At 52.9% G+C, this 70,072-nt stretch overlaps 2 protein-coding genes across 6 annotated transcripts; one reads left to right on the top strand and one right to left on the bottom strand.

Annotated features, from left to right (window-relative positions):
- Window positions 1-5,268: 5,268 nt before the first annotated feature.
- On the top strand, window positions 5,269-27,438 carry TRPV4 (transient receptor potential cation channel subfamily V member 4). 5 transcript variants are annotated; one of them, XM_065890577.1, is made up of 16 exons: window positions 5,269-5,347; window positions 5,450-5,651; window positions 8,581-8,753; window positions 13,337-13,489; window positions 14,207-14,347; window positions 14,989-15,287; window positions 16,766-16,945; window positions 18,230-18,388; window positions 18,763-18,855; window positions 18,999-19,072; window positions 19,785-19,950; window positions 20,190-20,256; window positions 23,262-23,578; window positions 24,985-25,112; window positions 26,706-26,827; window positions 27,281-27,438. In XM_065890577.1, the coding sequence occupies exons 1-16, from the start codon at window positions 5,269-5,271 to the stop codon at window positions 27,436-27,438; spliced, it is 2,511 nt and encodes an 836-aa protein (XP_065746649.1). The 5 variants fall into 5 exon arrangements, with proteins under 5 accessions (XP_065746649.1, XP_065746648.1, XP_065746650.1 ...); XM_065890576.1 differs by having other exon boundaries at window positions 5,269-5,651; XM_065890578.1 differs by lacking the exon at window positions 14,207-14,347 and having other exon boundaries at window positions 5,269-5,651.
- Window positions 27,439-38,593: 11,155 nt separating this feature from the next.
- On the bottom strand, window positions 38,594-64,718 carry FAM222A (family with sequence similarity 222 member A). Its single transcript, XM_065890531.1, has 2 exons — window positions 64,637-64,718; window positions 38,594-39,879 (listed from the first exon to the last, which is right to left on the bottom strand). The coding sequence occupies exons 1-2, from the start codon at window positions 64,716-64,718 to the stop codon at window positions 38,594-38,596; spliced, it is 1,368 nt and encodes a 455-aa protein (XP_065746603.1).
- Between the last annotated feature and the right edge of the window lie 5,354 nt (window positions 64,719-70,072).

Genomic DNA, 70,072 nt, shown 5'->3' with positions numbered 1-70,072 from the left:
GTGGGGGGGGCAGGAGGGCTTTTCAGAGGAAGTGCTGGTTGAGATGATACTCGAAGAAAGGGTTAGTGGAGGAAGTACATCCCAGGCAGAGGGAACAGCCCAGGCAAAGGCCTGGAGGGGGAAAGCCATCTGCCTTCTCTCCTAGACTGTGAATTCCCTGAGCTTCCACTCCTGTTTGCCCTGCAAGCAGGTGGCACTCAGCAGATGGAGTACACTGATCCCAGCTCCCTGGAATTCCTCCCCCTGGGGTAGAGCAGCCCCTGCACGCCTAAACTTGCCCCCAGATTTAAGCAGCTTTCCTTGGTCACATAATCAGGAGGATGGGATTTGACATTACGTGCCAGGGTTTCCATGAGATCAGGCAAAGCCACGGGGTAACGGTGAGGATGGGTCCCTTCTTCTACCCTCTGCGTGGGGACGGGGGATGGAGCAAGAGACTTCCACCCCACCCCAGCTGAGTCCGGGATTCTCAGAAGGCACCTGCCATTCACGTAGTCTTGCGGTTTGCTGTTTACTGAGGGCTTACTCTGTGCCAGGTGCTTGACTCAATTCATATAGTCCTCACGATGACCCAGTTAACAATTCATATAGTCCTCACGATGACCCAGTTAAGTTCCTCAAGGAAAGGTGAGGCAAGCGAGCCTCGGAGAGGCTACGTAAGTCTCTCAAGCTCCTCCAGCTGATGAGCGGTGAGTCTGGGAGCCAACCCGCTGATCTGACATCAAAATGCAAGTTCTTTCCATGCCCCCTTAGCTCCTACCAGGTGCCCCCTCCTTAGGGGGGAGGGATTGTGGGTGTGGCTGCTCTGACTGAGTCCGCAGGGCCATCAGAGCAGAATGCATGACCTTCAGCCATGTTTCTGGAGAGCCTGGAGTCTGACCCAGGCAGAGAGGAAGGCTTGGGGACCCTGGCTCAGCACTGTATCTCCTCACCCCGCCCGGGACCCCAGCACCCCTGACCTCGGCCACTCCCGAGCCCTTCTGGTCTAACCAGCTCTTGCCACCAGACATGCCTCAGCTTCTTGCTTTGTCTATAGCGGTTTCTTCTGTTTTCCCACCAGGTCAGCCCCAGCAGGGCAGGAGTTCTTTGTCTTGCTGACGTCTGTGTCCCCAAGACCTGGCACACAATAGGTGCTCAATAAACATTTGTTGAGTAAATACATAGGTGAATGGTTTCCAGTCCTGCTGCTTGATGCTAAAACAAAAACATTTGAAATCTGCTGCGTTAAGTGAACACAGCGGTCACACAGTGTGTGGGGATGTCCACGCTCTGCCTAAATGTCCTTCGCTGAGCCCCAGACATGCTCCTGGTGCCATCTGGGTGCTACCTGCTGCAAAGGCACTCCCAGGGCTCACAGCAGGCAAGCCGGCATGTGCCAGATCACATGGGGAGAGACAGGAAGAAACATACACGATATTTACACACAGAGGAGATGAAGGAGGACTCTCAGCCTCCCTCCTGCCCTGTACCCCTCCTTCCCTCTAAATCTGGCATGGGTTTGGAATGTGTAATAACAGCCTACAGGGCAAATTAGAACAGGGAGTGAACTCTATCCCCAACCACAGAGAACAGGGCAGTGTTTGGGGAGGGGATGGCCACAGAGCAGGCTGTGTGTGTATGTGTGTGTGCGTACACGTGTATATGTGTGTGGATGTGCATAGTGGTGTCTGTACACACTTGGGTTGTGTGGTGTGGAAGGAGTCCAAGGTTCGGAGTCCAGAGGCCTTCTTCAAGGCCGTTCGTTCACTCTCTGTGTGGCATCTCAGAGTCAGTTTCCTCAGCTGTAAAATGGGAGGCTCTGGCCGGTTAACCAAGGGAGAGGCTGGGAGGGCTTGGTGAATGTTAACCTGGGCCGTGAATGCCAGGCTGTAGTCCTACCACATGTGTGTGCCCGGCAGGCGGGGTGGTGAGGAGGACAGGTAAACTGGGACCGTATCATCATGGCGACGATGATTAAAGTATTTGTCAAGTGCTTATTAGGTGCCCAAGAGACACCTGACTTGCCCATTACAGCAGCCCTATGGGATAGAAGCTGTTTTGCAACCCTCATTTTATTGTAGGGAAACCAAGGCTCAGAGAGATTAGCATGAGCTGAGAATAATAGCCCTTACCTCCCGGGGCTGTTGTGCACCTTGAACAAGATATTCTAAGGGTCTGGTGTGGCGCCTGGCTCCCAGGCCATGCCTTCAACTGAGGGGTTAGGGTAGCCCAGGCTCCACAGCCAACTGCCAGGATTTGAATCCTGGTTCTGTCACTAATCTGCTGGGTGGTCTCAGGCAAGTCACTTAACCTCTCTGAGCCTCAGTTTCCTTATCTGTGAAAGGGGAATTATAGCAGTACCTACCTCCAGGTCGGGATTTCTCAACCTCAGCACTATTGACTTTTTGGGCTGGGTCGTTCCTTGTGGTGGGGACTGTCCTGTACATTGTAGGATGTCTGGCACTATCCCTGGTCTGCCTTGACCCACTAGATGCCAGTAGCCCTCTCTCCTCTGCGCAGTGTGACAACCAAACACGTCTTCAGACATTGCCGAGTGTCCCTGGGGAGCAGAAGGGCCCCCAGCTGAGAACTGCTGGTCTAAGGGTGCAGTGAGGACCGGGTGAGAGTGCGTGTATGAAGCACTTGGGCCCATCAGAGCCACATAATCACCATGATGACGGGGGTTTAGTTCAAAATTGCTACTTCACCATAATTAATATGTCCATATTGATCTCTATGTGTCTTGTCAAGGCTATGAGCAGGGTGTGAGTGACTGAGGGGGCATTTGAACCTGGGGCTGGCTGACTCCAGACCCCCTGTTGTGGAGTCCCCAGAAACCCTGGATGCCATCTGAGTTGAGATTTCTTAGGGCAGGGGGTGCAGGCATGGCGGGGGTTTGAGCGGCTGCCTCCTCTGGCCCCCCTAAGGCAGGGGCTGTCCTGCCCCCGTAGGGCCCTGGGACGGGGTGCAGGAATAAGGAGGGTGTTAACAGCAGAAGCATGTGCCCAATGCCTCCTCTTCCCTTGACCCTGGGTCCCCATTGAGGTGAACAGGACTGGGCCGGGGGAAGTCTAATCTTCCCCCTCAATGCCTGCACCCCAGTGCACACCCTCTCTGCCTCCACGTACCCCCATTCCTGCATTACTAAGCCCAGACTCACGTGGCAACCACTAGGGGTCTCCCTTTCCCACCTGGCGGGTGGATAGGAACTAATGTCTCCTGAAGTCCTACTAAGTGCTGGCATCAGGTGGGTGCTTCAAATTCCTGAGGGCACTGGCATTTCCCAAGAGCTTTAGGAGGAGGTGTGGTTACCCTGGTTTTACAGGTGGGGAAGCTGAGGCCCAGAGAGAGGAAGTGATTTGCCCAGGATCACACAGCTGCTAATTAACCAGGGCCAAGATGGGAACTGGGTATATCTGATTTCAGCAACTGTGCTCCTAACCCTTACTTACTCCTTTGATTATAATCACTGACAGCCCCCGGTTTAATCCCAGGGTTGACACTGGACATGCCTGATCTCATTTACTTCTTCCTGCAAACGTATGAAAAAAGCTACTATATTGTACCCATTTTACAAATGAGGAAACTGAGGCTCAGGTAGCTAAGGTCACTTTCTCAAGGTCATGCTGCACATAAATAGCAGAGCTGGGGTTAGAACCCAGGCCTGGAAGACTCTAAAATCTAGGCTCTCCCTACCTTCTGGTGCCTAGAAGGGGGTCTGTCCCCGGCAGGAGCTCTGACCCTCTGTGTGCCCTGCTGCACCTGCCAAGAGAGGCCTCTTGCAGTGCCGTAGCCTTCCCTCCTGGCAGCCACAAAACAAACAAGGTGGGAACCAATCTTTATTTGTTTTTCTGCTAATGTGTGGGGATGGAGAGATATAGAAAAGAGGGCTTTCCAGACATTTTCCTGCAGCCCGGGTGGGATGGTAGGAGTTCCAGGAAACTTGCCCTTGGTGTCTAGCCCTCCCAGTGGCGCGCCGCAGAGGGCAGGGGCTGACAGCCAGCAGGGCCTTGTCCCTCCCTTGCCCTTCTCCTGGCTAATTGGGCCTGGGAGCCAGAGAGAACTGGATTGAAGTCCAACTCTTCTTACAAGCTATGTGACTTCCCCTCTTTTTATTTATTTATTTATTTTTTTGCTATACGCGGGCCTCTCACTGCTGTGGCCTCTCCCGTTGCGGAGCGCAGGCCCAGCGGCCATGGCTCACGGGCCCAGCCGCTCCGCGGCATGTGGGATCCTCCCGGACCGGGGCACGAACCCACGTCCCCTGCATCGGCAGGCGGACTCCCAACCACTGCGCCACCAGGGAAGCCCATGACTTCCCCTCTTAAAGCTCCATTTTCCTCATCTGACAAATGGGAACAAATAATACCTTTGTCATCAGGTCGTGTGTCCATGTGGCACCCTTCTAGGTGTCAGGGACACAGGAGTTAACGAAACAGATGCATTCCCTATCTTCTGGTGCTCACAGCTCAGGAATTAACTAATCTCATGAACAAATGGTCAGGGAGGGCTTCCCAGAGGAATGGACATGAGCTGGGATCACAGGTGGGCAGGAGTTAACCAGGCAAAGAGGGGAGGGAAGGGGTCAGCGCTTGGCACTGGGGAGCAGAGTTTGTGCACTGTGGGAAGTTGACTAAATTCTCGGAACCTTGGTTTCCTGTTCTGTGAAATGGGGTCATAATGATGGTGCTGGGAAATTGAGGGCTACTGACTCCCACAGTGGGTTCATGAGTATTTCTGAGCACCTAGTGTCCCTGAAGCATAGATTTGATGGTTATGTTTTAGTAGGTGCTTACGGTGTGGCAGGCACGGCACTGGCCACTGGAACACGTGCTCTCTGCTTCCCCATTTCACAGGTGAGGAAACCGAGGCTGTGAACCATCCACTTTCGCATCACACGGTTGCTAAATGTGGAGCTTGGAACTTGAACCCTGCTCTGGGGGCCCCGAAGCTGGCTTGGTTGGCCAGGAGTAGGCCCCAGGCTCCAGATCTGGGGACCCAGTGTGACTCTGATGCCCTTTCTCCTCCAGCTAACGTCCAGGGTAGCTGGACCTGAGGCAGACTCACGTTTCCAGGTCCCTGAAAGAGGCTCTGTTGCAGCTCCTGCCGGGGGCTGGCGGCCAACCACATCTGGGAGTGGCCACCCTGAACCCCTGTCATTACAACGGTGGCTTTGAAGAAGCTGGCAGCAGTGCTGTTTGCCCACGTGGGAGGGGGCTTCCTGGAGCCGGCCTGACTCCCCTCCTGTTCCCTTGCAGGCCGAGCAGTGCAGACAGGTCCAGGGGCAGCATGGCGGATCCCAGCGAAGGCCCCCGCGCGGGGCCTGGGGAGGTAGCCGAGCCCCCCGGGGATGAGAGTGGCATCCCCGGCGGGGAGGCCTTCCCCCTCTCTTCGCTGGCCAACCTGTTCGAGGGGGAGGACGGCTCCCCGTCGCCCTCTCCGGCTGATAGTGGTCGCCCTGCTGGCCCAGGCGATGGGCGACCAAACCTGCGCATGAAGTTCCAGGGCGCCTTCCGCAAGGGGGTGCCCAACCCCATCGACCTGCTGGAGTCCACCTTGTATGAGTCCTCAGTGGTGCCTGGGCCCAAGAAGGCGCCCATGGACTCGCTCTTTGACTATGGCACCTATCGTCAGCACCCCAGTGACAAGCGGTGGAGGAGGAAGGTCATAGAGTGAGTATTGCTGGCTGCCTGGCCGAGGGTCTCCACCTCTGTATTGAATCCATCCATCCATCCATCCATCCATCCATCTATCCATCCATTCACCCATCCATCCATCCTTCTATCCATTCATTCATTTGTGTACCTATTCACTCATCCATCTATCCACCTATCTGTCCACCTTTCTGTATACGTGTCTATTCATTCATCTGTCTGTCCACTTATCCATCCATCTGTGTATCCATCCATTATCTACTCAGTCATTCATCCAGCTACCTATCTTTCCACCTAGCCATCCACTTGTCCAGTCCGTCCATCCATCCATCATCTACTCATTCGAATATCTATCTACCCATCTATCCATCTGTCACATCTCTCTGGCCAGTCATCCACTCATACAACAAACCTTCCATTTATCCGCCATATACTTAGCCAAACTCCATCCATTCTCCCACCTACTCACTGTTTCTGTTCATCCAGCCAGTCAGCTATCAAACTATTCATCATTCATTCATTCATTTCATTTCCGTGTCTTTCTTTTGTTCTCTCTTTCTCTTTCCCTCTCTTTCTCTGTCATCAGCTACCCACCCTTCCATCTGCCCATCCACTTGTCCAGTCCGTCCATCCATCCACCATCACTCATTCAAATATCTATCGACCCATCTATTCATCTGCTGTCTCTCTGCCCAGCCATCCGCCCATGAAAACCTCTCTCAGGCCTGTGTGTGTGTCTGGAGGAGAGTCTTGAAGTCTGCAGATGCCCTGTTGTCACCTGGTCCTCCTCTGTTCCCCCTTGCTGATCACAGACTCATTTATGCCCTTGGATGAAGCCCACTCACCTCCTCAGCCCTGGCTTTGTTTCCTTTATTTATTCACTGAGCCACCAATTTGTTCGGTGACCGTTTCTGGAGCACCCACCACATGCCAGGTAGGGCGGTTGGCCCTGGGTCTCCAGGGGTGAGTCAGAACAGACGTTACCCCTACTCAGCTCAGACACTGAGTAGCTGTCACTGGTACCTTCAGTTTGGAGGACAAGACAGGTAATAAGCAAGTGATTAGACAATTCACTTTTGGGGAGGTGCTGAGGTGGGAGAGGGGAGCTGATACAGAAAAGGTAGTCCAGGAGGGCTTCCTGGAGCAGCTGACATTTAAGCCCAACGCTAAGGGGTGAAAAAGGGCAGCCACACAGCGGGGGTGGTGGGAGGAAGGTGTTCCAGGTGGAGGGAAGTGCATGTACAGGGGCCCAAGGCTAGAGGGGCTCAATGTGTCCAAGAAATGGGGCCTCGCAGTCCACATGCTGTACTGGACAAATTGCATAAACTCCACTCAGAGGTGGAAACAGGCCCAGGGCAGCAAAGTGCCCTGGTGTCCCATCCCTCCAAGGTCCCATTGGAAGCTGGTGGACTCCCTGTCTCCCTTTCCCCTCCCTCAGATCCCCTCCTTCAAGCCCTCATCCCCACCATTACCCCAGACAGCCAGGGCTAACGGCTTTGCGGGGGCCGCAGAGGAGTTGGGACGTGGCTAAGCGGCTGAGGTCTTCAGAGACCCCGAAGGCTGCCTCGGTGAAGACTGAGGGCGAGGGTGTTACTTCATCTCATTTTTTGGCTCAAAGGTCACAGTTCAGGAGCAGATAAAATGGGGGCTGCCCTAGCCTGTGTGCCCCCGTCGTCAGGAAACACCTCTTCCCCCTTCCATGGCCCCCATCACTGGAGGCCCTGCCCTGGGGTGTAAAATCTGGGGCCCGGGCAGAGGAAGGAGGGAGAGCGGCTGTCCACTCCCCCTGGTGAGCCGCTGGCCTTCTCTGCCCTGAAGCCCCTGCCTCAGTGTCCCTTCCCCCTCTGGCCCTGCCACCTCTGTCGTGGTTCACTCTCTGCTCCCCTACACCCCCTCTTCTCCCTCCCCATCTCCGCCTCTTTCTCTTCTCCATCCTGTCTTCATTTCACAGATTGTTCTTCACCCTTGTATGTTCCGGGCACTGGGTGCGTGAGGACATGACACAGGGCGTCCCTGCCCTCATGGTGCCCCTGGGCTGCTGCTGCTCCAGCTCTTTGGCTCTCAAAACCTAGCACACAGTAGGTGCCCAATGAGTGTTTATTGAATGACTGAATGAATGTGTGTTTTTTTCCCTTTTTTCTTTCTCCATTGCTTCCTCTCCCCCAGCCCTCTCCATCTTGTTCTGTCTCCACCTGCCTCTGTAGCTCGGCATTTCTCCCACACATACAGACTCTGGATACACAGTAGGCGCTAAATAATAACAGGAATATCAGCTAACATTTATTGGGTGTTTACTTTGGTGGGGCCTGGACTAAGCACTTATGTGCATGGCCTCATTTGTCTCAAATGTTTGTTGAATGAATAAATCAAGGAGTGAATGATTGAATAAAAGATAGAGTTGCTTTATCTTTTAGTCTGGTGTTCCTCCTTTATTTTCTTACTATCTTTGTCTCTTCCAGTCTCTGGATTCTTAAGTACTTAGTAAATGACAAATGGATGGATGGTGGGTGGGTGGATGGGTGGGTGTGTGGATGGGTGGATGGATGGATGGAAGAGTGGTTGGGTGGATGGGTGTGTGTGTGCGTGGATGGATGGATAGATAGATGGATGGATGGATGGATGGATGGATAGGTAGACGGATGGATGAGTGGATTGATGGGTGAATGGATGGGTGGGTGGATGGATGGATGGGTGGGTGGATGGGTGGGTGGGTGGATGGGTGGGCTGTGTGTTCTTTCTGTCTGTCTCCAACCAACACACAGGTACCAGGTAGAGTCTATTGGGATAAAACATTCCTTTGTGTCTCCAGATGTCTTTCTCCTCTCAGTCTGGTCCCTCCCTAGGGCTCCAGCTGCCCCCACCCCCCAATCCCTGGGCCCCTAAGGCTAGAGACTGTGGGATGGGCAGAGGATGAGCCCTCCTATCACCCGGCTTCCTCCCCCTTTAGGAAGCAGCCACAGAGCCCCAAAGCTCCCACGCCCCAGCCGCCTCCCATACTCAAAGTCTTCAACCGGCCTATCCTCTTTGACATCGTGTCTCGGGGCTCCACCGCTGACCTGGACGGGCTGCTCCCCTTCTTGCTGACCCACAAGAAGCGGCTGACTGACGAGGAGTTCCGGGGTAAGCCACCCAGGAATAGCAGGTGGGCCAGCTGGGAGTTGGGGGAGGCCTGGCATTGGGGGCCCCCTTTCCCCTCAGCATTTTCCCTTGGGTTAGTGGGCTGCGCTAGCCAGGAAGAGCACTGGACAGGGAGTCTGGTCCTGTGTGTTCTTTACCATATTACTTAACCTCTCTGGGCCTTTGCTGCCTTTCTTTGTTCATTCATTCAGGCTTCATTTATGAAAAGATTAGTGTCATAGGTGAGCAGAGTTTACCCACCTGGATTCAAATCCCACCATTACCACTTAAGGGACGTGTGGCCTCTCTGGGTCTCAGTTTCCTCATCTGTACCCTGCGTAATAATAATAGCATAGTCCTGGCCTCTGAGGACAGAGAATTCCATAGTGCCAAGCACAAGGCAGCTGGGGTCCCAGGAGCTCCTGCCCCCTCTGAGGGGAGCTCTGGAGTGGGGAGCAGGGCATTCCTGCTTCTGCTTCTGAGGCTCTGCCCCCCTTCCCGTCCAGCTTTCTGGCTCCCCGCTATAGGCTGGAGCCCAGTCACCATTGCCCTGGGACTTACTCAGCCTAGACAGCTCACTCTCCAGCCTCGTCCAGGCTCAGAACACCCACCTCGGGGCACTAGCTCCCTCCGCTACCCCAGGGCTTCCCTGCAAATTGGGGAAGGTGGCCTGTGAGCCTCTCCACCCAAGTCAGCCACCTGCTAAGTGCCGGGTGCCAGGTGAGCTGTAATTAACTGGCCGAGTGACCCCACAAATCCATATAAAATGTCGAGAATTGTGGCAGCTCGGGGCTGACGAAGCTTCAGGGAGACCAGGGGCCATTTTTGGAGACTTTAGGTACTTCAAGTAAATTAAGTGTGAAAGTAGGCTGACCGGCTCTGCAGTATATTTTTCACATATACCTTTATCAACCAGATTCTTTGAACACCAAAACGATACGATGCTGTATTATTGTGTCCATCAGAAGAGAATTACTGGACTTATAAAAAATATTCATTCATGGTGCCCAGCCAGGTGCTGTGGCCTTGTTTGGGGCACGAGCTTAGAGTTGCGGAGAGGGTCTCCGTGATGGTGTGAATCTCATTTGGCGATAACCCACATTTAAGCCCCGGCCAAATGGCCCCACCTGGCCCCCCAAGTTCACCAGGCAAAAGTGGGGAGCTTTGGGGGTGGAGTGAACCCCTGTGAGATGGGGATCATGGTGCCTGTGCTTCGGCGGACGGAGCAGCATCGGGCTGGGCTTGCCAAGCCTTCTGGCTTCTGAGTTCAGGACTGAGCTGAAAGGGGGCTCTAAGCCTAGGCTGGGAACCCCCAGGCCAGTGTGCCTGCATGAGGGTGGGTGGGGGACCCTAAGATAGGCTGGGAGAGGGCCCTGAAATTGTACAGAATAACGCACCTGTAGAGGGGGATTTACCGTGAGGCCCATTAATTAGGCTTCAGGCCCCTTGCGTGCTCTGGCCCTTTGTAGCCCTGGACCTAATCTGGAACTTGTAATTGTGTGTTCGCTTTCATTAACAGGATCCCCAAATTGTGTAAGTCTCGGGCTCCCCAAAACCTGGATTTGCCCCTGCGTGTTTTTCTAGCCAGAGGCTCGTGAGCCAGAGGCTCATTGATTCTTAGGGGAGTCAGTGACCGGCCCTCCCCTCCGCCCACACACAACCTCCAACTTGGCAGTCAACTTAGGGCCCTTGGCTCCAGCCGCCCCTCATCCCCTCGTGGGCAGAGCTACTTCGCCACCTACTGGTGGAGTCCGTAACTGCAACCCCTCCCCATTTCTGGGTAGCCGCCGTTCTTCGTGTCTTATACCAGGACCCAGGCTGGCAGCCCCGGACCCTGCTACAGCCTGGGCCTGGGGGTGTGGAAGTCCAAATCCAGGGTCTAGTTCCACATCCCACACAAACCACTTGAGCTCCTGTGGTTTGGAATTCCCTGCAGTGCCCAGCTTGCCCCTTCGCTGAATGTGTATTAATTCAACAAGTGGTTATTGGGCACCTACCAAGTGTCAGGCTCTGTGCTGGTGTGGGGCGGAAGTGGTGAGTGAAGCAGATATGACCCTGTCCTCAAGTTGCTCTCAGTCTCGAGGGTGAGACCAACTTGATCAAGCAATCACAGAAATAAATACACAATTACAAACTGTAATTTGTGTCCACAAGAGGCTGTATTGGACAATTTGACCTAATCAGGAAGATCTGGGAGAATTTCTGGGAGGAGGTGACACTTGAGCTAAGTCTGAATGAACTGCAGTTAGCCAGGTAAAAAGAGGTGGAGGAAGGATTAGAGAGGAGGTGAAAGAACAGCATGTGCAAAGGCCCTGTGGCTAAACATGACCAGAGTTGGACTCAGTTGCTATGTGGAAAGTGGATTAAAGGACGTCCAGAGAGGCTGGTGGAAACCAGGCATGTGAGAGAAATGGTGGCTGGGCCAGGATGGTGGCAGTGGAGATGGAGCGTGGTGGAGGGGTTGGAGAAATAGGTAAAATCTGTGGGACTTGCTGGATGTGGGGAGAAGGGAGGACAAAGATAAGAGTGACACACAAGTTTTGGCTGGCTGGGGACACCATCATCTACGGAGGGGACACACGCAGACCGGGTTGGGCTTTGGGGAGGGAAAGATGACGAGGTCAGCGTGCAGGATCGTGAGTTGTCTGACAATTAGCAAACAGACTGATCGAGGTTCCCCTGATGCGGGTGTGTCTGGACAGAATCCCCAGGGGCCTCGGCCCGCATTTGGGGTCCCCTCCACCTTATGAAGATGGGGAACTGGAGTCCATTATCATTCGGTACATAGTTACCTGGTGTCGACTCTGGGCTGGGCGCCAGGGGTGTAGCGAAAAGTAACCAGAACAAGGCTTGTCCGAGCAACCTCACTCCTAGGAGCGTGGGACAGAAATTCAGGTCTCTGCATTTTCACCACTTCCCAGCACCTAAGGAGAGGCTCTAAAGCATTTCTCGTGGAGTAATAAAGGCAGCAGTATTACTTATTGAAGACTCCTATCTGCCTGGCTCTGGGCTCATCAACAAATACCTATTAGCTCACGATTTCCCTTTTATATATATATAAGTTTATTTATTTATGGCTGCGTTGGGTCTTTGTTGCCGCACGCAGGCTTTCTCTAGTTGCGGCAAGCAGGGGCTATTCTTTGTTGTGGCGCGCAGGCTTCTCATTGCGGTGGCTTCTCTTGTTGCAGAGCACGGGCTCTAGGCGCGTGGACTTCAGTAGTTGTGGCTCGCGGGCTCAACAGTTGCAGCTCACCTGCTCTAGAGCGCAGGATCAGTAGTTGTGGCGCACGGGCTTAGTTGCTCCGTGACATGTGGGATCTTCCTGGACCAGGGATCGAACCCATGTCCCCAGCATTGGCAAGCAGATTCTTAACCACTGTGCCACCAGGGAAGTCCCACAATTTCCCTTTGTAGCCTCAATTTAGCTAGACAAGAAACTGAAGCAGAAAAGGTCACACAGAAATCAGGAGCAAAGCCCAATTCGAGCCCCCAAAGACCTGGCTCCAGAGCGGGCCCCTCAGCCCACACCTGCCTTTCGCATTCCTCATCCCTTTCCTGATCCCCTTCCTGCATCTGGCCGTTTTGCCCCCTGCCTGATTCACAGGTAAGTTCTCTTTTCATTGACTCGCTCTTTTAAAGATATAAATCAACTCCTGTCACCATAAAAATTAATACAAGGGAAAGAAAATTGCGAAGGGACAGTAAGCGTTAGTGGGAGGTGTTAAGGACCAAGTAGGACAAAACAAAGACTGACTTCACAGGAGGGATTTGTCAAGCGGATGAAACCTTGCACACTCGGGTTTTTAATGTTATTGCTGCATCTGCAGAAGCCCCCAAATCCTCGAAGGTAATTTCACGTTCGCTATGGCTCACAGCCTCCACTTTGGGGAATGCTGCACTCCCTCTGCTCCCCTCTAGGGGCACTAGTGTAATCGCTTCATGGGAAAAGGATCTATGTGCAAATAGGCAGGAAAAGACTGCCTCCTGGGTCTGCTTTTAGAGGTTCACAGTCCTCATTAACAGATTAAAGGTTCTGAGAAGTCCTGTAGTGAAGAAATACGGTTGGCTTTGTTTAACCCAGCATTCCGCCTTTTTATTTGATTTTTTAAAATTCTCTCCAGGTATGCTTTGGTAAACACCAACCTCTCTACAGGCTGCAGCTTCCCACATTTTAAAAAACTTCTGCTCCTGGGCTTCCCTGGTGGCGCAGTGGTTGAGTCTGCCTGCCGATGCAGGGGACGCGGGTTCGTGCCCCGGTCCGGGAAGATCCCACATGCCGCGGAGTGGCTGGGCCCGTGAGCCATGGCTGCTGAGCCTGCGCGTCCGGAGCCTGTGCTCCGCAATGGGAGAGGCCACAACAGTGAGAGGCCTGCATACGCAAAACAAACAAACAAACAAAAAACCTTCTGCTCCTCTGAGTTTATTTGACCTTCTCAGTACCATGGGGAGCAGATAGGGAACAGGCTCGGAGAGGAGGACCGACACGGCCAGGACCTCTGGCTCCCTGCCCAGTGCCCTGTCCACAGCTGCCCAGCAGTTTGGGCCACGGGCCGAGCGCCCCTTCTCCCGCACGTCTCTACTCACAGAGCCATCCACAGGGAAGACCTGCCTGCCCAAAGCCCTGCTGAATCTGAGCAACGGCCGCAACGACACAATCCCTGTGCTTCTGGACATCGCTGAGCGCACGGGCAACATGCGCGAATTCATCAACTCACCCTTCCGGGACATCTACTACCGAGGTGAGGCCCTGGGCTGGGCGGGAGGGGGGCACCGTCTTTACTTGTCCAACCATCCCCCCAACTGAGAGCTTCAATCTGGGCCCCAAGTGCCAGCACATCCCCAGGAACCAGTTGTTGAATGAATGAATGAACGGACGAAAGGACAATAACTACCCCTTCCAACTTGGATATTCTGAGTTTCACAATCAAAGGTTCCAAGGTTCCCAGATGCAGTGAGCCAAAGGGGCCGTGAACCTGGAAATCTGGACCCAAGATGCTCAGGTTCTGGATACTCTGAGGCTTTGTTGCAATAGGTCTATGAGCCACCAGCTCAGAGAGGCACAGGTGTCACCAGTGCCAGCTCCCTGGGTCTAAATTCTGAGATCTGTGAATCCAACTTGACCTTCCAGATTCCTGGATATGCAGATTCAAAGGCTGTGAATTTTATATCCCAAATTCTGTGAGACCATGATGCCGTTGTTTCCTCTAGGATGAAAGCCTCTTATGAGTCTGAAAAGTTCCCACATTTGGGACCCTCCAAGTTGGATATCGCTTGAGCCTAAGATTCTGCTTGCGTGATGCAGCAGATCTGGGACCTTGGGCATCAGAGACTCCACATCTGGGAATGTCTGAAGGTCTATTTGCTGCCCTCGGGTGGATTTCTCCCTTTTGCACCCCAGCGCCTCCCGCGACTGGTCGGGTCTTTGCCCCTGGTGACTGTCCCTCACCTCATCCCAGGCCAGACCGCCCTGCACATCGCCATCGAGCGCCGCTGCAAACACTACGTGGAGCTCCTGGTGGCCCAAGGTGCCGATGTTCACGCCCAGGCCCGGGGACGCTTCTTCCAGCCCAAGGATGAGGGAGGCTACTTCTACTTTGGTGAGGAGGGGCCCGGTGGGGCCTGGGGCCCATGGGGGAGAGGCTGCGGGCTGGGGGCCTATGGTGGTGCTGGCAGCCCTGACCCCTCCCCAAACAGCCAGGGCTGCGCTGGCCACAGGCCCAGACAGCACCCGGTACACAGGCTGCCTTACTGGTCTTGGTCACTGAGGTCTTGTCTTTGAGGAGTAGAACATCACCACACTGCCCTGAGCCTCAGTTTCCCCATCTCTACAGTGGGGATCGTGATGGGATCAGAGGGTTGTGATGGGGTGTCCCCACCCCTTAACACTCGCATCCTCCGGTCTGACTTAAGCTGGGACTGATGGTCGGATTGCAGGGCCCAAATTCCATCACTTCCATGTCCCAGTTGGACCCATGAAAGATTTTAAATTTCACCCCTGCTCAAAGGCCCATGTTATTTGGGGTTCAGGCACAAAGTCCCTTAAAGAATCCCTCACAGCCTCCAAGTCACACGACGCCCCCCCCCCCCGCCCCCGTCTACCCGGGGGCATCGCCTCCAGACACGTGCAGTCAGCCGGGGCTCGTCCAAGTTGACCGTGGGCACTGCATCCATTGTCACGGCCTCTGCCCCTGAGTGTCCGCCCCCGGGGCCCCGTCACTGACCACCCCCTCACCCACAGGTGAGCTGCCCCTGTCGCTGGCGGCCTGCACCAACCAGCCCCACATCGTCAACTACCTGACAGAGAACCCGCACAAGAAGGCGGACATGCGGCGCCAGGACTCCCGTGGCAACACAGTGCTGCACGCGCTGGTGGCCATCGCGGACAACACTCGCGAGAACACCAAGTTCGTCACCAAGATGTACGACCTGCTGCTGCTCAAGTGTGCCCGCCTCTTCCCCGACAGCAACCTGGAGGCCGTGCTCAACAACGACGGCCTCTCGCCCCTCATGATGGCCGCCAAGACGGGCAAGATTGGGGTGAGGGCAGGGCCGGGGGCACACACGCATTCTTGCCCCTCCACACACACACACACACACACACGCACACGGGAGGGACTGCTGCTGGCACGCATTATTATTAATGTGCACACTCACCTCCCATCCTGCCAACCCCAGTGTGCAGATGTCCCAGCTCAAGAACCTGCTGTGGCTCCCTATTGTCCAGCCAGCTATTCAACCTCATCCCAGAGCCTCTCTGCTCCTCTCACCCCATTGGATGCTCACTGCCCCATTCCCACCAGCCAGGGCAAGCCACTGACAGAGAGCTGAGTCCCAGAGCTGCAGCCCTGCAGTACTCCCCTCTACTCCATGGCAGGGGTCCTGGCTCAGCCTCTAACCTGCTGAGTGGCTGTGTGCCAGTCGCTTCCCTCTCAGGCCTCACAGCACAGGGCCTAGAGCAGGATTTCTCAGCTTGGGCACTAGTGCCATTTGGGTCTGGATGTTCTGGGGCGTGGGGCTGCTCTGTGTCATTGTGGGATGTTTAGCTGCATCCCTGGCCTCGACCCACTAGATGCCAATAGTACCCCCCACCGATTGTGACAACCCCAAATGTCTCCAGACATTGCCAAATTGTCCCCTGGGTGGGGCACCCATCGACCTGATTGAGAACCAAATCTGGGGTTCTCTAGAGTCAGGAGCACCTGGGTCCAAGGCCAGGCTCTGCCACTTCCCAGCATGTCACCTCAGGCATCTCACCGCTCTGTGCCTCAGTTTCCTCATCTGTAAAATGGGGATAACAATAGTGCCCTGTGGTATGGTGTTCTGACAACTCAATGAGGTGATCCACTTAAAGCTGTTAATAAAGATCCTGGGATGGGTAATAAGTGCTCAATAATCGGTACGAGTTATTATTCCTCTATTAAAAATACAGCAAAAAATTACTAAAATCACAATTATGTCAAGAGTCCTGAGGCGGTAGAAGAGGCCTGGGTTTAAAATCTGGCTTTGCCTATTGAACTCTGTGGCCTGGGGGGACCCCCACCTGGATCTGTTGCCCAGTTCCCCTGTGTGTAAGCCAGAGATAGTGGGAGTGGCAATAAGAAGGACCGAATAGGATAATTGTTACTAGATTTAACTGATCAGTAAGGTTGATTAATTGCTGTTTTAATCATGTAAAGAAGATACTCATGACAACTCAGATTTTTAAGGCTGACCTGGGTTCAGTCTGGATTCAGTGGGCTGTGTGGCCTCAGGGAACATCCTTCTTTTCTGAGCCTCTGTTTGCTCATCTGTCAACCAGGAATGGTAAGGGTAGGAAATAAACAAGATGATGTGAGGAAAGGGTCCGGCATGCAGCAGGTGCTCAGTAGATATTTTGCCCTTCCCTCCTTCCTGCTCTCTGGGAAGGGCTATTTGAAGGGCTGACCAAGCTCCCAGGGTCCCTCCGATGTGTGTGGCCCAGCAGCAGTGCTCCCCGCCCCCCAGAGCACCCCCTGACCCTCCCTCCTCCCACACAGGTCTTTCAGCACATCATCCGTCGGGAGGTGACAGACGAGGACACCAGGCATCTGTCCCGCAAGTTCAAGGACTGGGCCTATGGGCCAGTGTATTCCTCACTCTATGACCTCTCCTCCCTGGACACGTGTGGGGAAGAGGCCTCTGTGCTGGAGATCCTGGTGTACAACAGCAAGATCGAGGTAGGCGTCAGGGCAGGAGATGGGGCCCAGTGAAGGAGGGGCCCAAAGTGGTGGGTCTGTGAGTTGGATTCAGAAGAAGAGGCCAACTAAGTGCCCAGAACAACATCTGGCACGGGGGGAAATGAGAGGTTGTAAGGGTCGGCCTTCAGGGGCAAGCAGGACTGGTTCAGAATCCTGGCTCTGGAACTTACGTGCTGTCTGACTCAGGACAAACTACCCAACCTCTCTGGGTTGCAGCTTCCTCTTTTGTACCATGTGGAGAAAGATTCAGCATTTCTCATCGGGTTGCTGAGAGGACCAAATGAACAGCCTGGCGCAGGGTGAACATTGTGTGTCAGCTATTATCATTAGCATTTGTTATATGAAGTTTTCAAAAGCTCTTTTTTTTTAACTTAGGAGTATTTTATGAACATCGTTCTGCACCATTAAATATTCTTCTGCAATATCATTGCTGTGTGGAAATGTACCACATTCTAATGAACCATTCCTCTATTCTTGGTCATTTGGGTTTGTTTCTGCACTTAACTATCAGGAATAACACTGCCGTGGCATCTTTGTGACTACATAATTGCACAAATCCTTGATGATAAAGAAACTCAAGTCGTTAAAGGGACAGGGTGCTGTACAAATGGGGCAGAAAGTGCTGGGTCCTGGGTGCAGAAGGTCTCCCTTCTAGCCCTGGCTCTGTGAGCTTGGACAGATGCCTTTCCCCTACCAGAGCTCACTTCCCTCATCTTTGAAATTAGTGACCAACTTGATTTAGATTGGGGATGGTGGGAAGTTTGGCATCTCTGCTGCAAACTCTGATTGATTGGTAGTGTCTGCCCAGGGAACTGTATAGAGAGCTATTGTGTGGGACTCAATTATTGATGTCTGTCCTGGGTTCAGAGTTGGAAAATTGTGGTGAGTCAAGTATTTATTATCCTTGGGCTAAATTTCCAAGTCCCATTTCCTGAATCAGAATTTCTGAGGTTGAAACCCAGGGCTTTATATTTTTAACAAGCTCCATAGGTGATTTTGCTGCCAGTGGCTTGGCACCATCCACAGATTGGAGTTTGGGGACCACAAGAATAGATATTCTTTAGGGCTCTTTCTAGCTCTGGGTTCTATGAGTCTAGAACAGGCTGGAAAGGTAAGTTGGGGCAGAACCTCGAATGCTGAGCCCAGAAGTTTGGGTGCCGTTGAAGAATAAATTAGGAGGAAAAAGTGCTCCCAGGGCAAAGGGTGGGGGAAGGCGTACTGGAGTCAGCCTGTCTAGCCCCCTGACCACCCCGCCTTCCACAGAATCGCCACGAGATGCTGGCCGTGGAACCCATCAATGAACTACTTCGGGACAAGTGGCGAAAGTTTGGGGCCGTTTCCTTCTACATCAACGTGGCCTCCTATTTGTGCGCCATGGTCATCTTTACCCTCACCGCCTACTACCAGCCACTGGAGGGCACTGTGAGTGACCGCGAACCAGGCAGAAGCTGGGGCACAGTGGGTTCCCCCGTGGGAGGGACTGGAGAAGGCTTTGGGATGGATAGGGGGAATTCCCTGGCGGTCCAGTGGTTAAGACTCCGTGCTGTCACTGCTGAGGGCCTGGGTTCAGTAAATCCCTGGTCGGGGGAACTAAGATCCCACAAGCTGTGTGGTGCAGCCCAAAAAAAAAAAAAAAAAAGAAACGGATGGGGAGGTGCCTACCCCACACCCAGGGGGAAGAGGGTGAGGGAGGAGGCTCCACAGGACGTAGATGTTCGGGGCATTGGGGAACATATGGATCTGGGACCAGATGTTGGTGGGGCTGGAGGAGGACTTGCATGCTCCCTGCCCCCCAGCCGCCATACCCTTACCTCACCACGGTGGACTACCTGAGGCTGGCCGGCGAGATCATCACGCTTTTCACCGGGGTCCTGTTCTTTTTCACCAACGTGAGTGCTTGGCCTCCCCCCTCGTCCCCCCTCCCACCCTGCCTGTCCCCCCCCCCTCCCTCCACCTCTTTTAGCTCCTGTTCTCCTCCCCTCCACACTTCTCTTGGCTCCACCTCTCTCACACGTCCCCTCCCTTCCTCCAGATCAAAGACTTGTTCATGAAGAAATGCCCTGGAGTGAATTCTCTCTTCATCGATGGCTCCTTCCAACTACTCTAGTGAGTAGAGGTCCCTGGGGTGGCAGCTTCGGGGTGAGGAAGGTGGGGTTGGGAGGGACATCATCCAGGTTTGGTGGTGGGATAGGGGCTGACTCTGTTAGGAGTGAATTCACCCAGCCTGATGAGGACAAGGCCAGTGTCAAGCAAAAGGGTCTTCTGGTTAAAGCAAGATTCTGGTTGCTAAAGAGTCATCACCATATGCACCGTGGATAGAAATAATTTAACCTCTTATGCTTGTGATTAATTGCTAAAGTCTGCCAGGAGTGCCCATGTTAAGAATCTTGAGGCTGTGTCTGTGTTTAGTGGGAAAGAGCGCTGGGATTGATTAATGATGTCTGCCCAGGGCACAGGATGTGTTGTTACGTGTGTGTTACTGCTTTTCCCTTTTCCTTAGAGTTAGAGAACAATGAGAATTCACTTAGCCACAAAATCGCCACTGAACACCACTGAATCTTTCTCTACCAGTTCCAAAGGACATCACTTTTGGTTCTGGTAGGGCCTCAGGGCCATTACACACACGTATCAGTTGCCAATTAATTGAGCGTTCTGGTTAACAGGATGCTGGGGAACCCAGTGAATCCACATGGTTTCTCTTCTGGGTGTCATTGGACTGACCTACTACCTAGAGGGCTTGAGGGCATGCCTCCCCCTCCAGGGGCCTCATTCTCCCCTCTCCCCTCTGGTCCCTCTTGTGATCTCTGCTGCCCTGTAGCTTCATCTACTCTGTGCTGGTGATTGTCTCGGCGGCCCTCTACCTGGCGGGGATTGAGGCCTACCTGGCCGTCATGGTCTTTGCCTTGGTCCTGGGCTGGATGAACGCCCTTTACTTCACCCGTGGGCTGAAGCTGACGGGGACCTATAGCATCATGATCCAGAAGGTATGGGATCGGGGGGTTCCCTCTGGACTTGTATGTCCTTGGAGGAAGCCACACACACCACATATGTACAGACAGTGCTGGCAGCCTTGAGGCTGTGGGGTGCTGTGGGGGCAGTGGGCAGGGTCTGGACATCGGAGAGGGACAGGGTGGAGCTGGAGAGAAGATTCGGGATGAGGTGTTGGGAAAGCGAGAAACCACGTGTCTCATCTTTGCCTCCATATTCCCGCCGGGGTCTTTAGATCCTCTTCAAAGATCTTTTCCGCTTCCTGCTGGTCTACTTGCTCTTCATGATTGGCTACGCTTCAGGTGAGCTCCGGGTGCCCAGGTGGGCCTGGCGGGGGTGGTACTGGGACTGGAGCGGCCACCACAATGTGTGGAGGAAAATAACCAGCGTTTGTAGAGTTCTCATTGTGTGCCTGGCACTGGGCTAAGTCCTTTCCCATTCCTGCCTCATTTAATCCTCCCAACAAGTCTGTAAGGGAAGTGCCTTTCTTATCACCTTTTACAGATAAGGGAACCGAGGCTTAGAAAGGTTAAATAATGTGCCCAAGTTCAAAAGCTAGAGAATGATAAAACTGGTGTCTTAGCTATTGTTGCAAAAGAAGCCACCCAAAACTTAGTGGCTTAAAACAACCACCACTGACGATTACATTCAAGTCTGTGGCCCAGCTGGGTGGTTGTGCCGACCTGGGCCACGTTTGGCTAATCTTGATGGGCTCCTGTGTCTGTGCTCAGCTGGCAGGTTGGCTGCCGGCTGACTGGTGTAGCTAGGGGGTGGCCTCAGTTGGGGGTGACTTCGCTGTCTTCCCTGGGGTCACTCATCTCCAGCCGGCTAGCTTGGACTTGGTCACATGGTGGTCTGAGGGTTCCCAGAATGTGAGCGGAAGTGTTCAAGGTCACTGCCTGGCACAGCATCACTTCTGCTTCACCCTATTGACCAAAGCAAGTCTTAAAGCCAACCTTGATTCAAGGAGTGGGAAATAGACTCTACGCTCTTGGTGGAGGAGCTACAAAGCCACATTGAAGGGGTGTGGTTACAGGGGAGGGTGCATTTTAATCATTCATCTACCAGCCCAGGTCTTTCTTTTTTTTTAATATAAATTTATTTATTTTATTTTTGGCTGCGTTGGGTCTTCGTTGCTGCATGTGGGCTTTCTCTAGTTGCAGCGAGTGGGGGCCGCCCTTCGCTGCAGTGCGTGGGCTTCTCATTGCGGTGGCCTCTCGTTGCAGAGCACGGGCTCTAGGTGTGCAGGCTTCAGTAGTTGTGGGTCCATGGGCTCTAGAGCGCAGGCTCAGTAGTTGTGGCGCGTGGGCTTAGTTGCTCCGCGGCATGTGGGATCCTCCCGGACCAGGGCTCGAACCCGTGTCCCCTGCATTGGTAGGCAGATTATTTTTTTTTTTTTTTTTTTTTTTTTGCTGTGCGCGGGCCTCTCACTGTTGTGGCCTCTCCCGTTGTGGAGCACAGGGTCCGGACGCACAAGCTCAGCGGCCATGGCTCACGGGCCCAGCCGCTCCGCGGCATGTGGGATCCTCCCGGACCGGGGCACGAACCCGTGTCCCCTGCATCGGCAGGCGGACTCTCAACCACTGCGCCACCAGGGAAGCCCGGTAGGCAGATTCTTAACCACTGCGCCACCAGGGAAGCCCCAGCCCAGGTCTTTCTTAAGGCTCAGCACTGGCTTCCTCTAATAGGCTTTCTCCTTGATGACCTGATGCTGTGGGACTTCAGTGGCACAGACCATGGGGGAAGGACCAGGGATGGGGAAACTAATCAAGCTGTTGGGCTGGTTCCCATGGGGTGGGTGATCTGCCATCCAATGCCCAGTATCCAAAAGGGAGTGGCCAACTCAGGCTTCACCAGGCCACATTCACATCTGAGGAGGTTGGTCTAGGAACCAGCACTGGCAGCAGGAAATCTGATGATGGTGATATTTTAACCCAGATGGTGCCAAGGCTCTGTGTGGATTATTTTGGAGAAGGAGAACTGTGGCCTTAGCTTAGCTGGGGAGAGAGGGACAGGGTCCAACTGCCCCTACCAGGAGTAGGACTGGAGAGAACTAGATAGTTTGTCAAGGGTTCTCCAGTTGTTTGAAAGTCATATCAAGAGTCCAGCCATACCACAGTCCTAAATATAGAAACTGAGGCAGAAACCTAGGGGTTAAAGTAGCAACTTAGTGGTCAGCTTGGTCCCAGGGCTTCTCCTGCTAGGGAACACTAGATCTTCATTCTGAGGCTAACATATCCCAAACATGGTACATGTGCTGCTGTTTCCCACTATTGTGCCCATGACAGACATTGCTAATGGATCACAGAATCCTTCTCAACACATATTTCAGCAGTCGCCACAGAATTAAATAGCATTAGTATATGAGTTGGAACCTGCTTACTGTAATCCCAGGTTGAAGGCATGGTGACAGTCTATGCCCCACTGACTGAAGGGGCTCAGCCCCCTCACGCTCCCTGCTGTGAATGGTGTAGGAGCAGATGCACATGTTGGTGCTAAACTGTGTTGAGAAGGACTCTGAAGCTTCTTCTGGGCTTAGTGGGAAGTGATGAGCACCACGATCAGTTTGAGATGTCTGGAGGACGTGAGGGTCTTAGTGAGAACAGCTTCTTCTACCCTTCCTCTCTGGGCTGCTGTGAGCTGGGAAACAGGAGCACGCGAGAGAGTCTGCCCCCAGAATGCTGGCATTCCAGGCTCCCAAGATGTCTAAGAACAATAGGCACGATGAGGTTCTTCTTAGCCTTGGCACTGCTGACATTTGGGATCAGATAATTCTCTGTGGTGGGAACTGTCCAGTGCATGGTGGGATGTTGAGCAGCATTGCTGGTCTTTTTTTAAAAAATTTTTTTGGCCATGCTGCATGGCATGCAGGATCTTAGTTCCCTGACCAGGGATCGAACCCACGCCCCCTGCAGTGGACGTGCGGAGTCTTAACCACTGGACCACCAGGGAAGTCCCAGCATCCCTAATCTTTACCCACTAGGTGCCAGTAGTGCTCCCTCCTCCAGTTGTGACAACCAAAAATGTCTCTAGACCTACCAGAGGTGCCCTGGGGGAAAAATTACTCCTGGTTGAGAACCACTGGACTAGGTCCTGGGAACCTCTTCCTTGTTAACAAGAGTTTGTGGACAGAGCAAAGGCTCTGCATGCAGGAGGGCCGAGATGTGACTGCTCGCTTAGTAACCTTGGGCCAGCGCTGTCCGCTAACCGGGCCTCAGCGTTCCCCTCCATCAAATGGGAAGGGTCCTCCCCACTCCTCAGCCGGCGTCCTCACCCTCGGTGAACATCACCGCCGTCCCTCCCACAGCCCTGGTCTCCCTCCTGAACCCGTGTGCCAACGTGAAGATGTGCAGCGAGGACCACACCAACTGCACAGTGCCCACGTACCCCTCGTGCCGTGACAGTGAGACCTTCAGCACCTTCCTCCTGGACCTCTTCAAGCTGACCATCGGCATGGGCGACCTGGAGATGCTGAGCAGCACCAAGTACCCCGCGGTCTTCATCACCCTGCTCGTCACGTACATCATCCTCACGTTTGTGCTGCTTCTCAACATGCTCATCGCCCTCATGGGGGAGACGGTGGGCCAGGTGTCCAAGGAGAGCAAGCACATCTGGAAGCTGCAGGTGAGGCCCCAGGACTCCCGTCCCCACCCTGCCGGCCACTCTTCTCCTTCTAAGATGGGCCCACCTGACCCGCCTCACCCCCTCGGCCTTGTGCTCTGGGCGAGCCGCACCATCTCATTCTGCCTCCACTGCCCTGTCTGTAAAATGGGCACCGAAGACTGCTGTCTGTTTCCCAGAGCCGCCTAACACACTTCCAGGTGGCTTCTTGCCTGACCACCAGCAGTGGGCTCAGATTCCCTTATGGTCCAGTTTGTGGTATACAGTCAGCTTCACCCGGCTCCACTGAGCGAGCTCTGTCGGCACAGGCAATGCTCAAAGAGCATCACATTTCACATTTCAGTGAGGGTTCTGCAGTGAGCACGGCGGGGGGGGGGGTGGGGGGCAGCTTCCGTGCCCCACCCTGGCCCAAGAGACAAGGCTGGCATGTGTACAGGCTACCCCAGAGCCGGGAAGCGCCAGCATTCTCATCAGAGGGGCTTCTGCCAGCCCAGGGGTAGCTTCCAGGTTCCCCACCTGCCCCCCGCCAAGCAGATGTGGTTGGATGTAGATGCAGGCCTCATGGGTGCTGGGGAGCTGCTGCCTTTGCTTCCCACAGGTTGCTGTGCAGTCCTAGACAGCAGAGGCCCTGGGGGTGGGGGTCACAGCCCGCTGGGTGCATGCAGTTCAATAACTGGGGTTCCCAATAAATTCACTGTCGCTGTAAGGCCCGGGAATGCAGCATCCACATTTACCATCACTTGGTGCATTTCCAGGAAAGGGTGCAGTGAGAAAAAACTCCAAGTTCCTCCTCGCAGGTCTGGGTCTCAGGGAACCATCTGGACTTGCTCTTAACCTTTATCCATACCGCTTACTTCCCTGGGCCTCAGTTTCCCCACTGGGTATAACTCATAAGATGCCACCGGCAGCCTATGGACTGGATTTGACCAGCTCAGTTTATTTTTTTCCTGCATCACCATATTTTTTTTTTAATTAATGCAAAACTTTTAAATTAAGAGATTTCATAGAAAAATTCAGATTTCTGGCCTTTCTTGAAAGGTTGGAAGGCTGGCAAGGTGAGCTCACATTCCTGCCTGGCGGCGCTCAGATAGATGAGAGGTGGCTGCCCCCCTTATGCGGGGTGGGGGACCTGCACCCCCTGGTCTGCCCCAGTCTCCACCCCTCCCTGGGGATGCCCAGCACCGAGGGGACACAGGGTGTCCTGGGGCACAGGCTGCTGATCCTTCTTCATTCATTTTCTTCTGCCAGGCCCCTGTGGGTATTTGAGATTTTAATCCAGAGGCAGTGGGAGCTGGGAAGCCTAGTTCTTTGTCCAGACCGGCCCACTGAATCATTCCTGCCTTGAGAGCAGTGAGGCGAGGCTGGGGGCGGCTCACCCATGCCTGCCCGCCCTCCCTCCCTCCCCGCAGTGGGCCACGACCATCCTGGACATCGAGCGCTCCTTCCCTGTGTTCCTGAGGAAGGCCTTCCGCTCCGGCGAGATGGTGACCGTGGGCAAGAGCTCAGACGGCACTCCAGACCGCAGGTGGTGCTTCAGGTGAGGCCGGGTGAGTGGGCAGGACAGGACCATCGGGCCTCCTTACATTTTCTACCCATTGCCACTTCCCGAGCCACTGAGGCCCCCATGGGCCCAACCAGAACTCAGTTCCACCGGCTGATCTTGGGCCAGTTGGTTTAGTTCTCAGCCTTGGTTTCTTCATCTGTGAAATGGGGACAATGATAGCATCACTCCCTTGGCCATCTGTGTGGCTTAGATGGGTTGGCACGTGAGATGTGCACGGCCAGCACCTGACGCACGTTGGGACAGACACCGCCCGATGGCAACAGGTGTTACTGCTCTGTCCTTTGGTGGAGGAAGCGGACTCAGGTGGGTTCTCATCACAGGGCACCGCCCTCTGTCGGCGAACCAGTGGGGTGGGTTTCAGGTCTCCGTCTGAAAGGGGGAATCTGAGCTATTAGCAGCTTCCAGGGCTTGGGACGTTACCCAGATGCACAGGGAATGCCAGCTTCTTAGGGGAACCCCTGGGTGAGTCTCTTCTTTTAAGAGGACTCAGTCTTTGTAATGTGGTTGCCAGCACAGAGCGAAAGCATCACGTTTGGAGTCAGGCAAAGTCAGTTTCTGCTATGGTAGCCCCCACCCCACAGGCCAGCTAGTCAGTCCCGTTCAATGTGAATTTGAAGTTCAAGCCCCGACTGTGATTTATCAGATTTGTAACCTTGGATGAATAGTTCAAGCCTCAGTTTCCTCATCTGTAAAATGGCAACAGAGAATGTATCTTCCTTGCTGGGTCCTGACCCATAGGAAAAAATGCTCAAAAAATGGAAACTGAAAATAACTTAAAAATAATTTTAGAAAGGAAAAATGATCTTGAGCCCATTTGGGCCCAAAAGGGTATAACCTGACTTTAGGAGGGTGTCTCAATAATAAGAGCGAGAATATCAAGAAGGAGGGTGTCCATCTACAGGTGAATGGATATATAGCTGTACAAATAAGGTCTTTCCACACAATGGAATGTTATTCAGCCATGAAAAGGAATGCAGTACTGATCCAGGCTACACTGTGGATAAAACTTGAAAACAGGATGCTAAGTGAAAGCAGCCAGACACAAAGGCCACATCACACGCTGAATGGTTCTACTTACATGAAATGTCCGGAATAGTTAAATTCATAGAGAGAGAAAGTAGAACAGAGGTTACCAGGGGCTGGTGGGAAGGGGAATGGGGAGTTATTGCTTAATGGGGACAGAATTTCTGTTTGGGGTGATGAAAGTGTTTTGGAAATAGATAGGGGTGATGGTTGTGCAATCTTAGGAATGTATTTAATGCCATTGAATTGTACACTCAAAAGTGGTTGAGGGGGAGTTCCCTGGCGGTCCAGTGGATAAGACTCCGTGCTTTTACTGCCAGGACAGACACCTGGCAGGGAAACTAAAATTCTGCAAGCTGCGTGGTGCAGCCCCCCCCCAACAAAAAAAAGTGGTTGAAATGGCAAATTTTATGTTATATATATTTTATCAGAATAAAAAAAAGTAGGAGGGGAGGCTGGAACAGGGATGCTGCCTGGGGGTTGGGAAGGGGTGCTATCTCTGGGGAGCTCCCCTTGACCCTCCCTCTGCTGTGGCCCCACCAGGGTGGATGAGGTAAACTGGTCTCACTGGAACCAGAACTTGGGCATCATTAACGAGGACCCCGGCAAGAACGAGAACTACCAGTATTACGGCTTCTCGCACACCGTGGGCCGCCTCCGGAGGGGTGAGTAGAGGGCGGAGTGGAGGGGTGGGGGACATTCAGGGGTGCAGAGGGGGAGCCCTGGTCCTGCTCCTCACTGATTTGTTTTGAGCAGTCCTATCCCTTTTCTGGGACTCAGTGTTCTCATCTGTAGAATGGAAGGGTCTGATGGGCTGGCCACTGAGCTTCCTCCGCTGCTTGTGAAGGCCTGGGGCCCCTCCGTTCCACTCAGCTGAGTGCATGACATGCAGTGGAGAGGTCATGGGCACTCAGGCGTCCTGACCCAGGCTTGAATTCTTATTCTTTCATTTACTCCTGTGTGTTCCTGGGCGGACTCTGTGACCTCTCTGAGTCCCACTTTCCACCTCTATAAAAAGGGATAATATACCTCCCCCTTTAGAGCACTGTGGAGTGCCAGGTACACAGAAGGTGCTCAATATATGCATGTGCACTCCCCCTCCGCCACGCTCACTACAGATCGCTGGTCCTCGGTGGTGCCCCGCGTGGTGGAGCTGAACAAGAACTCGAACCCGGACGAGGTGGTGGTGCCTCTGGACAACGTGGGGAAGCCCAGCTGTGACGGCCACCAGCAGAGTTATCCCCCCAGGTGGAGGACTGACGACGCCCCCCTCTAGGGGCTGCAGGCAGGAGTAGGGTCCCCTCCACCGCCCATTTCTAGTCTACCCGCATTTCAGCGGCGCCTCCTGGGGTGTCCCCCGCACCCTTGTTCGACCCCCAGAGGTGAGGGCCAGGTGGAGATGCCAGGGAGGCCCCAGGACCCTCTGGTCCCCAGGCTCCTGCCTCCAGCCCCACCTCCCCACCCGGGCACGAGGCTCCTGGCCGCCTGTCTCACTCCCATGGAGTCACATAAGCAACACCAGTCTCTCCGCCCACCAGGGATCAGACCCTGGCCTCTCCATTTATTTATTTGCTCTGTTCTCAGGAAAGTGGCACAACCTCCACCCCCAACTGGAGCCTGGCAGAGGCCTCAGGCCCCGTCCCAGGTGCACTGCCGCCGGCTAAGCCCCCGGCCCCGCCCCACGCTGTGGCCGCACAGGCCACCCTGGGCTGAAGTGGGGTGGCTTTGCTGAAGGGCCGGGCACTCGGGGTGGGGCTGCGCCTTCTGTGTGTTCTGTAGGGGATTGTTGGTGCTCAATAAATGTTCACTGATGGTGGAGACGGTGGGGAAGACGGTAATAGGCACGGGGATGACAGCACAGAGATGGACGAGCTATGAGATGCCTGTGCTGGGGGGATGGGGCGGTGGGGTTGAGAACAGACCGAGGGTTAGTAGTAACGACCGAGGTGACGTTTAGGGTGATGGTTGGTGGGGGCTGGATGGGGGGTGGTGGCCTGAGAGATGGAGGTGAGAGTGGAGTGTGATGGGAAGGTAGAGACAAAGGGAGTGAGGAGGGGAGGAGTGCTGGCGGAGGGATAGTGATGCTGGGGGGAGATAGTAAATCTGTCGAAATGCTGGGAGCGCGTAATGACACTGGTGGGGGAGAGTAATGCTGGTGGGGAGATTGTAAAGCTCATCGTGGGATAGTGATGCTGGTGGGGGGACAGTGATGTGCTGGTGGGTAGGAAGGCTGCTGGGAGAGGGCAGAGCAGAGGCGGAGCTGACAGGCACAGAGATGGGTGAGCCATCCGGTGTCAGCAGTGGGGTGATGTCGAGGATGAGAGCGGCCTTAGTAAGGACAGCGGTGGTGACTGGAGCCATGAGAGTGCTTGTGGATGGGACCGCGTGCCATCGGGGCTGTGAATGTGAGCTGGAGTTGAAGGCCGACCTGCTTCCCTTCTGAGGGCAGCCCTTCTTCCCAGGGTCCCACCCCGCTGCTGATCAAGCCCCCAGGGCAGCTCCAAGCCTCTGGGCATGAGGAGAGGCCCCCCAAATACCCCATCCCGCTGCTCCACCTTGAAGTGGAGGACTCTGCAGCCAGCTGGTTTCCCTCCGACCTCCCAGGTTCCTGGTCCCGGCTTGGACTAGGCCTTACTTCCTCTCTGAAGCTTCAGTTGAGAAGAGCCTGGGTCTCTGAGGACCTGGCCAAGGGCAGCTGCAGTGGGAGACGCACAGGGCGTGGGGTCTGAGACCCGAGTTCACACCCTCTGCCCAAACTGTGGCCACGGGTCCCTTTACTCTGGGCCTCCACGTCCCCGTCGGTCAGAAGGATGGCGTATAGTCTGTTCAGCTATATGAGAATGAAGGGGAGACTCATCGTGTTACCGCTGAGGGTGGCTGAGGGGCGCCAACCTTCCCACAGACGCGTTCTTTCCATCCCCCTCTATGTTGCTGATGGGCTTCCAGGGGCTGATGGGCTTCCATCCTCGTGATCCAGGGATGACCCAGCTTCTCCCAGGGCTACTTGCTTCCTCATTCCACCATGCTCAGTGGAGGTCCCACGAGCCATTCTGATTGGACGGACTCGGGTCACATGTCATGCCTGAGACAATCGTGTGCTGGGGGCTGGGACGCCCTCCCTGGCTGGGCCAAGCCTTCTGGGTAACCGTGGGTAGGGCCTAAACTCTGATTCTCAGTGTCCTCAACTGTAAAATGGGGCACAGCTTTTGTGAAGGTCAGATGATTCCCTGGGCCTTTCAAAGAAGAGAGGATTGTGGTTGTGGTGTTCCAACAGTTATGTGTTTGGGGCAGCAAGTCAGAAAACTTACACTGGCTTGAAGAAAAGAATATTTATTGTCTCGGCAGGAAGTCCCAAGTTAGGGAGGGCAGGAAGTCTCTGTGATTCATTAAGGGTTCTGCCAGCTCATTCAGCCCTTCAAACGTTTATCAGGCACTGTGCTAGGCACTACCCACCAGATGTGCTGGCTTTTTCCTCACACAGGCCTCCATCAAAGAAACAAGATGGCGCCACTGTTTCAGGAATCACATCCAGATTCGGCAGCATCCAGAGGAAGAAGGAGAAATAGTTCTTCCTGTGTCTCTTTTTATGAGGGAGGAAACCTTTCCCTGAAGTCCCCCAGCCAACCTGCCCTCTTGTATTATTGGCCAGAATTGTGTCATGTGTCCCATGCTTCAGCCAATCAGCAGGCTGGAAGCAGCAGTTGTCTCAAAGCAGCAGAAGACAATATGGAAAAAGGTAGTTTCCCCAGCCAGGTCTCGGTTCTGTGGGAAAGGAGGATGGGGAAACCAATGTTGCCTAGGCAGCCAGTAACATCTGCGACAAGCCTTCTCCCAGATGCCCACCCTCTACCCGATCTGGGCAACATTGTCATGGAAAACGGCTATGACTTATCCTGGGGCTATAAAGAGGTCATTTCTCTAGGGGGTTTTGTGATGGGCTGGCCCACAAAATCAAAACACCCTCTCAACTCAAAGAGACTCCATAAATTAGTGAGGTGAATGTTTAATTCATTCATTTTAAAAAAAATAACGAAAGAATTGTAGGCTATGAATTTTCCTCTGAGAACATTTTCAGCTAAATACATAGTAACTTTTTCAACTGTGATTTTCTAAATATTTGGTGGTTTGCGTGTTGATATTCTATAACTCAAAAGCTGTTTAGGGGGAACTTCAAATATTTTCAGGCCATTGAGATTTTGTTTGTTCCTGTAAGATCTGAAAGATGACCTTTCCCAATGTCCTTCAAAATATAGGGCATGTACTGGTGGTATGTCAAAATATTTTCAGGGGACACATTAGACATAGAATCACTTAGAAGAAAACGTCCCTGCTGATTAGGACATGGTCTCAGTTTGATGTTTCTGGGCTTTTGATGACCTTCCTGACACTCACTAATCTCTCTTTAATGGAGAAAAACCTGAGAATCAGAATCTCTGAAAGGTAGAGCTAGAACCAGGGGTGATGTTAACTTCTCCCGGACTACAGGGACTGAGCGCGGGGAGGGGAAGTTCCCGAGGAAAGTTGGAGTGTTGATACCTGTGCTAGACTGCTTCAGTGGCCCTGACTCTTCCCTTTAGCCATTCCTTTGCAGTACAACTTTGTCTTTCGACTGTGGGCAAAGCATAAGTTTGCATCCCTGGGCTTAACCATGTGACTTGTTTTAACCAGTGGGATGTTAGCAGACGTGCCGGCGCCAGCACCCGGGAGGAGGGTGAGAGAACGTGGAATAGAGCTATGTCATCCCAGGCAAGCCTCGCAGAGATCAGAGGGACCCCACAGATGCGGGACCAAAAACATTTTTTTTGTATGTCATTGAGTTTTGTGATTTTTTTCAAGTGCAGGCACCAATTTTGTGGCAATAGCTAATGAATACGGACAATAGAAGAAAGAGTAACTAGAATCTGGTGAGGCCAAAAAGAAACAAAAAACAAAACCCAAAAAACTGAATGTCCACTGCACTCCGTGTTATAAATGGGGAAACGGAGGCACAGAGAGGGGAAGACACTTGCCCAGGGCAGCTGGCTGGTAAGTGGTGGAGGTGGGATTTGAACCCAGGCATTCTGCCCTCAGAACCCATCCTGGAGAGAAAACACTCTGACCCCTGAGGGGTGAGAGGTGGTGAGGCCAGATCGCTTCTGCAGTGGGGTAAGACCCTGGCTGTTGCCTGCCACTTCTGCTGAACCCTGGAGACTGTCAGTTTGAACATACGCTTAACTTTATTCCAACAAGGATTTCTTATTATGTGCGTGTATGTGTATTTAATAATGTTAAAGCACTTGTATGTCATGTGTGACAGCAGGGTTTTTTTCATCCCAACTTTAAAGCGCTACTGGGAAATAATTAGTGCTACCAGAGTCAAAAACAATGGGACCCCATCAGAAAAGACAGTCTCAGAAACTCTTGGATCTTAATTGAACAATTACCTCTTATGCCTGTGAATAGTTCATTATTACATGCACTGTTATTATTGGCTGTTATTATTGTTTTAGATGAATGCTGGGGATTTTTGTTTTTTAATCAAAAGTCATTTTCAACCATACTGTTCATCTCCTCCCGGCGTTCGCACGCTTCTGACATTTCCAAATGTAATAATGTAGTTGGCAGTCAGTCTCCACACCTTGCCCGGATAACGGTGTATTCTGATCACTCTGGTTGCTTGGACGGGGTGGTTAAATACTCCAGGCCTCTGTTTATACTGTTATTAATTTTTGACTCCCTGGCAAAAGCATTTGCATGAGAATCGAGCACGTCCCGTCTTTTATTTTTTAGGAATCTGAAGTCATGGGGGACCATGGGGAGATCCTTGTTCATCCCAAGCTTTTGAGACAGAAACAAAAGGAGGTGGTGGTGATGGAACCAGAGGACAGGGTAGAAGGGGCATTGGGCAGTGGAGACCCCAGCCCGAGGGATGGAGGGCGGGAGGCTGGGTCAGGGGAGGCCAGGCTGGGAGTCTTGTGTTTTTGGAGGGAAGCACAAAAAGGAGAGAACAAATGAACACACATGAGGCACCTGCCATGTGTTAGGCGCTGTGCTCAGTGCTTGGCGTTCATATTTCAGGAACCATGTGTGGGACCTCAGGGACTGGTGTGGATGCCTCTCCAAAAGTCATGACTCTCTTCCTTATTCACAGCACCTCATTTTGTTCAGAGTTCTCCACCCTGCTCTACAGTCATGGGCTTTCGCCGGGCCAACCACTGTGACTCTATCTCCCTTACTAGGTATTGGTATAGGAATAGCCATGTGAACCAGTTCTGGACCGTGAGACAGAAGGGAAAGTCTGCCGAAGAAGGAAGAATTCTGGGGGAAAAAAGAGAAATATAAAAAACACTGTCTTCTCTTTTGCTGGGCACTGTCAGGTCTGGATGTGATGCCCAGAACTGCAGCAGCCATTTTGTGACCATGAAAGGGCTCGGTGGAACAGACAGGTGAAAAGGACATGGGTCCTTGATGACACCATTGTGCTATTTAATTAACGAACCCTGGAGCTACCCTACCATAGAGTTTCTTATGATTGTTTGAGATAATCAGTTTTTTTTCCTCATTTATACCAATGAGTCAGGTTTTCCTATTACCCTGCCAAAATCATGAAGATATGAGAACAAATTTTTCTGCCTATTTTGCAGATGAAGAAAGTGAGACCCAGTGAAGTAAAGGCATTTGCTGAAGCATACACAGGCTGGATGTGGTGGACTCAGGATTTGAATCCTCTGGCTTAGAAGGAGACCCCTGCTGGGGGGGTGGCAGGATTTTTTTTCTTTTTTTTTTTAGCGATTTGGCCTTTCCACAGCACGGGGACATTCTGTTTTTCTATAGCAACAGGCTGTGATGGCTTCTAACAGGTGAAGATGGAACAGGTTGGGTGGAGATGGGACTCAAACCCAGATCCCCATATCCCAGCTCAGAGTCTTCTCAGCGTCATCAGAGACTCCCCCCTCAGTTTGGGATGTACCCACTGGATCCCACAGATCTGCCTTTGGCCACTACAGGGTGGGGCGGCTGGTCGTGGAGATTGGCCACCAGGGGCTGCTGTAGTCACACCCGGGAGTCTCCTCGGAGGAGGCCTTAGGGAAACTTGGAACCTGGGGACGTGGTCGGGAGCCCCTAGAGTGAGCTCCCCATTAAGTGAGGCTGACGTTACAAGACTGAGGAAACCCTGCCACTGCCACTCCCACAAGGAGAAAAAGGAGTCTATATCTGCCTCTGGAAAGTCTAGGACCTAGTTGCTGTGTGCTCTCAGGCAAGTTGCCTCCCTTCTCTGAACCTTTTTTCATTTTCAAAATGGAGGATCACCCCCAGTTCTCAAGTGAGGGCTCCTTTCTCTCCCTGGTGGTCTTTCCTTTCTTTGGGGCCTAGCTCTACACAGTGGACAAAGGCCAATTAGGACGTGAGGCCCAATGACTCAGGTCAGGGTTGGATTCCAGTTCTGGCTCTGCAGCAAACTCATTAGGAGTCTTTGTGTTGCAATTGGGGAAACTGAGGCCCAGTGAGGAGAAAGGACTTAGTTTCCCCAATTGCAACACAAGAGTAAGGACTCAGCATTTCCTTAAGTCCCATTTGTTCCTTGGGATGCTAACACAGGAACAAAAACTTAGGTGATCGGAAAAAGTTAGGGAAATGCTGGGTTAAAGCTGGAAGGGTATCTTGCCTGCAGGACTTTTCAGAGCCTTTAATATGCTAATGTGATTTGTGCATCTCCAAGGTGGTGGGGGGGAGGGGGACATAGGCATCTATTTCTCAAACTCTTTTAACCTAGAAACCCACTTTCCAAGGTGAAAATCAGCCAGACTAGGTGAAGACAGAAATAATACATCTACAGAATAGGATCTGTACTGCCTAGTGGATCTGACTACCTGTCTCCTCTGTTCAACACCACATGGTACGTGCATTGTAATTAGTTTCACTTTACATTTGAGACATAAGTGGCTCAAAGAGGGGCAGTCACTTGCCAAAGGCCACATGCTGGTGGGCGGTAGCCTCAGGACTGGAACCTTTGGACCCCACTGCTCTGGGGGTGGGTCCCACTCACAGGACTAATTTGCCCTGTCATCCTGATCACACATCAGCTGATGCCATCCCAGTCCTTCAAATGCCTCCACTCCCTTTGACAGAGGCTCAGAGAACTGGAACCAAGGCTCAGAGAGGCCATACAAGTCACCCAGGGTCACACATGGAGTCTATGAGGACACTGAGGCCAGTTTTTCCTGACTCCTCCCCTCCTCCTGCCACTCTTTAGTGAGCTGGTGATGGTGATGATTTAAACAAAAAACCTTTTGTCCACCGGGTTTGCCCGCCCCCCTGGCTGGGCCCCCTTCCAATGGCCAGCGAAGGGGGCCCTGTGGCGGTCGTGTGGGCCCTTTAAGAGCACCCGGGACGCGCAGGCGCAATACAGCGCAGGGGGAAACCCAGGCGCACGTGGAGTCTCAGATGCAGTTCAGAGCTGAGCGGTGCGGGTTCGAATTCGCTGCTTGGAGGCAAGGCAGGGCTCGAAATGGGAGCGGGATCTAAAGGCTGGGCTGAGTCAGGAAAACACGGAGCCACCCTGAAAAGGTGAGTGTTCCCCACGTGGATTCCCTCCACTCAAATGTTTGTCGAAGCCCTCCCTCCAGTCTGATGCCTCTGGAAGATGGGGTGATGTTCTAATTGCTGTTATGACCTGAAGTGGTAGTAATAGATGCGGTTCTGGGCCAGCCACACGTGGTTACCGTATTGGACAGCTCAGCTCTAACTGGGGGTGAACCCAAGACAGCTACACGGAGAAGAGGCTCCTAGCGTCCTTTTGAAGAGACAGGCTTGCACCTCGGGTGGGGGGAGGGGGCTGGATCGGCTGGCAGCGGCTCCCCTCTCCCTCGTTCACCCAACATGAAGTCCCAGCGGCGCGGGGTGTGGCAACTGAGGCCGGACCTGCGTTCCGGAGCCAAGCAGGCCATATTTGGGGGTCGGTGGTAGTTTTAGTCACTGCATAGCATAGCAGTTAAGAGCTTAGACTCTGAATCAGAGGGCTGGTGTTCTACCCGAGCTGCTTCTCTGCTCTCCATCCTCAGCTGTGTGACTTTAGGCAAAGTGATTGCTCTTCTTTGGGCCCATATCACGTGCACCTGAACAGTTGTGAGGACTAAGTACCATTTAGTGCTGAGCCTGGTAGCCAATCTGCCTACAGCAACTGGGCTGTCTGTAATTGTAGTAATGATAACATCGTTATCACCTGCACTGCTCCTCCAATGTGGTATAAAGGGCAGGAGTGCCTCACGCCAGAATGACGAGGCTGGAGGACCCTTTGAGATCAGCTAGCTCAGCTGCCAGGGAGAAGAAACCTGTCCAAGGCACCCAGGGAGCCAGTGCTAGGACACAGCTAGAACCCCAGCTGGGTCCTGGGGCCATGCCCCGACTGGCTGTGCTCCGTGCCTGCACCTGCCCTGCTTGCAGACCCACCCTGCAGAGGGTAAGATTCTTCCCAGGATAGGGGGAGGGACCTGACCTGGAGGGTGGCTCCCATCTCTGTCCTCTCTCCTGATGCCCCAGTGTGGGTGGGCCTGGTGGTGGGCCCAGGATGTGGGGGCCTGGGCTACCTAGAATTGGTGCTGGTAGTGCCTTAGAACAGCTGAGCCACAGGCTGCCAAGCAGCCGTAAACCTGGCTGTAGACCCTGCTGCTCTGTCCCTCTCCCAAGTACCCGCACTGTGCTGTGGTCTCCTTGAATCCCATCTCTGGTTCTGGCGCTGCCCCCTTTGGGGATGGACCTGTTCCGGGTCACTCAAAGTACTGTCGGTAGGATTTGCACCCAGGCTAGCTCACTCCAGGGGCTGGGTTGCCCTGGGTGCTGCGATGCCCCCAGGCGTACTAGTGATGGATGAGGGTGGAGCGTCGAGGCAGCCTGGCCCAGGGTGTGGGGCTTGATGCTGGAACCTGGCTCCCTCTTACCATCCTTGTGGCCGCTTCTCAGATTCTCTGCGTCCTCATCTGTAAAGTGGGGATGCTTTTATTACATACCCGAGAAGGCTGTCATGAGACTCAAGTACGTGTGGTCAGAAAAGCACTGTGTCAGCTGCCGTTTACATCCTATTTGTGATAACTCCCAGGGGCCTTTCACGCAGTGCTGACTTCCCTAGCTTGTCACCCAGCAGGACCCCTGCTCCTGCTCTCCAGGGCCTGGGTGGTGTGTTTGGTTCATTGACCCAGCTCAGAAGGGCTCGGGTCCCGCCCTGGACACAGCCTCTTCCTCTCAGAGTCTCCGTGTGCTGCCAGGCTCAGGGGTCTGGCCTTAGGGAGGTGGGTGTCTGCACTGCAAGGTCACATCCAGGGTGTCCCCTCTGTCCCTCTTCTGCCCTGAACCTACCATGCCAGGCATCCAGACAGGGCTCCATGCATGAGAGGGGAGGCCTGAATCAGACTGGGGACTCCCCCTGTTCAGACACTGGGCCAACAAGCCAGGGGAGAAGGTGGGGACAGGACGTGAGGAAGAGTCTGTGCTTTGCTGCTTGAACTACAACTTTCCACAGACTTGCTGTGTGACCTCAGGCAGGTCGCTTCACATCTCTGAGCCGCTTCTTCCTCTAGAACACCCGCTACCTTGCAAGCAGTGGTGAGGCTCCAAAGAGCTGCCGTGTATAGGAAAATGGCCAGCACACAGTAAGTGCCTGATAAATGCTGAGCATCCTGGAGCAGGGATGGTCTCCTGGACATCCCCAGGCACCAGGGCACGGGGTGGGTGTGTACTGGGGCTGGCCAGGGAGATGGCCACTGCTCAGCCACTTTGGCCTGTCCCCAGCCACTCTGCCTCCAGGGAAGCAGGGATGGTGCCAGGCACAGAGGAAGAGCTGGGAAGGAATTTAGTGATGCAGGGGAACACCAGCCCCAGACCACCTCTGTACCCCTCAGGGAATGAGCCAGAGCGGCCCGGGCTCAATTCTGTCTCGGCTGCTCTAGGACCGATCACTGACCCAACTGAGTGGCTGACACGTAAACAGGGTAAATGACAGTGTCCACTTCGAAAGAGCTGGAGAAGTAAATGAAACATTGCATACGAAGTGGCCCAGCAGAGGAGGGGCCAGGAGGTTCCTGGCCTGCTTCCGAGGGCTCCAAGCCCAGTCAGCAGGGGAGGAGACAGCCCGTTTTACTCCTAAGGGGAGGAAGGAAGAACGAACAAAAACAAGAGCTGCAAAACATCCCACAGCTGAGACACCATCTGTGTTTTCCTTTTTTTTTTTTTTCTTTCTCTTCGTTTTTAAAACAATATAGTGCAGACCGCACTTCTCACAGTAGAATATAATGGTCAATTTTAGTATAAAAAAAAAACATTCTCAGAGATTTGTAAATGCACTTAGTGCTTGAACAGGCCTTGGAGAGAGATACAGTACCACTTCTGGAGTGCCAGAGGGGCCAGGACTTGGGGAAATCGGGCCTTGGAGACTTAATGGGGGGACCCCCTGCCTGCCTTATCCCCCGGAATGGTGTGGGGCAGGCCTTGGAGGGTGGCTTGCAGGAAAAGAGTTGGATTGGATCTCCCAATTAAAACCAGCAGGTTGCCCCCGGAACTGGCTCCTAGGAGAACCCCTGAAGGAGGCGGGGTCTGGTCCCTCTGACATTGTTAGCCCCTATGGCGCCTTTGTGCACATGGGTGAATGGTGCCCCTTCCTCAAGATTCAGAAAATTGCTGTAATAAATATACAAGTCTAGGATGCAAATGGTGTCTCCTCAGATGAGTTGCCTTGTGCAGTACACAGCCTGCACAACCGTGCCCAGAAGCCCTGTAAGATGTACTGAAGGGAAGGGAGAAGGTGGTAGTCCAGGGTTTGGAGAATGGAGATGGGAATCTGTGTTGGGAAGGAATGGTGGGGAGGGGAAGAAAGTCTAGAAGAGGAGGAGCAGGGGGACCTGTAGTCCCCAGAGCCTGTATTCGAGTGGTCTTCGCCTGGAGAGGGCAGTGAGGGCGCTGTGGGCTCGATGACTTCCTCTAGGCCCCCTCTGCTCTTTTTCCAGGAGACTGGGGAGCTCGTGGAGGGAGGAGCTGTCTAAGACCCGGGGGCGGCTCTGATCCCACCCCTACTCTAGACCCTAACATTTCCTTCTGCATCCCACTGTGGTCTGACCCCCTCTCCCGGAGAGCCGGAAAGAACCACTTCTGTTTTAAGTGGTTTCTCTCTCCCTGCCTCTGCCAGCTTGGATGGAGGAAGGTGTGGATGTCGGCAGCTGCCCCCCGGCCCTCCGCGTGTCCTGGGGCAGCTGATGGTGGGGAGGGGCCTTGGCGAGTGAGGTCACCTTGCCACTCCGTGTCAGCAGCAGCCGGCAGCAGCCGGCCTGGCTTCCCTGTGGGTATAAATGGGCACTCGGACACAGCGCGGGGCTGGCGCCCCCGCCCCGCGTGCTGCCCACCCTGTTCTGCGGCCTGCCTCCCCCCTGGGCGCCCTGTCCGTCTGTGCATCTGCCAGGCAGGCCTTATCTGTAGACGGGCAAGCGGATGTGGGCGTGCTGGTGGTCGAGCAGCCGGGGCACAGCCACCGTCTCGTAGCCCTTGCCCAGCATCTGCTCCTTGATGCACGGGGGCCGGATGTCGTTGATGAGATACTCCAGTGACTGCAGGCTGCTGCTCAGCACGGCCGTGTTGCACACGCTCTTGCTGGGCAGGCCTGAGAGGGTCTCCGCCGGGGGCCCCGCCAGCTCCCGGGCCGCCCCCGGCCCCAGCTCGGTCACGGCCACTGCCGCGGCTGCCGGATTGTAGCAGTCGCTGGTGGGGGTCACCAGCACGCTGTTCCAGGGGGCGGCGAAGTACTGGCCCACGGTGAAGCTGGTGGGCAGCCCCACGCCGCAGTTGACGGGCGACCCGCCGGCCCGCTCGTATACCCGCCCCCCACAGGCCTCGGGGGACTTGCTGGCCACCGTGCCGCCGCTGTAGGCCCGCAGCGGCTGGGGCGGGGGCGGCGGCGGCGGCTTCTGCGGCCACAGCAGGTAATCCAGGCCTCCGTCTGCGTACCCTGTGGGCTTGGTGGCCCCAGCCAACGTCAAGGCCGGCGTGCTTCCCTGGCCCAGCTCGGCGCCCTTCCGGCAGTCGGGTGGGCCGGCAGTGGCCGGGTAGGCCAGGCTGGGGAAGCTGGGCACCGGGCCGTGCTTGGCTGGGCTGGGGTGGGGAACGGCCACGGCCTGGCAGGCGGCGGGCGCAGCGCCTGGGGCCTGGCACTGCTGGTTGAGCTGGTAGAGGATGCTGTGGATGGAGGGCAGGTTGGAAGGCGGCAGGGGCAGGCCGCGGCCGGGCAAGGGGATGACGGAGGCCGCAGTGGCCGCGGCCGCGGGCAGGCCGGGTGGTGGGGCGGGCGCCTCGGGTGGCTTGGGGTAGGCCAGGGACCCCAGAGTGCTGGGCGCCGGGTAGGGCGCGATGCCCACCTGCACGGCGGCCGGCGACAGCTTGGTCCGCTTGCCCTCGGCGCTCTTGAGCACGCTTTTGGTGAGCCCGGGGGGCGCAGCCACGCCGGAGGAGGAGACGGCGGCCTTGACGACGGCGAGCAGGCCCTGGTAGCCGGCCGTATGCGGCGGGTAGGGGCTGTAGCGCTGGCCACTGGTGTCGTAGCCGTTGACGGTGCGGCTGAGGTGCTTGTGCTGGGGCACGCGGATGTTGCTGGGGAAGATCTTGATGGAGAGCGGGCTGTTGGCCACCTTCTCGGCGTAGGCGTCCAGCTCGGCCGGGCTCGGGTAGCGGGAGGAATGCATGGAGCTGGCCACCGTCTCGCCTGTGGGGACACGGGAGGGGAGGAAGCACAGGTGAGAGCCGACCCTGCGACCCGGCGAGGCCCGGAGGCCGCACCCCGCCACTGTCCCCGGAAGGACTCGCCAGCCACCCGTCCCTCGCTTTTTCCATCCAGTCACTTGCTCCTTCATTCATTCTTTCTAAATCGTTAAGCTTCGGATCAAAGTGTAAAGTACGTTAAAGGAAACTGCATACATCACAAGCCGGCTGCACTTTCACAAACAGAACACACTCGTGTGACACCCTAGGTCAAGGGAGAAGCCTGTGCCAGTCCCCAGAGGGCCCCCTGCGCCCCCTCCTAGTCAGTACCCACACCAAGGGAACGGCTCTCCTGGCTCCTGACGGCGCGGACTCGTGGTGCCTGGGCCTGGCACAGGTGAGCGGGGATCCTGCAGTGCACGCTCGTTTGCACTGTTGGGTCTCCGCCGCTTAAGGTTATGTTTCGAGGTTCGTCTGGGTGGCCATGGGCGTGGCGGTCTGTTCATTCTCATGGCCGTGTGATGTTTGAGTGTGACTACATCACAGTTTACTCATCCTTCCCACTGCTGATGGCATTTGGGTCATTTCTGGTTTGGAGCTGATACAAATAGTGTGACAGCCCCTGGGGCACGTATTCAGTGAGTCCTGCTGGGAATAGGCCCAGGAGCAGAACTGCTGGGACAAAGGAGAGACGAGAACGTTCAGCTTCAGGAGAGAATGCCCAACAACTTGCCGAAGAGACTGTGCCAGCTGCGCTCCCCGCACACCGCCCCCCACCCCAGCACGGGAGTTACGGGGGCTCTAAACCCTCCACTCCTCCTGCCTGGTACCGTCGTCCATTGTATTAGGTTGGCCAAAAAGTTCGTTCAGGTTTCCCGTGCCATCTTATGGAAAAACCGGAATGAACTTTTTGGCCAACCCCAATACCACCACTCTGGTGGGTGTTCATTCCGCCCCTTTATTTGTCCTCTCGGCGCCTCATCTGTAGAATGGGGTGATGATGGCCCATGGATGGCTCAGTGAGTTGCTACATGGCCTGGCGCGGGGCAAGTTGCTGCAGGTGGCTTTCATCCTGGTGCTCACCGACCCTCGTTCAACCAACAGGCAGCCGGGAAGGAGGGGTTTTGCCCCCGCTGGCTGCCCCTCCCCTCCCCAGGTCTGCCTGTCACCTGCAAGACCTGTGTGGTGGCCACTGCCTTTTTTGTGAGCTGTCAGCACGTCAGCTGAAGGGTGTACTTTGTTTATTTATTTATTTTTTTGGCCATGCCGCACAGTTTGTGACATCTTAGTTCCCTGACCAGGGATTGAACCCGGGCCCTTGGCGGTGAAAGCGTGGAGTCCTAACCACTGGACCACCGGGAAGCTCCCTGAAGAGTGTACTCTGTGTGACAGGCTGACTGTCCCCACCGTCAGTGGGCACAACTGGGCCCTGCTGTGGGGGAGGCGGGTTGCCGGTGGGTAGACCCCCTTCTCCCATCCAAAGCCCCTCCCTGGTCCTAAGACATTCCTCAGTGCCGCCCAGGACCCCCTCTGGGGCGGGGAGTGGAGCAGGAGGCCTGCGTGAGGCAGATGGAGAGACCCTGGGCTTTGGAGCTGGCTGCCTAGGCGGAGTCCTTCTGGTTGCAGGGCTGTGTGGCCCTGAGCAAGTTGTTGGCCTGGTCGAGCCTCAGTTTTCCCACCTGTGGAACGGGGATAAGGACTGTGGCAGATCTGCAGGGCGGCCTCAAGGAATGTCTGTGCCAAGGGGCCGAGCAGGGGGTGAGACAAACAGTAGGTGATGGGAGATCGTGACCTGGCTGGGCCCTTGGGTGAGGAGGACCCTACAAGGTCTCATGGTGCACTGCCTTCCTCTCGGCCCTGTGGGCACCCCTGGGACCCAACAGTGACTCCTGCGGGGGTGTGGGGGGGTGTTCACCACTCTGAACCTCAGTTTCCTCATCTAAAATGGGGTTACACCGCTGCCAACACTGCCTCCCAGGAGGGCTGTGAGGCTTTCATGAGTCGTGTGGTGGAGTGTTAGCAGAAGTGGGTCTAAGTGTGTTAAGACCCCTCCCACCTGCCTGGCACAGGGGTCTTCCTGGGAGAGGAAGGGGTAGGGCTTGTGCATGGCTGGGCCTGGCATTGTGGCTAGGACACAGTGCAGACCCCACCGCCTTCTTTAGGTCTTCCCACCACATCCCCTCCTTCCCGAGCCTCACCTGACTCCCTTGTGGACTTAGAGCCAGTCTGAGCAAAATGCATGCCGTGATGGGGGAGCCTCACCCCCAGGGCTTCAGAGGTAGCTTTCTGGAAGAAAGGGCATCCCTGCTAAAGGCAATGGCGAAAGGAGCGAGGAGGGAGGAGAGAAACATATTCCAGCAGAAGAAACTGCCCAGGCAAAGGTCCAGAGGTGAGGAAGCCTGTCCCGGTGGGAACTATAAACCAGAATAAAAGCAGAAGCCCAGAGCAGGCATGCAGGGGAGGAAAGACCACGACAGGCAGCTCAGGAGGGTGTCGGGCCAGAGCAGGGCCTCTTCGCTGTGGGGCAGCGGTTCTCAATGGTTCTGTCCCCAGGGCACACTGTTGACATCCGCAGATGAGTTCGGTTGTCATAGCTTGCAGAGAGGGTTCTACGGCAGCTAGTGGGTACGGGTCAGGGATGCTGCTAAACGCCCTGCGATGCACAGGACAAAGACCCCACCACAAAGACCTGTCAGGCCCCTAGTGTCTGCACTGCTGTGCTGGGAGCCCTCGCCCAAGGCATTGGCAGCTGTGGAAGGTTCTAAGCAGGTGAGGGGCAGGGCAGGCCTGCATTAGGAAGACCGTTCTTCTCTGCCCTGAGGCGCAGGGATGTGGTCTGACCTGGGCAGGACAGTGGGGAGGGAAGAGGGTGGCGGCACCGAGTACCCCAAGGAGGCTGGGGCAGTGCCCCTCCATCCGTGTGGCCTAACCTGGGCCAGGTGGGTGGAGCTGACCCCCGGCCCCCCATCCTGACCCTGCCTGGGGCAACCCCCACTCCTAAGTGGCCTAAAATAAACTCGGTGTGGAGAATGGAAATGTCACTTTGGCCAACGGGGGAATCTTTCTCCGAGATTGGATTTAAACTACATTATACAAGCAATTTCATGGGCACTTAGCGCCGCTCGGAGAGTCCCGCAAAAAAGGGACCAGCTCTTCATTTACCAGCCGTAAATCAGCAGTTGCTATAATGAGCACAAAAATGTCACTTTTATGCAATTTTACAGATGAACAAAACTGGTGAAATTAACTGTGGTAACCTACTATAGTCAGCAAAAGCGGCTGCCGGGGGAAAAAAATTATATCTGTATGTATTTTTGTTCCTCTTAAACTCTCTTCCCAAGCAAGTTTCTGCCATTGTGGTGTGAAAACTCATTTGTCCTCACCCGTATACTTTCATTTGGAGTTTATCTTGAGTATCCAATGAGCCACCAACTGTGAAAATGATTAAATCTACAAAATCCATCTAATGGATGGAATAAATTAGGTGCTTAAAACCTTAAGAAGAAGAAGAAAAAAAAGAGCAATGCCTGTTACTAGTTTCCATTCATTGAAAGAAGGGGCCCATCTGGCCCCTCTGCTGGTCAACAGGGCTCAGCCAGGGTGCGTTGGTCCCTCCAGTTTGTTGGAGCCAACGGTGGTGCCGTGACACAGAGGCCGTCCTTTGGTGAGCGCTTAGTATATGTGAGGCCCCCCGCCTACAGCTTTTCTCCACGCCTCTTGTTTGGAGCACCTGACAGCTCCGAGAGGTGGGAGGTGGTCCCATTTTACAGATAAGGAAGCAGACAAGTTGTGGCACTTGGCAGGCAGCCTCCAAGATCTGTCCCCGACCCCAGTGTTTCTCACCTCCTGGTATTCACGCCCTTCCACTCCACATGGGGCTGACCTGTGTGACCTGTAAGATACCCTGGAAGTGAAGGAGTGTGACTTCCAGGGCAGGGTCGCGGAAGGCTCTGTGGCCTCCTCCCCTCTTGGATCACTTGCTCTAGGGAAGCGGCCGCCTGTGAGGATGCCGGAGCAGCCGAGGGGGGGGCCCCCATAGAGGGCCACGTGCGCCTTCTCGGGGGCAGGTCTTCCAGCCCTGGTCAAGCCTCCAGAGGACTGCAGCCCCTGCCAACATCCGCCTGCAGCCTCACGAGAGACACGGAGCAGAGCCACTGGCTAGGTGGCTCCTGAGCTCCTGACCCACGGAAACCGTGAGAGACGGTGCGTGACACTGATGCTTTAAGCTACTAAGTTCTGGAGCAACTTGCTACACAGCAGTAGCTAACTAATCCAGGCCCCCATTTTACAGAGAAGGAAATGGAAGCTTCCCGAGAACACACAGCCGGGGAGGGGCTGAGCTGGGATTTGCCTTCCATGTCATCATCCCCTCACCTGCACCCCAAGGCAGGCCCCAGCTGAAGCCAGGAGACTCCCCCTCTTCCTCCTTAGAATTAGGAGGCGGACAGTCCTGAAGAGGGACCATAGAGTCAGCCCGGAGGCTCAGAGAGGCAGGAAGTGACCCATCAGAGGGCACACGGCCGGGCAGCTCTCACGGCTGCCCTCGGCTCCTGGAGACTGCCGGCTGGCGGCCCTCGGCAGGCCTCCCCTGGACATGTGTTTGTCTCTGGGTGGCCGTGTGCCAGGGTCACCCTGTTCCAAACCTGGCCTGATTGCTTCACCCCTGGGAGTCTTTGCATCTGCGGCCTCTACTGTCTCCCTTGTTCCCGAAGGGCTTTCTGCTGAGCCACCCCGGGGGCCTCAACCCCAGCCTTGTCCACCAGCGTACAGTAGCCCTGGCTTGGGCGGGGGGTCCTCTGGCCACCCGGGCCAGGCTGGGCCCCCGAGTCCCGCTGGGCGAAGGCTCCTGACCCTCCCCGGGAGGTGGGCACCACCACCAGTGTTCAGTGCAATTGCACAGCCCCATTTTGGCAAACGTCATGACACAAAAAAGGCCTCACGTGAAGGAACCAGCCAAGCCAGCTGTTTGCGGCAGGCTTCTATGCAGTGGCAAGGATGGGGGGCAGCGCTCACGGGGTTAATGGGCAGAGGAGGGGACCCATGGCCCTGTGGGCCCCCTGGGGAGCCCCAGGGCCCACCTTGCCTGGTTCCCTGAGTTGGCCAGGGCACCCCAGCGAAGGTTCCATCAGCGCCTGGTGCATCGCTGCAGGCACCATGGCAGATTCTGACTGCCCTGGGCTTGTCCTGCTGCCCCAGCAGACTGCGCTCCCTGAGCTGGCTTGTTCAGTGCTGTCCCCACTGCCCACAGGACATGGAGTAGGAACTCAGGAATGTTGCGTTGAAGGAATGACGAGGCTGTGGCTAGAAGGACCCGTCCAGCCTGGGAGCCTCTGTTCACCGCCAGTCACGACACTTGGGAGAAACTAAGCCAGAGACAGCCCCATGGAGAGACGCCTCCCCCCAAGCCCGCATCCCCTGGGTGTCTTCTGAGCCCTCCCATGTGCAGGCACTGTCCTGGGCTTGGAGACGAGCAGCGGTCAAAGCAAACCAAAGTCTCCGCCCTCTCCGAGTTGACATCTAGTCGGGGGAGACAGACAATAACGTGTGATGCGTCCGGCAGCGATAGGCCCCGCGAACCAGGAGAGAGCAGGTGTCGTAGTTTATGTCCACAATTCTTTGGCGTTCCTCCCACAAACAGCGGAGGCTAATTTTCCTTTAAACATGAACTAAGCGACTCGATTCTACTGAATAGAACGCGTGGTGACTGGTGACTGACTATCATGGCTCAGTCCTGAGGGCGTATGGCTGCCTCCTGGAGCTCCAGGTGGATTTGTCTCTCAGGAGGTCCATCCCTGGAGTCATGTCCATCCCCACCATCATGTTCTGGGAAGCCCAGGCCACGTGGAGAGGCCATGTGTGGGTGTTTCAGCCAACGGTCGGCACCCACCACCCGATGTGTGAGGGAGCAGGCCTTCGGAAGATTCCAGCCCCAGCCCGGGTCTTCCCGCAAGGCCCCCTACCCCAGCCCCGTTCCCAGCGACATCACGGAGCAGAGACACCAACCCCACGGTGCCCTGTCCATAGTCCTGAGCATACGACAGAGCTGTGTGAGGCCGCTGAGCTTTGGGGTGATTTGTTACGCAGCCGTAGTCATCGGGACAGCAGGGCGTGGGGGACGGAGAGGGATGGGATGGAAGGGCGCCTCGTTCGGACACGGCAGTCAGCGCAGAGGCTTCTCTGATAAAGCAGCTCTTCAGGACCGCGGAAGGAGGTGCGGTGTGGGAGTGAGCCGCGTGGGCGTCTGATGGGAGAGTGGTCCCAGCAGCAGAGGCTGAGGGGAGTGGATGCGTGCGCCGGGCGCAGCGGGGCCGGCGGGGGAAGGTCATAGGAGATGGACCGGAGAGGCAGGGGGCGCACAGAGCAAACGGGCTGGGCCTTGGGGCCATTGAGAGGACCTGGGCTTTGCTCCACAGGGGAGGGTTGGGAGCAGAGGAGGGACATGACCTGATGTGGGTTTTAATGGGACCCCTAAGGCTACTGGGTGGGAAACAGGAAGAAATCATCCCGGGAGCAGCCTGACTGTCCCTATGAGACAGAGCACCCAGGAGGCCCCTGGCAGAAACACAGCTCGCTGGGCACTAACGCTTAGGGTGTTGGAAGGCTCTGATGATGCCGGGAAGCGGGTACAGTACAGGGATGCGGAAAGAGATCACAAAGGGGGCTGTGTCTTCCTCCTTCCCTCTCGAACCAACACTTGAAGGAAAAAAGCCCTGGATGCCATCAGGGGCTGGCCTGGGAAGGAGGCATATTTTATTTCTTCTCTGTAATTGCCGGTGGCCAGCTGCACCTGAGTATTGCTTTAGGGTGGGGGACAGGCACAGGCTCCCATTCCTCCCAGGGTGCTGCCTTTGATGTCTGCTTCAAAGCATCCTCCACTGCCCTTGGCCTTGAGCAGCCTGCGGCTCCCCGGCTCCCCATGTCGTAGGGCAGCGTCTGCTCCCGGGCAGAGCACACAGGGTGGTCGGCAGCCTTTTGAGAAGGAATCACGGTCAAATCCCAGCTCTGCCACACACGGGCTGTGTGGCCCTAGGCAGGCCGCTGCCCTCTCTGAGCCTCGGTTTTCTCTTGTGTAAAATGGGGATGATACTGCTGTTGCTGACGTTCGAGAGTTTTGTGAGCACTGGAGAGGGCGCCTGCCTTCAGTGGGTGCCAAGGTCGTTGGTGATGAATTCGCTGAAGCCCCTTCACCGCCTCCAGGCGCCCAGCTGCCTTGCTTTTCTCTGTAAAACCCTCCTGTGAGACCCCCATTTGTGTGAAGTCTTAGCTGCTCAGGGTGGCATTCAGGCCACCTGGCCTTGACCTCCCTCTGCAGCGCCCCCCCACAGGCCCCTGGATGCCTGCAAGGTGTCCCCGGGCCTCCTGTACATGCTGACCGCCCCCCTCTGTTGAGTGCCACCTCTGGGTCCAGCATCGCCCCAAACACCCGGGCCTTGCCCCTCTGCCAGCCCCGTGGAGGCCCTGGGAGGTGGGCCCTGGGTTCCAGAAGAGGAGGATAGGCATTCAAGGGACAGGACATCGGTGAGGGTTGCAGACACAAATCCCTGCGTGGTTTGCTGACTGCTGGCAGAGAGATGGGTTGCCAAGGAGCCAGAGCCCAGGTGGGGCAAGGATGGAGGTGGGCGGGGAAGGCGTGCCCTGCCCTGAGGTGTTCTCTTTTGGTTTTTTGTTTTATATTTTTTGGCCGCGCGGCACATGGGATCTTACTTCCCTGACCAGGGACTGAACCGGCGCCCCCTCTGCATTAGAAGCACAGAGTCTTAACCACTGGACCCCCAGGGAAGTCCCCAGAGGTGTTCTCTTTTGAAACAGTGTTCAGACACCAGCAGGACACACCACATACCTGGTGGGCAGGTTGTGGCTCGTGGGCTGCCAGTTTGAGACCTCTGGTGGCAGAGAAACAATTTGTGAGCCAGGATTTGAGCCCCGGGCATCTGTGCCCCGGGACCCTGCTCTCAATCACTGGGCACCATGGACACCATGGCTGGACCGGTTCTCTCAGGTTGATGCCGATGGCCCGGACACCCTGCTCGTCTAGTCTGTGTCCGTCTGTCTCCCCCGCCCCACACCCCGAGGAGAAGTGCCCCATCTCTGGGTCCCCTCCAGTACCTGATCTGGAAGGGTGAACCTGGGGTGGGGTGGAATTGTCCATGCAGTGCCCAGCACGCAGTAGGTGCCTAAATCATGTGCCGAGAGGATGAAGAAGAGGTGTTGCTTACACCCCCTGGTCTCACTGAGACACGGCCCCCGGCCCCCATCCAGGCAGCCTTCCCTGCCTGCCCCCCAGCACTCCCCTGCTGTAGCTGTTGGCTTGTCTCCTGGGCTGGATTTGGAGTTGTTTGAGGGCAGGCCTTGCTCCTTCCCAGCACCCTGATGCCTAAGAGGATGTGTGGAATCGTGGCAGGTGCCTGGGAGCATTGCGTGAATGACGGTGCGGGGTCTAGCGAATCCCCCCCCATGAACTGGGCTGCCCCTGCCCCCCACCCCCGCCATGGCCCCTGTGAAAGCCTTGTTGGGAAATGTGAAAGACTGCCTGGCTGGCTGGCGGTGCAGGCGAGCCGTCGCTGTCGTTAAGTTCATGTTATGGGCCTTTTACGGTGTGTTAAATAGACGCAGTTATTAACAAGTACGTTAAGCCAATTAAAAGCAGCCCTTCGAGTGGGATTTAATGTTGCTACAGGGAGACAGGAGAGTGGGCCTTGGTGGCACCCTGCCTTCCGGAGGCTGGAGGGGTGAGACTGGGGAGAGGTGAGCAGCTCGGATTCCGACTGGAGGCAGGCCGTGGCCTTTTGATGCCCAGCTCAGCCGCTTGCTGGGGGTGACCTGGGGCAGCCGCTGGACGTGAGCCTCAGTTTCTCGTCTGTAAGGGGCTGAAGGGGCGGGCGCATCAGGGGTTGCCGGAGTCAGCATGATACTCTGTATGGGCAGGCACGTGGTACCTGCCCGTCAGGGGGCAGGTGGAGGTGGGAGGGGTGGCCAGGGCAGGACCCCAGCCCAGGATTCCCGCTCCCGCGCTCCGGGCTTCTCTGTGCTGCCCCGGTGGCAGCCCCAGGTGCCCCCAGGCACCTACCAGCCAGACGCCAGTCCCTGTGCGGCTGAGTGCAGCTCCCTGCTGAGCCACTGGACGTCCCCACCAGCCCTGCCCCCGGCGAAGCTGTTCCCTTGGTGGACCTCAGACTTTCTGACCGTAAAATGGGGCTATTGATAACTGTAGCTTTCCTAGAGGAGGGGTGGGAGAATGAAAGGTGTGCCGGGCACCGGAGCACAGCAGGTGTTTGGTGAGGTTTTTTTCCTTCTTATGTTGTCACAGATTTTGCCTATCACCTCCTCCCTAAGGCTCAGGAACTGGACATGATCTGTGTTGAAACGGGGCTGGGGTGGGGTGTCCAGGACAGGGGGGGTCCCTGGGCCTGGGGCCTGGCCCCAGCCCCCCGGGAGGAACAGCCCGTATCTGCATTCCCCTTTGCTGCCGACACTCTGCCCTTGGAGGTGGCAGCCTTCTGAATGCTCAATTAACGTGACACTAATTAGCTGGTGGCACCAGCAGAATCCCTAATGAGGCTGTCCCGGAGGGGGGCAGGGGAAGGCACTGGGCCGGGGCAGACGTAGGGCCGGGCAGACGCAGCTGTTCTCTGGCCTCTGCTGGGAAGGAGGCAGGGAGGGGAAGGGCGGCGGCCAGCCACCCTGACCTGCCTCCAGTCCACTGCCCCGGTGGCAGCCCCAGGGCCTTGAAGGTCAGGCCCTGGTGTCACTCCAGGTGCCCCAGCTACCAGCTGGGGGTAGGGGAGTGGCCCCAGCTCCCTGGCCACCACTTCTCCTAAGGGGACGGAGTAAGGATTAAACAAGAGGATGTGTGTCAGAAGGCCTGGTACATAGTGGTGCTCAGAGAAGGCTGGCTGCCTGCCTTCTAGCTCTTTCTGTGCCAGAGCAGGCAGTACAAGATAGTGGTGGTCATTGGGCGCCGCACAAAGGGTCCTCTCATTCTCTAAGCATGTGTGTGTACACATGTCCAAGCTCACACACATGCTTGGATGCCTAGGGTCACACATGTGAGCCACGTGTGCCCAGATATTCAGGGACATCCTGTACATGCAGAGACTGGCAGGTGTTCGCAGGCACACGTACCCGTGTCTACATCCTCCTTCCCCACTGGAGCCCCAGCTGGAGCCCTGCGGCGGCCAAGGTGTCCCTCCCCGTAGGCAGGTCTGGGAGTACTTCAGTCCCTCCCCAGCCTGACTTTCCTGCACCTCGGTTTCCCTGACCTTCTCCCTGACTGGGCTCGGTCTCTGGGAGCCCACCCCTCACTCTCTCCCAGGACCCAGCAATGTCCATCCCCCGCCCTGGGCTTTGCCTGTGTTCCTGTCTCACCCTGCTGCATTGGCCATGATGCATGTGGGATCTTAGTTCCCCGACCAGGGATTGAACCTGCGCCCCCTGCTGTGGAAGCTCGGAGTCTTAACCACTGGACCACCAGGGAAGTCCCTGTCCCTCTGTCTTCGTGGCAGCTGTCTTTGCCCTTTGGAACTGCTGGCTCATCTCTCCCTCCTTTGGGCCATTTTCCTACTCCCGTCTGTCTCCGTCCACATCCATGCTGGTCTGACCCCCCATCCCTTCCCTCCCCCCTCCAGTCTCTGTCTCCAATCCTTAGTCTCACCCCCTCCCACCCACCACTGGCTCCCTGCCCTCCCCGTTGCTGTCTTTGTGCCACCACATCCTGGCTCTCTAGTCTGCATACGGGTCCGTTTTAAGTGCTGAAGACATCCTCTCTCAGTTTGGGGGCTCATCTTGACTTTTTTTTTGGTGTATTTTGCTGAGTTTTAAATTTTATTGTGGTCCAACCTGTCTTTTCACTTGTGCTTTTTTTCCCCTCTCGGTTTGCAAATCCTTCCTCTCCTGAGGATGACGTTCTCTGTCACTTTCTTCAAAGAATGCTATCTGTTTTCCATGTTTTTTTGGTCTGCCTAGAATTCCTGTTGATGTATGGTGTTGGGTAAGGCTCCAATGTCATTTACTCCATATGTATAACCAGTTGTCCCAGCACTGCACATTCATCCCCAGTGGTCTGCAAGACCCAATTCATCCTAGATGGACCTGGTAGTGTGTGGATCTATTTCTAGATGCTCTGCTCCATCCCCTGGTCCCCTCTTTCCCTTTGTTAGTCCCACGGTTTCAGCCTTAAGCCATGGCAGTACTGGCCCTTATACTTCTTTTTTTTTTTAATTATTATTTATTTGGCTGAGTTGGGTCTTAGTTGCGGCACACGGGATCTTTCGTTGCAGCACGTGGGCTCAGTGGTTGTGGTGTGTGGGCTTAGCTGTCCGGCGGCATGTGGGATCTTAGTTGCCCGACCAGGGACCGTCCCCTGCATTGGAAGGCAGATTCTTAGCCACTGGACCACCAGAGAAGTCCCTGGTCCTTATACTTTTTTGTCAAAAGCACCTTGGCCATTCTTGGCCCTTTGTTCTTTCCTTATCAACTTCCACACCAGGTTTTCAAGTTATACACAGGATGGCCAGGATGTAGGGATTGGATTGAATTTTTTCCATATTGAATCTCTGTCCATGCACAGGACATATGTCTAAGTTTGTTCCGGTCTTTAAAAACTGTCATTATATAAACTTAAATTTTTCTCCATAGAGGTCATTTACCTCTTTTATCAATTTATTTTAGGTCCCTTAATAAATTGTAATAGTATCATAACTTAGATAAAATGGACAATTCCTACACAGACACAAACTACCAAAACTGACTTAAGAAGCAGTAGAAAATCTGAATAGACCTATAACAAATAAAGATATTAAATTAGTGATCAAAACATTTACCCACAAAGAAAAGCCCAGGCCTAGAAGGCTTCACTGTTGAATTCTATAGAACATTTAAAGAAGAATTAATGCCAATTATTCCACAAACTCTTCTAAAAAAGAGACTAGGAAGGAACACTTGCAAACTAATTCTGTGAGACCAGTATTACCCTAATGTCAAAACCAGACAAAGACACCACAAAATAACTATAGACTAATATCACTTATGAATACGTACTCGGTCCTCCGTATCCACAGGTTCTGCATCCATGGATTCAACCGAGGACCAAAAATTCCAAAAAGCAAAACTTGAATTTGCTGTGCACCAGCAACTATTTTCATAGCATTTACATCATATTTACAACTATCTACATATCATTTACATTATATTTACAACTATTTACATAGTATTTACATTGTACTAGGTATAAGTAATCTAGAGATGATCTAAAGTATATGCAGGGGAATTCCCTGGTGGTCCAGTGGTTAGAACCCCACGCTTTCACTGCCGAGGGCCGGGGTTCAGTCCCTGGTTGGGGAACTAAAATCCCACAGGCCACGCGGTGTGGCCAAAAAAAGAAAAAAGGATATGCATAGATTATACGCAAATACTATGCCACATTATGTATCAATATAAGAGATTTGAACATCTGTGGATTTTTGTATCCATCGCCGGGGGGCGGGGGGGAGTCTTGGAGCCAATCTCCCATGGATCCCATGACTGTACATGCAAAAATCAACAAAATACTAGCAAACTTAATCCAGTAATATATAAAAAGCATTATACACCATGACCAAGTGGGACTTATCCCAGGAATACAAAGTTGGCTTAACATCCAGAACTCAATTAATGTAATACACCATACAGATCGAATAAAGGACAACTACCACATGGTCATCTCAGCGGTTGCAAAAAAGCATCTGATGTAACCTAAGGTACATTCGTGATAAAACATTCAACAAACTAGGATAGACGGGAACTTCCTCAACTTGAGAAAGAGTACTTAGGAAAAATCCACAGATTATGTCACATTTAATGGTAAAAGACCGAATGCTTTCCCTCAAAAATTAGGAATAAGATTGCCACTTCTGTTCAACATTGTACTAAAGATTCTAACCAGGGCGATTAGACAAGAAAAAGATAAAAGTCATTCACATAAAAAGCAAGAAGTAAAACTATCTCTTTTCATAGATGACATAATCTTGCACGTAGACAATCGTATGAGGGCTTCCCTGATGGCTCAGTGGTTAAGAATCCGCCTGCCAATGCAGGGGAAACGGGTTCAAGCCCTGGATCTTCAAGGAAGATCCCACATGCCGCGGAGCAACTAAGCCTGTGCGCCACAACTACTGAGCCTGTGCTCTACAGCCTGCAAGCCACAACTACTGAGCCCACGTGCCAACTCCTGAGCCCATGTGCCACAACTACTGAAGCCCGTGCGCCTACATTCCGTGCTCCGCAGCAAGAGAAGTCACTGCAACGAGAAGCCTGCGCACCGCAACGAAGACCCAATGCAGCCAAAAATAAATAAATAGATAAATAAGTTTATAAAAAAAGAAAATCCTATGAAGTTCACTAAAAAAACTATAAGAATAAACAAGTTCAGCAAGTTTGCAGGATCAATATACAGAAATCAACTGTATTTCTGTACATGCACAATGAATGGTCCAAAACAAAATTAAGAAAATGATTGCATATGCAAGAGCATCAAAAAATAAAACTTAGAAGTAAATTTAACAAAAGAGCAAAAGTTACAATCTGAAAAAAATTTTTTTCAAAGAAATGAAAGAATATTTAAATAAATGGAAAGACATCAGACATTCATGGATTAGAAGACTTAATATCAAGATGATAATATTCCCTAAACTGGTGTACAGATCCAACACAGTCCCTATCAAAATCCCAGATGGCTTCTTTGCAGAAATTCACAAGCTGATCCTAAAATTCACGGGACCCACAAGACCCAATACAATCTTGAGAAACAACAAAGTTGGAGGATTCACAATTTCTGATTTCCTGACTTACTACACTACAAAGCTACAGTAATCATGACACTGTGGTACTGGGATAAGGAAAAACATGTAGGTCCAAAGAATTGAGAATCCAGAAATAAGCCCTCACGTTTATGGTAAACTGATTTTTGCCGAGGGAGCCAGACAATTCAATAGGGAAAGATTGGTTTCTTCAACAAATGGTGCTGGAACAAGATATCCACAGGCGAAAGAATGAAGTTGGACCTTTCTTCACACCATACACAAAAGTTAACTCAAAATGGATCACAGACCTAAAAGTAAGAGCTAAAATCAGAAAACTTAGGCAAAAACATAGTAAATTTTCCTCCTTAATGTAGGGTTAAGCAAAGCCTTTTTAGATACAACATCAAAAGCACAAGTGAAAAAAGAAATTTTTACTTCATCAAAGTTAAAGCCTTTTGTACTTCAAAGGACACCATGAAGAAAGTGATAAAGGCAACCCTAGAATGGGAGAAAATATTTGTGAATCATGAATCTGATAAGGAACTTGTAACTAGATTATATATAGAACATTTACAACTTAATAAAAAGACAGCCCAATTTAAAAATGGGCAAAAGAGCAGAATAGACATTTCTTCAAAGATATACAAAGGCCTATATGCACATAAAAAGATGCTCAACGTCCTTAGCCATTAGGGAAATGCAAATCAAAACTACAGTGATACCACTTCATCTGCACTAGGATGGCTGGAATCAAAAAGATGACAAGTTCTGGTAAGATGTGGAGACACTGGAACCCTCATACACTGCTGGTGGGAATGTCAAATGGCGCAGCTGCGTTAGAAACCAATTTGGCAGGTCCTCAAAAACGTAAGCAAACAATTACCATGTGACCCAGCAATTCCACTCCTAGGTGCATACGCAAGAGAAATGCAAACATACGCCCACACTGAAAATTATACACAAATGTTCATAGCATTATTCATAATTGCCAAAAATGTGGAGCTGACCCAAATGTCCATCAGTTGATATGTAGATAAACAAAACACGGCATAGCCATACAATGGAATATTATTCGGCACTAATAAGGATGAAGTACTGATGCATGCTACAACATGAACCTTGAAAACATTAAGTTAAAAGAGCCATACATAAAAGGCCACATATGACATGATTTCATTTATATGACATATCCAAAGTCGGTAAATCTAGAGAGACAGAAAGTAGTTTAGTGGTTGCCTAGGGCTGTGAGGGGGCTGAGGGGTAGCTGGGCAGTGACTGCTATTGGGTATGGGGTTTCTTTTGGGGGTGAGGAGAAAATGGTCTGGAAGTTCATAATTGGTGATGGTTGGACAACTGTGAATTTATGCTAAAAAGAATTCACTAGTATACTTTTAATGGGTGAGTTGTATAGTCCCTGTTACCATACATGTAAAACTGTCCCCACCCCCAAGTGAAATAGTAACTTTTTGTAATACACATTTTCCAACTCTTTGTTATAGATACAGAGCTGGCAAACTACCATCTGCAGGCCAAATGTGGTGTGCAACCTGCTTTTGTAAATAAAATTTTATTGGAACCCAGCCATGCACACTCATTTCTGTGCGTCTGTGGCAGTTTTCGCACCACGATGCCGCAGAGCTGAGTAGTTACAATAGACACTGTGTGGCCTGCGAGGCCGAATATCGGCTCTTTACAGAAGAAGTTTGCCCACTTCTGCTGTAGAGGAATGAAATTGCATTTGTATGTTGATATTCTTTTTAAAAAAATTTTTTTTCTATTATTCCACTTTTATTTTTCAAAAACTTTGTTGAAATGTAGTTGGTTTACAATGTGTTAGTTTCAGGTGTACAGCAAAGTGATTCAGTTATGCGTGTGTGTGTGTATATATATACATATATATTCTCTTTTAGATTCTTTTCTATTATAGGTTATTACAAGATATTGAGTATAGTTCCCTGTGCTGTACAGTAGCTCCTTGTTGGTTATCTACTTTATGTATTGTATGTTGATGTTCTGTCTGCAAATCTTGCTGAATTCTTGTTCTCTTGAGGTTTCTATGCAGACAGTCTGACTTCTTTCTAATCCTTAAAACTTATTATCCTCTGTCTTACTGAGATGGCCAAGACCTCTGTACAGTGTGGGAAGGCAGTGATTTGGGTCTCTGTCCTCCTCTGATTTTATCAACCCTTGGGTTGGTTTGTGGTGGATTGTGGCTGTATCCTCCCGTAATAGAAGAAGGAAGTTGCCTGCCGTCCTAGTTTGCTAAGAGCTTATTTTTATTCATTCAATCGTAAAAGGAGGCTAACTCCATCCGGACCTGTCCTGGCTGTCACCTCTGAGCGTCTCTCCTCTCCTGGGCTCGGTTCCGAGGCAGGGGTGGCCCTGGACCATCCCTCCTTCCCCGGGGCTGTGCTCAGCAACAGCTCTGTAATTGAATCTGTGGTGCGGCCAGCGGTGGGTTTTTAATTTTATTGGAATTTTAAATTGCTTTGTTTCTTCCTTATTTTATTAGTGTTAGTGGAAGCAGCGGCACCTGCAGGAATGCTTGTGGGGCTACGGCCCACAGGGGCAATGGCGCCAGCCTTTGGGGTTGGGGGCGTTGGGCAGGAGTCAGGTGAGGAGGGGTGGGCGTTGGGGAGAAGCTTCACCTGTGAAGATGCAAGGGATGGGCTGGGGAACCTCTTATCCCTTTGTGGGTATGGGTGTGGGGAAAGGGGTCCTGCCCTCTGGGGGAGATGGGGGCAGGTAAAGGGTTTGAGTCTGCTGCCAGGCCTTGGGGATTCTCCTTTTCTTCTTATTCCCACGTCACAGCGGAGGAAACTAAAGCCTAGAGAGGGCCAGTCCGTCATTTGCCCAAGACCACACATACATCCCATTCAGGGCACAGCCAGGATTTGACCCCCAGGCCATCTGGTCTCAAAGCCTGTGTCCTGGGGGCTCCTGGGGAAGAGGGCAGGGCAGTCACTCAATCCTCATCTTCAGAGGACCAGCCTGAGGCTGCGTCCCTCGCCCAGGGTCCGGCAGAGCGAGGCTGGACGCTCACACCAGTCTCCTAGGGTAGCTGCCACGGCCCCTCCCTCCCTGGATGACAGGTCCCTGAGTCTACCCCTGCACTAGCCAAGCCCCCATGGTGCCTCTCTGCCTGGCCCATACTTTTAGCGGCGTGTGACTCAAAGTTTGTGTATCAAAACCATGATGAGAAAGTCAGATATTTATTAGGGGCAGGGTCCTGAGCAGCTGAGAAGAACAGGCTTCCGTCCCAGGGATGGGTGGGTCCTGTTTGGGACCCAGGGACTCTACCCAGCTGCGAGTAGTAGCCCAAGATCTTAGGCCTGAGGTAGGGAAGGGGGATGGACTTTGCCTCCTGCCACATCTTTTTCCCTCTCTTTTTCTCCAGGTCACTTTCTCCGGTTAGCTGGAACAGGCTACAACAGCCAGCTACCTGGGCTCCTGGACGCGTGGCTGCCCACGCCCCCGGCTCGGCCACCTGCCTGACCTCAGGTCCTAGAGAGGTAAGCAGCCATTTCTGGTTCACTGACTATGTTCTGGGCGCTTGTGGAGGTCAGTCCTCGTGCAGCCCAGTGTATCAGGCAGCTCTGATCCCATTTCACAGGAAGAGGGAGGGGGGCTCAGACCAGGCCACGTATTCTCCCCACCGGATTTTTGACATTATTATCACAGATGGTCAGAGCTGGATGGCTTCTTAAGTCCATCTGATCTGACCCCTTGCTTTACAGAAGGGAGAATGCAGGCCCCAGGAGGCCAACTGACTCATCCAAGGTCACGCTACATGTGGCCCAGTCGAGACCTTTCTCCCTTAGTGAGAAAGAGCATAGCCCGAGGTCTGGTCACAAAGCTCAGGGCCAGCCCTTCCTGTCTCGGTTCTGCCTGGGGGGCCACAGGGACAAGAGGGTCAGCCTAGGCCTGAATGCCCGGGAGTCTTTCCAGGCCTTGACCAGGCAGCAGGGCACCCAATTCAATTTGCTTATCTCCCTTCTTGCCGCCCTCTCTCCTGTGCTCTTCAGTTACAGGCAGAGTCAGTGTCTTTTCCAATAAGTGCAAAGATGTCAAAGGGTCTGAGTGGGCAGGGGAAGCAGGACATCCTTGGTGGCCCTCCACATTCTCTAGTTCCGGCCTTGGAGCAGGAAGGAAGGACTGGCCCAGGTCATTGTGCCCAGCCCTTATCTCCAGCCAGTTGGCAGCAGAGGGCAAGGCAGGAAACACTGGCACCTGGACAGTGGCAATCAGAGGTTAAAATGCACAGATCCTTTAAGCCAGCAAGCCCATCCCGGAAGAATTTTTTGCACAGATATACGTACGTGTACGAAGTTGATGTTCATTACAGCACCGTTCAGAATAGCAAGAGACTAGAAACAACCTAAATGTCCATCAACAGGGAGATGGTTAAAATGTTATATTCATCTGTACAATGGAATACGAGGGTACTCTTTCCGTCAGGTGAGGAATAATCTCGAAGACACATCGGTAAGAAAAAAGGCAAGGAGCTGAGAAGTATGTCGGGGTGCAAATGTTTACATAAAAGGTACTTACTGCCCCTCCTACGTGCATGCATTTTTCAGGAGGGTATTTAAGAAACTGCTAATGCTCGTTTCCTCTGGGAAGGAGAGTTATTTTTCACTGTAAATTCTCATGCCTTCTGAATTATGTGCCACGGACAATCTATTCAGTGAAGTATCTAATTTTATAAAAGAGAACGTGTTCTCCCTGGAGGCCATGTAAAGGAGGGAAGGGGGCTGTGCATGAAAAACATTTTTCCTTGGAACCGAAGGCCCTTCCAGATTATCTGTCATTGTTCTATTTTTGATGAGGCAGACATGTATTCTGTAAACCCCTAACTCTGAAAGAACACCATCAGAGGACCTTCAGTTCTGAGGATGTTGATATAACATCTTCGGTCCCCCTTGTCTTTCTGGAAATACCCTCCAGAGGCAAGTAATCAGAATTGAAGCAGCACAGGACCTAATCAGAATATACAAGAAAAGGGAAGGAGAGGCAAAGTATAAGTAATGGCTGGCAAATAAACACTTCCCATCGGAAAAATGTGGCCACAGAAGAGATGAAGATTATGGCCAAATAGTTCATTGTGAAGGAAACAATGTAGTAAGCAACTGTTTCCATAAAGCAGAAATGCAAAGAGTAGGAGGAAAAAACTTATAAAAGGAGAAATGGAATGAGCACAGGGAGAAAAAAAAGTCATAGAAAGCGGGGTGAAAAGTGATCAAAATGAAAGGGAAATAGGGAGTCAGAAAGGCGTAATTAGAAGAGGGTACATAGGGAAGATGGGCAAAAGACAGCCAATCTGTGCTTAACTAGAGTCCCCAAAAGAAGGAAAGTGAAATAATACAAGCCTTGGAACCGCCTGTCGAAAGGCACAGACTGTTCCAGGAGAAACAGACTCCTCTGAAGGGTCAATCTCAAGACACAGGCTAGTAAAGTAATGGCATGAAAGATGTGGAAAGATCAAAATGAAATATAAAGGAGGAGGGCTCAGGCTTCAACTTCTCCATGGCAACATTCAACATAAGGAAAGAACAGAACAAGGTCTACAAAAATCCTCAAGGAAACAAAGTGACCCAGGAATTATTTTTTTGCTCATTCAAGTAGAAAGTCGACAGAGCATTCTGAATGTGCGGGAATTCCAGGAGTGTTGTTCACAGGAGGCCTTAAGCCGTAGACTAAAGGGCAACTTCAGATGGTGGAAAAATACGGCAAAAGAACTGGTGATGAGCATGGACCCTGTTTATCTGGGAGACTGAGATGGATAGAACTGTGGGAGTGTGGTGATGTAACCAGATGTTAACATCACAAGCCCTAGGAGTAAAGTAATGGTATCACTAAGAAGAGAGGGGATGGGGAAAGAGGGGAACAGTAGTATAAGTACACAGGTGTCCTCATTTTTAATAGCTGGGATCAAAAGATATTTAAAGCTGATGTCAGTTAATAGAGGTTTAAAAGGATGAAGTGAACGCTGGGAAAGTGCTGTAGGGAGAAAAAGGAAATACACTAATTTCATCATTTTGTTCATTTTAGGGTAGATGGAATAGATGCTGTTACAAAGAGATAAAAAAATTAGGGGATTATTTAATGCTACACCACTAGAACAAGAACACTAGCCTTCCCTATGAGTAGTAGGTACACAAAGCAGAGAACTTAGATCACACAGGGAAAGACTTTTCAAAGCAATTAAAACAAAGCACAGCATGACTGAACTAATACCAGACATCTGTTGTATCAATAAATGTAAATGGCCTAAACTCTATTAAAAAATTTTTAAAAGGCATTCAGATTGGATCAGAAAGCTTAATTCAACTCTATATTATATGAGTCACATCTAAACAAAGTAATTCAGAAAGGTTGAAATAAAAGGACTGGCAAAGGTTTCAAGAAAAATGTGAATTAAAAAGGCATCTTAGTAGGCAGTTCCCATCTTAATAGATGAGATTGAATCCAGGCCAAAAAGTATTAAATACAGCCGAGAAGGATGCAATTCACTATGGAGATTTAAGGTACTAATACCTGTGCATTAAATTCCATTGCATCTTGGATACACAAGACCTAACGTAATTAACAGGGTAGATATAACTGGTTAACACCAAACTCTGAATCCCGGAAACAAAGCCACATCTTTTCAAATTCCCATAAAAAGTCACAAAAATCACCGGAGATTATATCACAAAGAAAACTTCACTAAAGTCCAAAAAAGTAGAAATCATAGATAGCATTCTCTGATTATAATGCAATAGAACTGGAAATAACAAAATACAAAGGCACCTACTACCTGGGTGGATAGATGGAACTCAAATGAGCCTGAAGCCAAAGAAGAAATCAAAGCCAAAGTTGTAAAGTTATCTAGAAAATACTGATAATAACAATACATGCTAGAACCTACAGGATACAGCTAAAGCAGTGCTGAGAGAATCCACAGCCTTAATTTTCCTTTTTTTTCTTGTTTAGCAGTATAGAGATTTAAGCCTCTCAAGACATGTTTTAAAAAGGAAAGCAGGAGGAAGATTTTAATAAAGATAAATGCATAAATTGAATTAGGAACCAGAAAAGGGTAATTACTAATAAATGGATCCTAAAGATGGTTCTTTGGGAAAGGGGGGTAGATAACCTCATTAGCTAACTAACCTAATCAAGAAAATGTGGAGGGGAGCACACACAAAATATACAATATAAGAAACAAGGGTGAAGTAATCACTTAAAAGAATTTATTTTGTGCAACCTCATGCAAATAAATTCAAAAACCTGGATAAAATGGGTACTTTTCTAGAGAAACATAATTTACCAAACTCATTCAAGAACAATTAGATCAATCATTACAGAAGAAATAGAGAACATTATCTCAGAGTTACCCAGCCCTCCATCTCCCAAATAAATACACTAGCCCAGACTGCTTCATGAAGGATCAAACAGTCTTTAAAGAACAGATAATCCATTTCTACTTAAGCCGTTATAAAGCACAGAGGAAGAAGGAAAGCCTCCATTGTCTTTATGAAGCAAATGTAACACTGATAGCAAAACCCAACAAAAACTGTTCCAAAAAAAGAAAACTAAAGACTATTCTCACTGATGAAATTGAGGCAGAACTCCTAAACAAAATATAAAATCCAATTCTATGGTATGTTATAATGTAATATTTATCGTGACCATGTGGGAACCAACCAGGAATGCAAGGATGGTTCAATATAAAGAAATCTATATCATTATTCATATTAATAGAACAAAGAAAAAACCCATATGATCAGTTTCACAGACGTTGAAAAGTCATTTGGTAAAGTTCAGATTCCATTCTTGATTTTTAAAGTTCTCAATAAAATAGGAATAGATGGACACTTATTTAACCTGATAAAATATCTGCCCCTAAACCAGCATTCTGTGTAATGAGGAAATCCTAGAAGTTTCTCAAGGGCAAAGACAAAGCAAGAATGTCTACTGTCACCACTATTATTTTTCACTGTGCCAGGGATAGTAGACAACACTAATAAATAAGACAAAGAAATCAAGGTATAAAACTTGCAAGGGGCTTCCCTGGTGGTGCAGTGATTAAGAATCCGCCTGCCAATGTAGGGGACACAGGCTCGAGCCCCGGTCCAGGAAGATCCCACATGCCGCGGAGCAACTAAGCCCGTGCGCCACAACTACTGAGCCTGCACTCTAGAGCCTGTGAGCCACAACTGCTGAGCCCGTGTGCCACAACTACTGAAGCTCGTGCGCCTAGAGCCCGTGCTCCACAACGGGAGAAGCCATCGCAACGGGAAGCCCGTGTACCGTAACGAAGAGTAGCCCCCGCTCGCCGCAACTAGAGAGAGCCCACGTGCAGCAACGAAGACCCAAGGCAGCCAAAAATAAAAATAAATAAATTTATCAACAACAAAAAAATTAACTTTCCAGAGGAAGGAAACTTTAAAAATGTGTAAGATCTAAATGAAGAAAATACTAAAACATTCCTGAGGGACACAAAAGAAAGTCTGAACAAACAGAAAGGTATAGATCATGTTATTGGAGGGAAAGACATCATAAAAATGTCATTTCTTCCTGATTTATAAATTGCATGCAATCCCAGTAAAAACCCAAACAGGATTTTGTTCTTACCTAGATAAGTTGATTCTACAGTCCAGACAGAAAACTAATGGAACAGCCAAGGAATTTCTGCATAAGAGGATGGTGAATAACAAGCAAGAAGCACCGGCAAACATTAAAATGTTTTATACACATGCTTACAGCATGGATGAACCTTGAAACACTATGCAGCGAGAAAGAAGCCAGTCACAAAAGGCCACATACTGTATGAGTCCCTTCCTAGCAAAGTCCAAAACAGGGGAATCTATAGAGAAGGGAGGAGCCAGGGGGATGAGGGAGTGGGTAAGGGATTTCTTCTGAGGTGATAAAGATGCTCTAAAGTGAACTGTGGTGATGGATGTAAAGTTCTGTAAATACACTAAAACCACTGAACGGGTACACTTCAAATGGGTGGATTGTATGGTACGTGAATAATATCTCAATAAAGCCATTAAAAATGTTTAGATGTGTTATAATGCTACAACAATGAAAACAGTATTGCACTGATATTTGAATACACTTGCATCCATACCCCACACTTTGCACCAGATAAATTGTCAAATAATCAAAGATCGTATATTTTAAAAATTAAACCAGAGAAGAACTAGAAGAATCCCTGGGGACACCTTTTTTTTTTTATTTTTAAAAATAATCTCAGCATGAGAAAGGACATTCTAAGTATGACACAAAATCCAAAGGCCCTACTTCAAAAAACTCGTCCATGGCAGAATCAAAGACAAATGACAATTTGGGGGAAACATCTGCAACTCATATGACAGACAGAAGTCTAATTCCATCATATACAAAGAGCTCCTATAAATTAATAAGGACAAAACCCAATGAGAAAAATAGATCAAGAAGATGAATAGATAAGTCAGTCAAACCACATCCATCAAAATTACAAAAGCACATACCTTCGACCCAGTATTTCTTCTTGTAGAAATTTATGCTGTAGTTTTATTCACACCTTTGTGACATACCCAGTGACAGAGTTTGTTGCTGCATTGCTTGTAATGGCAACAGGTTGGGTATGGTTCTTCTTAGGGGACTGGTCAAATAAATTATGGATCATCCGTGCTATGAAAAACTATATGGCAAAAGAATGAGGAAGCTCTTTAGAGGCTGACATATAGGATATACTGCTAAGTGAAAAAGTGAGGGGTAGGACAGTGGATAAAATATGTATATACACACATTTGCTGGGATGTGCATAAAACGTCTTCTGAGAGGACACACAACAGCGGGGAGAGGAGGAGTTTTATCTCTATACCCCTTTATTCCTTTTGAATACTGGATCACGTGAGTATATTACCATGTCTGAAGATAAAATACACATTAAAAAAGCAAACAGCAACAACGTAAACACTATGGTAAATGGCACCCACTCCTGCACTATAGGACAGAGGCAATAGGAAAGGGTGGGGACTGTGGTGAACTGGAGATGGGTGTCCCCTTTAAAGAGGCAATAGTTACATTCTAACCAATAGCTACAGGACAGGAACACAGGCTTATGTTACCAGATCCTCTGATTTGTGTTCAAGACACACTACATCCAGATTTTTATACAAATCTCCCCTTTTTTAAATGTGTCTAAATACTTGGGGGAAAAAAAAACCCCAAACAACCTATGGTGGTTAAAAATAATCAGATCAGAGGGTTTGGGAGCCCTGTCCTGGATGGTAAAGGAGGACAGACCCTTGGAGGTTACCAAGTCCAGCTCCCTAATAGCCCAGAGAGGGAAAAGACATGCCCAAGATCACCCAGCAATTCAGGCCGCAAGCTGGGATCCCATTCAGGACTACAGTGAACTTCTGAACAACGTGGTGGTTAATTCAGGCATAACTTACAGTTGGCCCCGCGTATCCTCGGTTCCTCCATATCTGCAGATTCAACCAACCACGGACCCTGTAGTACTGTGCTATTCACTACTGAAAGAGATCCACCTATAAGTGGACCTGCACCGTTCAAACCTACATTGTTCGAGGGCCGCCTGTGTTTGCTTCCCCGTTATCCTCTCTGCTGATGCAGAGGGAGACAGACAGGACACACGGTCAGGCCACAGAAGAAGTGCTGGGGTCGGGGCCATGGTGCTGGTATTGGTCAGAGAAGGCTCCTGGGGAGGAGGTCACACCCAGTGGGAGTCAGCCAGACCAAGGGAGTGGGGAGGGACCCCAGGGAGGCAGCACAGCCTGGGCAAAGGCCTGGGAGAACACGGACGGTCCAAAGCAGGGTGGTGGTGGGCAGATGTGCCGGAGCGTGGACGGCTTTCCCCGCCTGGGAGCTGCCCTGCGAGGGCCCAAGGCGGGGAAAGCTTGGTGTGTCCAGGAGAGAGGCAGCCCCGTGGACTCGGGGTGGGCAGAGGAAGGGGTGGGGCTAGGGCCATAAGGAGGGCGTGTCACTCACACTTGCGCAGCTCCAGGCTCTTGGTCGGGCAGGCCAGGTGTTGGCCGGGGGCGTTCTGGGTCCTCTGCAGGCAGGCCAGCATGGCTGAGCTGGGGGCCCGCGGCGGGGGGGACGCGCTCTGCGGCAGGGGCCCTGTGAGGAGGGAGAGGAGGCGCTGGTCACCGGGGCTGCTCTGTGCCCACCTTCCCCCTCCCCGCCCAGCCCTGCTCACTGTGTGGGCCACCTCCTCCAGGGGGCTTCCCGACGCCCCCAGGCCTGCTCAGACCCTCTCCCCCTTCGTGTTCCCCCAGCAAGCCGTCCTTCCAAGGGTGGTGGCCTCCAGCTCTCTTGTAACCGCCTGCCGGCAAATCCGTACCAACCTCCCCGCCCCCAACCTTCAGCCTTGAGCTCATCAAGGGCAAAGACCCCATCTGGTCGTCTTGGGAACCAACATGGAAGGGTGCCCGGGAACAGCCAGTGGGCGAATGGGTGTCGCCACTTATTCAGGTGATGGTCTGCCCTCATCCCCGGCCTGGAGACTTCTCACAGCGCCCCTGGAGGGGAGATGCCCGGGATGGTGTCCCCGGGAGAACCAGAGGTGACCTGTGCTGAGCCCTGAGCCCAGGCCCCGAGGGCCATCAGGGCCCCCTGACCGAGTTCCCTACTCCGAACAGAAAGGGCAGGGCCACCCAGGGCAGCTCTGCCAGGCTGGGGCGAGGTCCCCCATGGGCAGCAGCTCAGATGTGGCTCCACACAGGTCCACCTGTGCTCACTCACCCAGATTCACACAGAAACGAGCATCTTTATCTTCACAGAACCCACTTTTCCGAGAACCCGGAGCCCCCGAGGGGCAGGGTGACACAGCCTGCCCTGGATGGATGGGGAGAGGGTGGGAGGTCTCCTGCCAGGGTCAGGGTAAGGAGAAGGCGGGCTCAACCCTGGACACTACTGATGTCCACCCAGCCTGGGCGCCCCACGCCCACCCTGTCCTGCTCCCACACCACCGCCACTGCCAAGGCCTGAGCCACCAAGCTGGGCTGGGTTGAAAAAAGAAGCAAGTGGAGGGGAGGGTGTGTTGAAGGGGAAGAAAGAGAAGTTATTTAACACTAAACAGGTGTCTGGAGCCCTAAATTCTGCCGCTTTCTTCTAATAATGAAGTATTCATGAGGAAAAGCCTTTTTTCACTACTTTCTTAAGATACTAATTTCACAACAAGCTCCTTGTTACGGCGCAATTATTCCAATCTTGTATTTCCCCGAGACGGGTGCAGCCTCCTGTCTGTCCTGGACTCCCGGTAAATGAAAGACAATCACGTACCCACCTTTCATTATGCTCTATTTTACTTTCAGCAAAGGTAGCCTGAAAGAAATGATTTACTCTGAAAGGGACTTTTATTCAGTTTCAAAACCAATTTTCTCCTATTACTGTCTCAGAAAAAAAAAAAAGAGAGAGAGAAAGTGGGGGTGGATGGGGGAGGGTCGGTGGTTCTCATGCGCCACGCGCCCAGTCGCCAGCCTTAATGCAGCGATGCAATGAAAGATCTGGTATCCACTTCCTGGCTTTGATTTCTGGTAATTTTAAAATATGCCATTACAATCAGGCAGAAATTATACAGTTTAAAAAGGGAATGAAGTAGGGCTATTGCAGGGATGAAAGCCCTTGACTGCGGGAACGAGGCGCCGCTCCCTGGGGACGCAGACAGCGGGAGCGGGCCATGCTGGGGCCCTTTGGGGCACACCCGTACACATGGGGGCAGCCGGCCCTCCTGGACACCTGGGGACACGTGGACATGCACCCCGGACATGCTCGCTGCATACGTTTTCCTGCAGGTGGGCACACCCCGTCATACCCTCGCCCACCCCGAATGACACGCTCCTCTGGCACCTCTCAGCACACGCGGGAAGTGCGCGGACACGCACAATCATGTGCCCACCTGGAAGGTAAGAGGCCTGTGGTGACCCTGGCAGCCCGGCCCCTCGCCCCTACTCCAGCCCAGAGCAGCAGCCACTTCTTGCTGCTCTGATGCAGGGGGTTAGGGGACAAAGGGGATAGCTGGAAAAGGCCAGCCAGCTGCAGGGCCCAAGCAAGCCCTCTCCCTCCACAGATGGGGAAACCCAGGCCAGAGGGAGGCAGCACCCTCCCCGGGGCCACCCAGCAGACAGTGACTGGGTGAACCTGCCCCCTCTCCACTGGGCTACACTGCTCCCCACAGGCTGGGGCAGCGCTGGGCCAGGAAGGAGGGAGGCCAGCCACCTGGCACACCGAGGAAACCTGGGCTGGAAGCCTGGAACCTCCCCTGCCCCAGTGCCTGCTTTGTGACCCCAGGGGAGCAACTGCCCCTCTCTGGCCTTGTAATAGCACTTCCATGATCCTTCCCAGGTCATTCTTCTCCAGGGTCCTGGCCAAGCCCAGCCCCACTTAGGGAGGTCCTCCCCACCTCTGGCCTTTCACCAGGTGCTGGGGGCCCAGAGGCCCAGCCCCTCTCCAGCGCCCCCCCTCCCCAGGGGCCATGCACCCCAGCATGCTTTTCAGCTGAAAAGGGCAGGCTGGGACTGCAGTGCTAATTGGCCCCTCTCAAGACCCCATCAGCTGCCCTCCCAGCAGGGCTCTGGTTTCCGAGTGCTCGGATGGTGGACGACCGGGCAGCTCTGGGAGCTGAGTGGCCACGTGGCCCAGCCCAGGGGACCACAGAGGATTCCCCAGAGGAGACGGTATCCACGTGAAGGCCTCAGCTCAGCTTTTCTGGTGCAGCCACCTAGATCATTTCATCCCTCACCACTGGAGGACCAGCAGCCTAAGAGGCTGTCTTCACTTGGAGAGGAGCAATTTCTCTCTCTACACCCCCAATCCCCCCAACCCACTGCCCATTCTCCCAGGAGCCTGTGCCTGCTGCTGGGGCAGGTGGGCGGCTCCAGCGTGGGACGTGGGCAGGGACCAGTTCGGTATCATCCACTTCATCTACAAACAAGACAAAACAGAGCCCTGTTTTTGGCCATAAACATTCTCTCTGGTCCCAGAGTAGAGCCTAACCTCCTTTACCTAGCCCTCAAGGCCGCTATGACCTGTCCTCCCCGCCTCCCACCCTCATCTCTCCTAGCTCCCTCCTAGAGCTCCCTCCAGCCTGGCAGCCTCCCACCTCCAAACCTTTGCCTGTGCTGGTCCCTCTGCCTACAGCACCGCCACCTGATCCATTTTAACTCAGACTCTGGCTCCCCTCCTCTGGGCATCCCCCCTCACAGCCCTAATCACACAGAGTTGTAATTGCCAATTTTCATGTCTGTCTTTCTCCACTGGACTGTGAGTTTCTCAGGGGCAAGGACCATGTCTTATTTGTCTCTTTCTCCCCAATGCCTGGCAAAGAGTAATCACTTTATAAATAGGTGTTGAATGAATGGCTAAATTAATGAATCAGTTATTGTCAGATGAAGTGATGGAGGCCCAGAGAAGCCAAGCGTCCTGCACAAGGTCACACAGCAAGCTTGGAGACAGGACTGGAGCAGGTGCCTAAAACACTCATGATCTTCCCATGACCCACCCCCCACCCCCCCTGCTTGGCATCATCCCATCTGCAGAAAGCCGGCCCCTCAGAGCCCCCGCCCCAGCTCATTACTCCCCCAGCCAGGGACCATCCTGGGAGCGCTGCTCATTCTGAAACCCTATCAGTAAATCGGGCTGTTTATAAGCCCAAGGTCTTTTGTGACTTTAATAATAAAAAAGGGGGGGAGGGGGGAAATGTCGCAAGCCTCAACGATTAGAATGCTTCGGCACCGTCCCGACGTGGGGGCTGATAAGACGCCTTATCTCGGAAGCACCCCTAGGAAAAGGTCCCCTCCACCAGATAACGCCCCCAGCTGTCGATATGCCCTTTCATAGCTGAGGCTTTAGATAAAGAAAATGTGACAGGGGAGGGGAAAGAAAGGAAGGAACTTTCCAAGTCCGAGGAGGAACTGAGTCTGTGCTGCTCGCCTTGGCAGAACAATGCATAGCAGAAGGATGTCTAAAGGCTGTCTTTATTTTTATTAAAAGAACAGGGAATTGGGGCCTTTGGCCCTGCCCGCCTTTTGTCACCTCTCCCAGCCTGTCCGGCTGCAGAGGGTGTTGGGGAGCCACCCCCCACGCTGCCAGTGGGAACAGGGAGCTTGACAATTACAATACGCATGTTACTGCTAATAGCAGCGGTGCACATTGATTGAATGCTTCCTCTGTGCCACGCCCCGTGTGCATCCTGTCTGTTGTATCTCACAGCATCCTCCTAGCAGCTGCTGTGGTGGGTTCTGTTTTTAGCCCCATTTCACAGATTAGGAAATGGTCACAGAGAGCAGAAGTAATCTGCCCAAGGTCACATAGCTTTTGGATGGCAGAGCCCGAGGGTGTCAACACGGCTCCACACTGTATGGCCTCCAGCCCTGGCTCCAGAAGTAAAGTCCTGCTTCTCCCAGGTGCCCAAGTCTTTGGTTCTACTCCGGGAGGGGCTGGGGTCACAGAGAGGGAGATGAGAGGAGGGAGAGGAGGAAGAGGGACTCTCAGGAATCCACCTACTCATCCCATAAACATTCATGAAGGACAACGTGAGAGGCCTGCAGAACAGTACAGAGGTGGCTAAAGCAAGGCCCTGCCTCCAGGAGGGAACTGTTTCGAGGCAGCTGTCATTTACCCAGCCATTCATTCACTCACTCATTCATTCAGGCAGCAAACACTCCCTGAGCATCTTTTGGGGGCCGGCCCCGTGCCATACGCTGGGAGTATGGAAATCGGTGAGAACATCCTGCCAAAACAGAATATCCAACCGGAAGTGACTGCCTACTCCCAAGGCCAGCCTGTTCAAAGTGGACTTCCCTGGCCTCTCCCTCCGGCCTCCGATATTGCTCTGAAGTGGCAGGTGGGCAGGACTTTCCCCCATGTATCCTGTAGGTCAGCAGTCTGCCCCTCACCAGACTGGGCTGGCCCTGGAGCACGTGGAATGCAGGGACATACTTGGGCTCCACAGCAGGAGGAGGCTGTGACCCTGTGAAGGCCATGAGCGGTGCCGCTGCCAGCCCCCGTCCTTCCCTCCTCCCTGGAGCTCCCTACTCTGGCCTCTGTGGCTCCACTCAAGGCCAAAGACCCGCTGCGGCTTGGAGGAGAAGGTCATGTGAGGCCTTCCCGGCGTCCAACGGGACTAGAGGTTCACAGTAGAGGGCCAGCCCCAGAGGCCTTAGGGTCGCACCTGCCGGGCAGGGGGCAAGCACCAGGGTTCTGATTGGCTAAGTGACCTTTAGGAAGCGACAGCCCTTCTCTGAGTCTCAGTTTCCCTTGCTGAAACCTGACGGGCAGTGGCCCAGCCGATCGTAGGAGGGCCTTTGAGGGGATGTTACCATGTGGTTTTCAAACACAATCCAGTGCACTACCTGTGTGCAAGACACAGGGCTGAGTCCACATAGGGTGGGTTCTAGATGTAGTCTGTTCTTGAGAGATTTG

The sequence above is a fragment of the Phocoena phocoena genome, chromosome 13 (assembly GCF_963924675.1).
Source record: "Phocoena phocoena chromosome 13, mPhoPho1.1, whole genome shotgun sequence".
Lineage (NCBI taxonomy): Eukaryota > Metazoa > Chordata > Mammalia > Artiodactyla > Phocoenidae > Phocoena > Phocoena phocoena.
This window is presented reverse-complemented; position numbering and strand designations above follow the sequence as displayed.

Coding starts and splice junctions, on each gene's coding strand:
- TRPV4 (XM_065890576.1), top strand. CDS start 5,269: ATGGCGGATCCCAGCGAAGGCCCCCGCGCGGGGCCTGGGGAGGTAGCC. Junction 8,754..13,336: donor GACTGACGAGGAGTTCCGGG/GTAAGCCACCCA, acceptor CTCTACTCACAG/AGCCATCCACAGGGAAGACC. Junction 16,946..18,229: donor TGTACAACAGCAAGATCGAG/GTAGGCGTCAGG, acceptor CGCCTTCCACAG/AATCGCCACGAGATGCTGGC.
- FAM222A (XM_065890531.1), bottom strand. CDS start 64,718: ATGCTGGCCTGCCTGCAGAGGACCCAGAACGCCCCCGGCCAACACCTG. Junction 39,880..64,636: donor GAGCCTGGAGCTGCGCAAGT/GTGAGTGACACG, acceptor GTGTCCCCACAG/GCGAGACGGTGGCCAGCTCC.